The 71861-nt window shown below is 33.1% G+C and overlaps 6 protein-coding genes and 3 long non-coding RNA genes across 12 annotated transcripts in view; 4 read left to right on the forward strand and 5 right to left on the reverse strand.

Annotated features, from left to right (window-relative positions):
• Nucleotides 1-5371: 5371 nt before the first annotated feature.
• On the reverse strand, nt 5372-9905 carry LOC142234821 (UPF0235 protein C15orf40 homolog). Its single transcript, XM_075306010.1, has 2 exons — nt 9528-9905; nt 5372-5671 (listed from the first exon to the last, which is right to left on the reverse strand). Exons 1-2 carry the CDS (start codon nt 9746-9748, stop codon nt 5479-5481), a joined length of 414 nt encoding a protein of 137 aa, XP_075162125.1. The 5' UTR covers nt 9749-9905; the 3' UTR covers nt 5372-5478.
• Nucleotides 9906-12238: 2333 nt separating this feature from the next.
• LOC142234934 (SOSS complex subunit B homolog) lies at nt 12239-13176 on the forward strand. Its single transcript, XM_075306145.1, has 2 exons — nt 12239-12400; nt 12459-13176. The coding sequence occupies exons 1-2, from the start codon at nt 12316-12318 to the stop codon at nt 13079-13081; spliced, it is 708 nt and encodes a 235-aa protein (XP_075162260.1). The 5' UTR covers nt 12239-12315; the 3' UTR covers nt 13082-13176.
• Nucleotides 13177-15541: 2365 nt separating this feature from the next.
• Nucleotides 15542-18494, forward strand: Prx4 (Peroxiredoxin 4). Of its 4 annotated transcripts, none has more exons than XM_075307677.1 (5): nt 15542-15688; nt 16126-16298; nt 16359-16476; nt 17881-18286; nt 18347-18494. In XM_075307677.1, the coding sequence occupies exons 2-5, from the start codon at nt 16133-16135 to the stop codon at nt 18395-18397; spliced, it is 741 nt and encodes a 246-aa protein (XP_075163792.1). In that variant the 5' UTR covers nt 15542-15688; nt 16126-16132; the 3' UTR covers nt 18398-18494. The 4 variants fall into 4 exon arrangements, with proteins under 4 accessions (XP_075163792.1, XP_075163795.1, XP_075163794.1 ...); XM_075307680.1 differs by lacking the exon at nt 15542-15688 and adding an exon at nt 15839-15958; XM_075307679.1 differs by lacking the exon at nt 15542-15688 and adding an exon at nt 15889-16023.
• LOC142236453 (spliceosome-associated protein CWC27 homolog) lies at nt 18470-21694 on the reverse strand. The gene is made up of 4 exons (XM_075307676.1): nt 21540-21694; nt 20941-21485; nt 20499-20882; nt 18470-19019 (listed from the first exon to the last, which is right to left on the reverse strand). The coding sequence occupies exons 1-4, from the start codon at nt 21579-21581 to the stop codon at nt 18491-18493; spliced, it is 1500 nt and encodes a 499-aa protein (XP_075163791.1). The 5' UTR covers nt 21582-21694; the 3' UTR covers nt 18470-18490.
• A 3199-nt stretch (nt 21695-24893) lies between these two features.
• On the forward strand, nt 24894-41104 carry LOC142236455 (protein zer-1 homolog). Its single transcript, XM_075307681.1, has 12 exons — nt 24894-25314; nt 31235-31598; nt 37300-37358; nt 37416-38054; nt 38612-38689; nt 38759-38883; nt 38959-39130; nt 39210-39371; nt 39432-39593; nt 39708-39857; nt 40463-40708; nt 40768-41104. The coding sequence occupies exons 2-12, from the start codon at nt 31277-31279 to the stop codon at nt 40927-40929; spliced, it is 2277 nt and encodes a 758-aa protein (XP_075163796.1). The 5' UTR covers nt 24894-25314; nt 31235-31276; the 3' UTR covers nt 40930-41104.
• A 3363-nt stretch (nt 41105-44467) lies between these two features.
• On the reverse strand, nt 44468-45325 carry LOC142236550 (uncharacterized). Its single transcript, XR_012722085.1, has 2 exons — nt 44724-45325; nt 44468-44656 (listed from the first exon to the last, which is right to left on the reverse strand). It is a non-coding gene; the product is annotated as an uncharacterized LOC142236550 (long non-coding RNA).
• A 1769-nt stretch (nt 45326-47094) lies between these two features.
• On the reverse strand, nt 47095-47525 carry LOC142236984 (uncharacterized). Its single transcript, XR_012722291.1, has 2 exons — nt 47372-47525; nt 47095-47304 (listed from the first exon to the last, which is right to left on the reverse strand). It is a non-coding gene; the product is annotated as an uncharacterized LOC142236984 (long non-coding RNA).
• Nucleotides 47526-61864: 14339 nt separating this feature from the next.
• LOC142237199 (uncharacterized) lies at nt 61865-62732 on the reverse strand. The gene is made up of 4 exons (XR_012722389.1): nt 62498-62732; nt 62308-62404; nt 62154-62241; nt 61865-62086 (listed from the first exon to the last, which is right to left on the reverse strand). It is a non-coding gene; the product is annotated as an uncharacterized LOC142237199 (long non-coding RNA).
• Nucleotides 62733-65461: 2729 nt separating this feature from the next.
• Nucleotides 65462-71861, forward strand: part of stet (rhomboid serine protease stem cell tumor) — a 306917-nt gene continuing 300517 nt past the window's right edge. Inside the window, exon 1 of the mRNA XM_075306295.1 lies at nt 65462-66026. The gene's annotated coding sequence lies outside the window, so the exon portion shown is untranslated. The remainder of the gene's footprint in view (nt 66027-71861) is intronic.

Consider the following 71861-nt stretch of genomic DNA (forward strand, 5'->3'; position numbering starts at 1 on the left):
ACTAAATCGGAGCAAAAAATTGGCCTCTGTGGTCATATGAGTGTAAATCGGGCGAAAGCTATATATGGGAGCTATATCTAAATCTGAACCGATTTCAACCAAATTTGGCACGCATAGCTACAATGCTAATTATACTCCCTGTGCAAAATTTCAACTAAATCGGAGCAAAAAATTGGCCTCTGTTGTCATTTGAGTGTAAATCGGGCGAAAGCTATATATGGGAGCTATATCTAAATCTGAACCGATTTCAACCAAATTTGACACGCATAGCTACAATGCTAATTCTACTCCCTGTACAAAATTTCAACTAAATCGGAGCAAAAAATTGGCCTCTGTGGGAAAATGAGTGTAAATCGGGCGAAAGCTATATATGGGAGCTATATCTAAATCTGAACCGATTTGGCTGATATTTTGCAAGTTTTTCGAGACTCATAAAATATTCGGATGTACGGAATTTGAGGAAGATCGGTTGATATACACGCCAATTATGACCAGATCGGTGAAAAATATATATGGCAGCTATATCTAAATCTGAACCGATTTTTTCCAAAATCAATAGGGATCGTCTTTGAGCCGAAACAGGACCCTATACCAAATTTTAGGACAATCGGACTAAAACTGCGAGCTGTATTTTGCACACAAAAATACATCAACAGACAGACAGACGGACAGACAGACAGACAGACGGACATCGCTAAATCGACTCAGAATTTAATTCTAAGACGATCGGTATACTAAACGATGGGTCTCAGACTTTTCCTTCTTGGCGTTACATACAAATGCACAAACTTATTATACACTGTACCACAGTAGTGGTGAAGGGTATAACAAGTAAGGAAAGTCTAAAGTCGGGCGGGGCCGACTATATTATACCCTGCACCACTTTGTAGATCTAAATTTTCGATACCATATCACATCCATCCAAATATGTTGGGGGCTACATATATAAAGGTTTGTCCCAAATACATACATTTAAATATCACTCGATCTGGACAGAATTTGATAGACTTCTACAAAATCTATAGACTCAAAATTTAAGTCGGCTAATGCACTAGGGTGGAACACAATGGTAGTAAAAAACCAGTAAGGAAAGTCTAAAGTCGGACGGGGCCGACTATATTATACCCTGCACCACTTTGTAGATCTAAATTTTCGATACCATATCACATCCGCCAAATGTGTTTGGGGCTATATATAAAGGTTTGTCCCAAATACATACATTTAAATATCACTCGATCTGGAAGAATTTGATAGACTTCTACAAAATCTATAGACTCAAAATTTAAGTCGGCTAATGCACTAGGGTGGAACACAATGTTAGTAAAAAACCAGTAAGGAAAGTCTAAAGTCGGACGGGGCCGACTATATTATACCCTGCACCACTTTGTAGATCTAAATTTTCGATACCATATCACATCCGCCAAATGTGTTTGGGGCTATATATAAAGGTTTGTCCCAAATACATACATTTAAATATCACTCGATCTGGAAGAATTTGATAGACTTCTACAAAATCTATAGACTCAAAATTTAAGTCGGCTAATGCACTAGGGTGGAACACAATGTTAGTAAAAAAATATGGGAAACATTTAAATCTGAAGCAATTTTAAGGAAACTTTGCAAAAGTTTATTTATGATTTATCGCTCGATATATATGTATTAGAAGTTTAGGAAAATTAGAGTCATTTTTACAACTTTGCGACTAAGCAGTGGCGATTTTACAAGGAAATTGTTGGTATTTTGACCATTTTTGTCGAAATCAGAAAAACATATATATGGGAGCTATATCTAAATCTGAACCGATTTCAACCAAATTTGGTACGCATAGCAACAATGCTAATTCTACTCTCTGTGCAAAATTTCAACTAAATCGGAGTTAAAAATTGGCCTCTGTGGTCATATGAGTGTAAATCGGGCGAAAGCTATATATGGGAGATATATCTAAATCTGAACCGATTTCAACCAAATTTGGCACGCATAGTTTCAATGCCAATTCTACTCCCTGTGCAAAATTTCAACTAAATCGGAGTTAAAAATTGGCCTCTGTGGTCATATGAGTGTAAATCGGGCGAAAGCTATATATGGGAGATATATCCAAATCTGAACCGATTTCAACCAAATTTGGCACGCATAGTTACAATGCTAACTCTACTCCCTGTGCAAAATTTCAACCAAATCGGAGTTAAAAATTGGCCTCTTTGGGCAAATGAGTGTAAATCGGGCGAAAGCTATATATGAGAGCTATATCTAAATCTGAACCGATTTGGCTGGTATTTTGCAAGTTTTTCGAGACCCATAAAATATTTGGATGTACGGAATTTGAGGAAGATCGGTTGATATACACGCCAATTATGACCAGATCGGCGAAAAATATATATGGCAGCTATATCTAAATCTGAACCGATTTTTTCCAAATTCAATAGGGATCGTCTTTGAGCCGAAACAGGACCCTATACCAAATTTTAGGACAATCGGACTAAAACTGCGAGCTGTACTTTGCACACAAAAATACATCAACAGACAGACAGACAGACAGACAGACAGACGGACAGACAGACGGACAGACAGACAGACGGACATCGCTAAATCGACTCAGAATTTAATTCTAAGCCGATCCGTATACTAAAGGGTTGGTCTATGATTACTCCTTCTTGGCGTTACATACAAATGCACAAACTTATTATACCCTGTACCACAGTAGTGGTGAAGGGTATAAATATGGGAAACATTTAAATCTGAAGCAATTTTAAGGAAACTTTGCAAAAGTTTATTTATGATTTATCGCTCGATATATATGTATTAGAAGTTTAGGAAAATTAGAGTCATTTTTACAACTTTGCGACTAAGCAGTGGCGATTTTACAAGGAAATTGTTGGTATTTTGACCATTTTTGTCGAAATCAGAAAAACATATATATGGGAGCTATATCTAAATCTGAACCGATTTCAACCAAATTTGGTACGCATAGCAACAATGCTAATTCTACTCTCTGTGCAAAATTTCAACTAAATCGGAGTTAAAAATTGGCCTCTGTGGTCATATGAGTGTAAATCGGGCGAAAGCTATATATGGGAGATATATCTAAATCTGAACCGATTTCAACCAAATTTGGCACGCATAGTTTCAATGCCAATTCTACTCCCTGTGCAAAATTTCAACTAAATCGGAGTTAAAAATTGGCCTCTGTGGTCATATGAGTGTAAATCGGGCGAAAGCTATATATGGGAGATATATCCAAATCTGAACCGATTTCAACCAAATTTGGCACGCATAGTTACAATGCTAACTCTACTCCCTGTGCAAAATTTCAACCAAATCGGAGTTAAAAATTGGCCTCTTTGGGCAAATGAGTGTAAATCGGGCGAAAGCTATATATGAGAGCTATATCTAAATCTGAACCGATTTGGCTGGTATTTTGCAAGTTTTTCGAGACCCATAAAATATTTGGATGTACGGAATTTGAGGAAGATCGGTTGATATACACGCCAATTATGACCAGATCGGCGAAAAATATATATGGCAGCTATATCTAAATCTGAACCGATTTTTTCCAAATTCAATAGGGATCGTCTTTGAGCCGAAACAGGACCCTATACCAAATTTTAGGACAATCGGACTAAAACTGCGAGCTGTACTTTGCACACAAAAATACATCAACAGACAGACAGACAGACAGACAGACAGACGGACAGACAGACGGACAGACAGACAGACGGACATCGCTAAATCGACTCAGAATTTAATTCTAAGCCGATCCGTATACTAAAGGGTTGGTCTATGATTACTCCTTCTTGGCGTTACATACAAATGCACAAACTTATTATACCCTGTACCACAGTAGTGGTGAAGGGTATAAAAAGCGGATTTTCTGCCACTGATTTTGGTAATAAAATTCAATGATTTGCAAGCGTTGCTCGTTAGTAAGTCTATTCATGATGAAATGTCAAAGCATACTGAGCATCTTTCTCTTTGACACCATGTCTGAAATCCCACGTGATCTGTCAAATACTAATGCATGAAAATCCTAACCTCAAAAGAATCACCCTTTACATTCTTTGTTACTAGATTGATACATATTGACGCTTAAGGGTAGTATGTCGGCTCTCGTTTTCAATATAACACTGATTTTGTTTATCTTCCATACGTCTTTCATATTGTCTAAACCAACATCGTAATTTAGAAATCTGTAGAATCGGTTCTCGCTTCCTACAACTCTGGTAACTTTTTCGAGATAACTTTCTGTTTTAAGTATTTTTAACAGAGTCTGTGCTTTTTCGTTCCATTTTTCGAATGAACTCATCAGATCATCGGCTTGAATACTAGCTTGAACACACCACTCTTGTAGTGTTTTAGCCCATAATATTTTTTTATTCCATGCTTGTACAGATAATTTGTGTAGTAACCGTAACGATTGATAATGAAAAATTGTTTTGTACACATAGTTCAAATGTAATTGGAATGAATGAAAATAGTTATCCATTGTGTCTGTTTCCAAAGCCAATATATAGTTCGGATGTCCTAACACTCTTTTTAAGAAGTATCTTTAGAGTTTGTCCACTTCCTCGAACCAGCTATACCCCCAGACTTGTGCAGAATATGTTTGTGTTGACCTACACATACTTTGAAATATCCTCCATTTGGCTAATAGATTGACTTGAGGCCTATTTACTTAAGTCGTCCAAGTTGCATTTATACAGTTTTTTGATAAAGTATTTCTGTTGCGATAATGTAACTCCTAGGTAACAGTACTCGTTAACCACCTCAATGCTTTCATTTTGATAAATCCACTTATCAACTCTGGCCAATCTTCCTCCATGTCGAAAGACCATTATTTTTGATTTTTCTAGGTTAACCATCATATTCCATCGCATACAATAGTCTTCAAGTTTGTATATCATGTTTTGTAATACTGTGCGGTTATCGGACAATATCACTATGTCATCCGCATATAATAAAACACGGATATTTAAATCATCAATCGTTAAACCTCCTTCCAAACAATCATGGAGATCATTTACATACAAGGTGTAAAGTAGTGGATACAATAAACAACCTTGTCTTACACCTGTGTAAGTGTTAAAATGTTCGGATAACTCATTTCCGGTCCATACGACAGATTTTTTATTTTGATACAACGCCTGTATCATATTTACCATTTTTGTAGACATTCCTACTGCTTGAAATTTGTAAATCATCAAGTTTCTTGATATTCTATCAAACGCTGCGGAAAATCTACAAAAAATGCGTAAACTTTTCGCTTTTCTGCCATTTTTAAATGAACAATCGAAGCCAAATTGTATATGTTGTCCACAGTTGAATAACCTCGCCGAAATCCAGCCTGGAACTCGTTAATATAATTTAAAAACCATGATTCAGTATAAATGCTCCGATGTTTTATTAATAAATATTTTGTAGATGACATAGAATTTTCTATGAAATTAGGTTGTAAATAAAAGCTATTTAGTATAAAAATAGGTTTTATGATTCAATTTCACGAAGTAAAAGCTCCTTAACTGTTTCTATCGTTGTTACATTTTTAGTGACCATGATTATTTTGTTACGCGATCGTGAACCTTTATCCAATGACACATCACTTTTTCTGAGCTGAAGAACTTTTGATAGATACTTCACTAACTCTGCATTCGCTTCTCCTTCACTTGGAGGTGCTGCTCTGTAAAGACAGGATTTATATATTGGTACTATATTTTGAATTGTTTTTATGTTACATATAATAAATTTGTAAAAAAAAAAAAATTAATAAAAACTTCTGAGATACTTTTCTACTTTATCAAGTACTTCATTAATTTATCAAGCATACCAAATCTACCGATTATAGAGGTGTGCACGTGACACGAAATTATCGTGACTCACGAACATTTTCGTGACTCACGCGTGAGTCGTGAGTCACGCTGACGGCAACGGTGTGAGTGTGCGTGAGCGTGATTAACCAACCAAATGTCGTGCGTGATCGTGAGTCACGAAAATAATATCTTCGTGAGTAACGAATTTCGGAAAAACACGCTCACGAAAATAATCCCGCTTACGAACATAAAATGCTTACGAGTTGAATTCATTTATAATTTTAGTGACATCCTAGGTGGTAAGAGTTTTATAACGCACTCGATTTTAACCATACTGATGTTTTCAGTCAGGTTCTATAGGTAAATCACTCATAAAATTATTCGTGAGTCACGACATTTTTCGTGAGTCACGATATTTTTCGTGAGTCATGACATTTAAAAGATTTTCGTGCGTGAGTATAAATTTTCTTTTCGTGAGCGTGCGTGACCGTGAGTCCTACCAAAAAGTATCGTGCGTGAGTGTGCGTGAATAAGATTTCTGCGACGTGAGTGTGAGTGAGCGTGAGCACAATATTACTCACGTGCACACCTCTAACCGATTACTGAACTCCTAAATCCAGAATACCAAAACTGTACCTTTACCTTAAAAATTTCGAAAACGATGAAAATGACTTTTATAGCCCTTTTTCTCTATATCGAACGAAAGCATCCCAGCAAAAACTAGGTAACCACATATCATTACAATTGGCATTACCAGGAGTAAAACTGTCATTACACGTTGCATTACATTGCGGTGAGTTATAATGACTAACTTGTAATGACAAAAATAAATACTTCTCCGTAATTTTCGAATTGTTATTCTCAAATTTTTAGGCAGTTGGCTTAACGACTTAATAAAATAGAATAAATGATGGTACTATTAGGTATTATTATTCACATAATTGAGCATTTACTTAAAAAATCAAAAAGAATATCTAATGTAACGTTAATGCTGATGATTTTTCTTTTATGAAATTTTTATCACAAATAATTCATAATAATTGTGTTTTAAATAAAGACATTATCTTATAGATTTTTTGTTTATTTATACAATATTATTTTCTATTCAAGTAATGCTACTATTACAGCATTACTCGCCATATTTTTACCCATTGTAATCGGCGATAGAAATCAATATTTTCGAGACTTGGTTGCCTGAATAAGTGGCTATTTTGCAAGCTTTTGTGTATCTACGAATAAGTGATTACATATTAGGTGATTATATGCTTTAAAAACACTACTTATTTCATGGCCTGGGGAGAAGTACTTTCCTCCTAGGACATGCGTATATAAATGTAATCCGGAGCGATGCCAATTAATAAGTGGTTATTAATTTTTAAATAGGCTTACCTACAAGATTACCGGGTAATGAGAGTTTTGCTGGGATGGTACAGTTGCACAGGGGAACAAAATTGAACTTTTTTGTGTTGATTTGAAATTCATAGCTGATTTTTAGTAATTCGAGGTCTCTGAATCCAAATCTGCACTTGGGTTTTTTCTATCATCTTGACTCTTCGAGATATTCTGTTATGTTCAAAATTAAGACACTTCCGCTACATATATTGGAATAAATTGAAACGGTGCTCCTGTTTGTCGCAATTTTAAAATTTTCACATAATATATTGATTTCTACATTCTCTTGATAATATACAGTCAGCAAAAAAAAGTTGTACACCTATGTGACATAAATAGTGAAATGATATGGAAAATATAAAGTAAATATTTATAAATTAAAGCTTGAGATCCGAGCTTTAATTTAAGGTATAAAAAATAAATATTTATTTTATATTTTCCATATCGTTTCACAATTTATGTCACATTGGTGTACAACTTTTTTTGCTGACTGCAATCTTATTGAATCAACACATTTACTCATATAAACGTATCACATTAATCTATTGTTCATAATATTCTAAAGTAGCTTCCGATTCGTATGCTAGTTAGGTGAAAATGGCAGCCCGATTGTCGGGCTCACTTAGACTATTCAGTCCATTGTGATAGCACATTAACTAAAAGTGCCTATTACATATGGACACTTCTAGTTTTAACCGCTGAACCTACTCGATTATTTTCTTTTGTTGAACCAACCAAAAACATTAGCAGACTGCTTAAGTTAACATTTTCCAGGTCCGCAAGTATTCTAAAGCTGTGTGCTCCTAATATTTGATTACGCCTTTCACAAAATGCAGGAGGTGTTTAATCGATGTCTGACATCTGGAAAGCACTAACATATCAAGTGTGCGGTTTAAGTTTAGATGGGACCATATTTGCTTAGTGTCGTTGCAACCCTCACAATCCCCCCATCAGACATTCGCCATCATATGCTATATGATTTTGCATATAGCATATAGCTCACTCACTGTTGGGAATTAGAATTTCAAACTTTTTGTCGAAAAGTGATTTCGCGAGAGTGTAATCCATTACGTTAGGCATTATTTTGAAGACCGAACTGTGACCGTTTTTTCCGACCACAGCGATAGCTCACGCAACCGCCAGCATTTGTTTTTGCGGATTGTTTGGCTAATATGTCTAAAGATAATAGATGCAGCATGACATTAAGGGAATCTGTTCCTCTCTGACAGAATGCGCCTGAGATACACAATCAAGCCATACGTTGAACTTTATCAAAACTTGTCGGACGCTGAAGTGCCGGCCACCAGACCACAACACCATATAGCATTATAGGTCTAATCACTGCCGCGTATAGCCAATGCACAATGTTCGGTTTTAGTCCCCAATTTCTTCCTATTGCTTTTTTGCACGAGTACAAAGCTACCGTGGCTTTTCTCGCCCTCTCTTTATATTAAGCTTAATGTTCAGCTTCCTTTCCATAATAACGCCAAGGTATTTTGCACACTCATCAAAGGAATTTCAATACCCCCAAAGAATATGGTCTTAACCGTAATCTATAATAGAAATAAATAACAACTTAATAAGAAATCATCACTTCTGCTTCACCAATCTCATTTCTGCCCTAAGTCCTACAGAAAAAATAATAAAGTTAAATAGCTCCTAACATTATTAACTAAATGTGGGTATTAAGGTGAGTACTAAGTTCGAGTTTAAGGTGGGTATTAACTTCGAGTTTTGCCTCTAAAATCACCATTTTTCTAGATTACTTTTCTTTAATATTCTATTTTATGGAACACAAACTTTGTGAAAAATTGTTTTGGACTGTTCCCCATTAATAAAATGCAAATAATAAAATTTGCATCAAATATGTATTATTTGATGCCTCTCTTTACTGATTTAGTTTTCACTATATCGGCTAAACTCAGTCTTAGTACTCACCTTTAGCCGCTAGAATCAAAAATAAATCAGTAAATAAGGTATAAAATTATACCTCTTTGACGCAAAATTTATTATTACTTGATGGAGAATGGCCCAAAGCTACTTTTCATTTAGTTTATATTCTTTCAAAAAATTAATCGTGAAGAAACAGCGAGTTTAGCGGCAAAAGGTGGGTACAAAGTTCGAGTTTTTCCACTAAAATCGAAAATACATCTGCAAAAACAGTATAAAATTATATTTTCTTCTAGTAAATTCTTAAACAAATCTCTGGCGAAGTTCATTTAATGAGCAACATAGGATACATATATTTAGAAATACGCAACTCAAACACAATCCTGTATAGTATCAGACGTGTTATTACTACTGGGGAATTTAGTATGACTTAAGAAAATTTACATTTGTACACCAACTCCATCAGATGATATATCTGTTACTCCATTATGCTTCGCTCCCGGTTTCGCGAGAATTTTTATGCAGATATTTCCAGTTTTGTCGGTTTGTATTGGATCCTCATTTTGCGTGGGCTTAGACACCGATTCGTTGGCAAACTTTTTACCCTTATTTTTAGACATAACAATACAAGCAGAGTTCCGAAAAAATCTGCATATATTAAGCATGCGTTGATTTTACGGTAGATAAAACGTTTAACTATTATTTGTGTTGTGATTTTAATTGCAAATAGACAGGCATCCAAAGGAAGTTAATATTTAATTATATTTCCACTTATCTGCAGTAACCACTGGTATTGTTAAATCGAACATATGATTATAAAGAGATCTCGAAATTTTAAAACGCCGGCTAGTTGTCAGGGTACCCTTATAAGGTAGAATCGGTAGTGTGTAAATACAATCATAGCGATAGGCGGTAGGCGAACACTTTCTTATTTCTTATGGGAAGCATAAAATCCGCGACGGAATACCGTGACGGCTAGCGGCGTGTCACCAAAGTAAAATCTATTCTATACACCCAGAAAAAGTGCCTTCGGAACTAAAGGAAGAAATGTTCATAAAGAAAGAAAACAGAATAACAAAACCTTCATTCGTCTTCATTTTTGAATCTTCAATTAAAGGCCGGTATGCACCTCTAGCGAAAATTTTCATTCCCATAAGAAATGCATTGCTATTTATGCTAACTAAATTTTCGGTAGCGTTCAATTTCGTAAGCTGGTACGCACCTCTAATGAAAATAACAGGGTTGTCAAAAGCATATTTTGGCAGCAAACATTTAATTTATTACAATCATTGTGTGCGTAAAAGTTCTAAAGGGCTGTAAATAATAAACAATTTATTTGAGGAATATTTGGAACATATATTAACAATTTTTAAAAGCGATTAGCTGGTTTAAAATTTGTGTACACAGCCCTGTTTTTTTGTTGTAGACTTAAATAAATTTTTGCTACCGAAAATTTCGCTAGAGGTGCATAACGGCCTTAACAGGTAACGTTCAGTGATGCTAACCTTTTGGGAAAAAATGGTTTATGATTTTTTATATTTGTAGATATTGAAATTGTAAAAGAAGGACAAAATCGTTACGCAGCAACTTACAAAAAGTGAAAGGTACAAGAAGAAGAAAAAATGTGGTTTACAGTTGATGATATTTAATGAAAATTGGAAATAGTGGAATAACAAAATAATATTTCAAGGCCAGTCGATGCTGTTGATTCTTAATAAATATATTTAATATAGTAATAAAACGTGTATTTTATTGAAGAACAATTGCCTATACAAATTAATAAAATTGTATTTAAAAACGAATGTAAGCAGTCCTAAGTTTGATGTAAAAAGGTTTACCACAAATATTTAAGATTTGTCCCAATGAATGAAAAAAGTTAAATATAATCATTCCATATATGAATTCAATTCAGTTAATTTTTTTCATTCTGTAGTATAAGGGTACATAAATATAGGAAAATGTAAACTAATATGTTAATGGAATGCATTCTACCTAATTTCAACGACAATCACATCATTCAAAAAAATAAAAATGTATTTGGCGCTATACGAGGTTCAACTTTCTTCACAATTAGTTCATTTTAACTTAAGGAAGGGGTCACTTTTTTCTGGGTGTATGTTCGGTTTTCGAGTTGAAAATCACTTTATTTTCGAGACTACTTTTCCTGAAATAATCAAAATTATAAATGAAAACAAACATATTCCCATAATGTCTTCCGAAATTTAGAGGAACAAGAAACTGCGCATCAATTGAGTTAATTTATCTGCTTTAAGGTGGGTATTAAGTTCGAGTTTTTTCACTGAAGTGAAAGCTAAATCAGTAAAAAAGACATAAAATTATACATATTTGTTGCAGATTTTATTATAAATTGATGGGGAATAGCCCAAAGCAAGTTTTCACAAAGTTTGTATTCCTTAAAAAGTATTATTAAAGAAAAGTAATGGTAAAAATGACGATTTTAGCGGCTAAGGGTAGGTACTATGTTCGGTTTTCGAGTTGAAAACCACTTTATTTTCGCGATTACTTTTCCTTAAATAACCAAAATTATAAATGAAAACAAACTTATTCCTGTAAAGTCTTGCCGAAATCTAGAGGAACAAGAAACTACGCATCAATTGAGTTAATTTGTCTGCTTTATATTGAACTGTTTCAATAAAGTAACCACGAAAATTTCAACGCGAAAATCGAACATAGTACTTACCTTAAAGGTAAGTACTATGTTCGCTTTTCGCGTTGAAATTTTCGTGGTTACTTTATTAAAACAGTTCAATATAAAGCAGACAAATTAACTCAATTGATGTGTAGTTTCTTGTTCCATTAGTTTTCGGCAAGACTTTACAGGAATAAGTTTGTTTTCATTTATAATTTTGATTATTTAAGGAAAAGTAATCGCGAAAATAATGTGGTTTTCAACTCGAAAACCGAACATAGTACCTACCCTAAACTCGAACTTAATACTCACCTTTATATTGAACTGTTTTAATAAAGTAACCGCGAAAATTTCAACTCGAAAAGTGAACGTAGTACTTACCTTTACACCGAAATGCGATCAGGGAAGTTACAGGAGCACAATGTTATAAAATATATTTTTTTGAGACACCCTATGTATGATTACCCGTAAATAATGTTGGTACTCATACAAAATTTCCTTAAATTTTGCAGCACTAGCAATGCAGTTTATAAAAACATTGGTATTTGTTCCATCTCAAGAATTACATTTGCAATACGAAAAATGTACAATGGCGAATGCATTGCAATCAAGGATATCAAGCCTGGACTGAAGAATATAAATGTGATATTTATTGTACTCGAAATAGGTAGGGAGCTTAGTATATAAGAGTATCATGAATGCAACATTATTGTTTATTTTCGCAGGAACTGCCACCGTGACCAAGGAAAATAGAGAAGTTAGAAACTTTAAGGTCGGCGATCACACTGCTTGTATAAATGTTAGCATCTGGGACGAACCCGGCAAGCTGATAACACCGGGAGATATAATCAAGCTAACTAAAGGTTATGCATCTATTTGGCGACATTGTTTAACGTTGTACTCCGGAAAAAATGGGGAGGTGTATAAAATTGGGGAGTTTTGTATGACATTCAATGAGTCTGTTAACATGAGTGAACCTAAACGTCCTGAACAACAAGCGAGTGGACCTACAACCCAAGTTGTCGCACCAACACAAATGACCCCGGTTGCCACTGGAGCAGCAACCGTTATTGGCCAACCTCAACAAATGCCGGCAGGGGTGGTTAACAATAATGGGAATGCAATACCAAGACCAACGATGTCAGTCACTGGTGTGAGTGGTGTACAAGTTGTAGCTAAGCCAGTCCAAACCGTGGGTATAATAGGTAATGGAGCTGCTCAAAAGAATGTGCCGATGGGAACCGCAACTGTTGTTGCTTCTACTCAACAGCCATCAAAAACATCAACAAATCGGGGTGGTCGTACGAATGTAACAAGGGCGACTAATATCAAAACAGACAGAAGGTGAAGTTCAAAATCAAGCAGCAAACAAAAACTAATATTTTAGCAAAGGTAGTATGTATTCGAGTAAGTAATAAAAGTATGTACATAAAAGAAAATAAATTTGTCTTATGTTAACGCATTAAGGTGGGTATTAAGCCGAATAGAATTATATAGAATTATAACTTTTTCGGCGAATTTTTTTATAACTTGAAGGGAATGATCAAAGTAATTGAAAAAGTTTAATCTCTTTAAAATGAAATATTAAATGAAAGTAACCGTGGAAAAGTACCTATATTAGCGCGGTAATGCGAATTTAATACCGGCCTTTAAATTAAAATGTTTTCTAAAAACTTCGAAGCTTTTGGTGTTTCTAAAAGGCTGAACTATACAAAAAGCTAATTTTGGTGTTGAAAATTGCTTTAGTAACATTAAAAAGACAAAAATGTTGATTTATTCCTTTTTTCTTGACAAATATTGTACATGTTCGTTTACTACTCGACAACAAAATATGAAGTGACTTGCCTTTCGAAATAGTGGAACCTAAATCAATTTTCTTTCGTTTGGAATACGTTCGATATACAGGAACAGGGCATTAAAAAACACACACGCATCGGCTGTTTATTGCCGAATGTTTCTACCTGAGTAAGAATCAATGAAAACAGAGTCCGTATCTGCTAGTAATATTATTTTTGATTCACAACACAGGTTCTTATTAAAGGGAGATCAACTAAAACTAATTTGTTAGAATTATTTGTTAGACATATTTGACACTTCTTTTTTAAGTATGCAGACTGATTTCACTTGCATACGATATAAGTGCATTCGATACCGTTAATCACAATATTCTTCTTCGTAAACTTTTTTCATACGGTATCCCACAGGATATATTAAATTGTCGCTTAATCCTTTTAAATGTGTGGATTCATTCAAATAATTTACTCTTGGTGTTTCACAAAATATAAAAATGGCTTTTCTAACGATAGTGATGGCAAAATACTTAATTTTTTTTATTCTCTATCTCAATTGGCGATTGGTGTAGTGCTGTCCCACTTTCACGCCCCTTCCGACCGTTGGGCCACATACCCAATATGTACACACTATATTCGGGAGCCTGGCTGGGTTGAATCTGAGGTTGTAACTGGGCTTAACATGGAATCGGGCAGCACTCAGTGATAAGAGGAAAGTTCACTAATGTGGTATCACCTAACCTAACCTAATCTAACTGGAAAAGGATTCATCAGCCGGTTATAAGGACTCCCACAGTCAAACTTATCTACAGTGAATTTCTATACAGTGAAGCTTTCTCTCTATAATGAAATAATTTCAAAACAAACAAAAAACTTTTTCCTTCCCATTTTGATGTACATATTTTGATATAATTTCTGTGTAATGAAGTAATTTTCTGGTCCCGTCAAGATTTATTATAGTCACTATTAGACACATACATCTAGGTATTTAAATACGATATTATTCTACGTTTAACTACATATTTCATTACTAATGTTAGAACCAATAAAATGGTAAAGTGAATTAAAATCAACACAAATTCTTCGGATAGTTTCAAACAAAGCGTAATTGGAACGTTGAAACTCATTGTAGAGGAACCGATAATTGCTAAATGGCCTACAGGGTGGCTTTAATCCCAACGCAGGGAACCTCCCCACTCAAAATTTTCTAGGTCATCATAGAGCCCAACATCACCCTTCGGCTCCTAATCAACATCAATCTTGATGTAAAAGGAGGCAGAACAAACCCATAAGATGCCTAGGGCAAATAACAAGAATTGTTTCTGCACCGATTCAGTCCCATCAATATACACCTCATGCAACGCATCCCATATCACAGGGTCATTCATAAGAATTGGTCTGACAAGGGAAGTAATAACCGCTTAATAACGTAAGTATATGAGAACTCTTTCGACCAGCGTTTTATGAAACCAAGAACCACCACGTTAAAATTCAGTTTATGACCCATCAAGATACCAAGATCAACGAATGGTTCTTTGTCTCAAAAAGTTCCATAGTGACACGAGGTCTGTTTGCGTAATTTTACAGTAAAAAACTTGCAAGAGAATAAAATGGATTTTTCTCTCTTTGCTAAAATTGGCAGAAATGTAAGCGAACGACATCCAAAATCAATTGACCATAAACCAATTGAAACAACAACCATATTCATATTTTTACTACACTTCTAAAAGGCACTGAAATAAATTCCACAAATGAATAGTGTTTGACCAAACACACACCTGGTAATTAAGTTCTAACTCTTACTGGACTTCCCTATTTCTCAAATACCTCTGATTTTCTTTTGCTGGCTTTTTGGAGTAAACGAACGACTTCCAGTAAAAGTTTGTGATAATTATCAAATATGACCAGATACTCGAACGGAGCTATTATTAAACGAATAAAAGTATAGCATAGACGGCGCATAATTCTTGTTGTGTTTATTAGAAATTAGTACTAGAAAGTCCCATTATTGACGAGCTGGCAACTCCAATGTTGGTGCTTCATACTTATTTAAGCAACTGTTAAAACTATTGAATCCACACATCGCCAACAAGCCGGCTAAGCCATTTGTTATTACAAGAAATACGTATATATTTTATTTTAAAAATAATTTTTACAGGTTTCATGTAAGTAATTACGATTGGAAATGCTAGAGTCCATTACCGGCGTACGCCTTTTTATAATCCGGCTGTTTAATGTTCTCGTGGAAACAAGTACCTGTTGAATTTTGCGCGTCTATTTTATTGTTGTTTGTAATCGTGAGTGATAAGAACAGAAACTAAAATAATTGATAACAATAGATAGTCCAGCTGTACTCTTATTGTAAATCTATAAAATAAAGTGAACGTCTCTCAAATTGGGAACAGCATTTGTATTTGTATATACGAAGTAGTTAGGTGTGTGGCTCTCTTACCGCTTACCCTTGCTTATCATAGCGAAACTACCATTAGAAATTCAAATTGTACGCGTGGCTATAATTCTTTCAGCCTTTGTAAAAACACACGTCGTCGGTGGGCATTTTTACAATTTTTCAATAATTAACTTTTTTGTGTTCAATATACAGCATAAGAATGACGAACTGGCATTGCTGTTTAGTTGTGCTGGTGAGTGTATGTTCGATTGGCTCAGCATTGTCCACAGCAGATGAAGATTCATGCTATTCATTCGCGGGTGGATCAGTTTATCCTGCAGAAGCTCCCAAAAGCGATCACACACTGCAAACTACCAAAGCCGTGAGTAAGTAAATTAACAAAAAATCAAGAACGTGTTTTAATCCCATGTGTTGTATCATTTCAGTCTCAAAACCAGCCCCATATTTTGAAGGCACTGCCGTTGTGAACAAGGAGATTGTTAAATTATCATTGTCCCAATATACTGGCAAATATGTTGTTTTACTTTTTTACCCCTTGGATTTGTAAGTAGAATACCATATTTCCTTTAATAATAATAATAATTTAATAAGCTAAATCGAGGAAACGTGCTTTAATTCTTGTAGAATCTTCTACAAATGGATATGTTTCACCCCCATTCATTTACAAGACTCTTAAAGTAATACACTATGGGGAAATTAATTCAGTTATTGTTGAACAAAGGCTGCGAATTCGCACAACTTGGATTTCTTTATTTGCCTATTCAATTTTCGAATGTTGGCGAACAAATTCAAAAAAAAAAAAAAAAAAATGTCAATGTTTTAGGAAATTATTAAATATTTTTTATAATGTCAACAATTTTTTTTAGAGATTTCCGTGCATGATAATATTACGTTCTTCAAATTGTTTATTAAAATTTATGTACTTTCATAACCAATTTTAATTTTAATTTGTTTAAGTTCTCGTAATGAATGAATGGATTAGCCTATAACCATAAAGTATCTTTTTGGAAATTTCCCTTTAGAGGGTTTGCGGTTCAATTGCAAAATCGAAAAAAAACAGTAAAAAGTTGTCTTCCTCACAAATTTTAATTTATTGCCTGCTACTTGCAGACCAAAAAATGGTTACAAAAATATACAACTAAGTCACATTCTACGGGTATGATTCACCAAAGCACAACCTTTTTAGCCTTCGCACTGGCTATGGTAAGTTGTGTTTATTGGGGCTTTCGAAAATGGTATTTGTAGTATTTGGTAGTTTGTGACAGTTTGGTATTATTTCATCGTTAATATCGTCTCTATAAATTTATAAAAGTGTTTCACTATGGTGTTTTCCTCTGAGATTTGCAAAATATTTTCTGTGTCTGAGGTGTTGGCTTTGTCCCGCTTAATAGCATTCCAAGTGTGCTGGGCTGGCTGCAAGTATTGTCTGGTGGTAATAATGGCCTTAGATGGTGTTGTGTGAAATATACAAAGATACACGCGGTTTTCTTCAATTTTTAAAGAAGCTACTTCTACAGAAGTACGGGACTAGACTATGTCATCATTCAAGATTAGTGGATCAGAAAATTTTCGACCCCTTGTATAGTCAAGATTTCTGTGTGTTTTCTGAATTTATCAAAATTTTATGTGGAAGGCTTTAACTTAGAATTCACTGTTTGTTTATGACTCCTTTGTTGTTACAATCAAATCTTTTAATCTTATTTAAACTCAACTATATATAGAATGATGGATGATTATTAACGTTTAAACTGTAATGTTTATTTCTGTCTTCCTTTACCTTCACCGTTAGCACTGATGGGCTCGGCAATTCATTCATTTTCTCTGAAATCGTTAAAAAGCCGTGACCAACTGTGACATTTATTTCATTTAATTTTGCTAGCAACCTCTCACCACTAACCATCTATCATATTCAGAACACCTATTAATTGTAACTTTTTTAATTTCCAGCACTTTTGTGTGTCCTACAGAGATTATCGCCTTCTCTGACCGTATTCAAGAATTCCGGGATATAAACACCGAAGTTATCGCATGCAGTGTTGACTCGCATTTCACTCACTTGGCATGGATAAATACCCCAAGAAAGGAGGGAGGGTTGGGTAATGTAAAAATTCCTTTGCTCTCTGATTTAACCCACAAGATAAGCAAGGACTATGGAGTATACTTGGAAGACTTGGGTCATACATTACGTGGCCTATTCATAATTGATCAACGTGGAGTTTTGCGACAAATCACAATGAATGACTTACCCGTTGGTCGGTCGGTTGACGAGACTATACGACTGGTTCAAGCTTTCCAGTACACAGATACCCATGGTGAAGTTTGCCCGGCTGGATGGAAACCTGGTGCTGATACTGTAAGTCTCGTAATATAAACATAATGTAATGTAATAATTACTTTTGGCCTAACTTTACAGATTGTGCCAAATCCCAAAGAGAAGTCAAAGTATTTTGAGAAAAACAATTGAACAATAGTAAGCTATGCAAAAACAGCTGTAACTCATACATTCACTAAAGTTATCTGTAAATAAAAACCAAAATTTGTATTAGTTTGAAATCTTTCAATGACGCTTTTTATTTTGGTTTTCGGGTCGAATAGTGGATTCTTTTCTTTTTCTTTTGTTTAAGGGATTTCGAGGATCATATACGTCGTACCAATCATCACCTTTTGTGGAAGCATCTTTTGCTAAAACTGGAGCATTTTCTTGAAAACGTAATGTGTGGCAAAGCCAAGCATCGCTCTCTATCTCCTTCTCTAATTCGTTATCATCAATTTTGCTTTCCATAGTATTCTCATCATTATCATCTCGTTTTTGTTTGAGGGCTTCTAGTTTGGAGCGGAACTTTGAGAGTAAACTTAATGTAAAATCTTCTCTGCTGGCACCCTTTTTTGGTATGTTTGTTTTGAGGGTCTCATACTTTTCTTTTTCCTCTACGAAATTTTTTATCAACTCGTTATTGTCATGTTCAAGCCGTTTAGATTCTTTTTTGGCATCTTTTTTCAATTTCTTGTCTAACACTTCGTCTTTCTGCTTTTTGTCTGTCTGGTATTGTTTTTTTAATGATTGTATTTCTTGGCGAATTTGTTCCCTGAAAAATATTACAATGTTATTAATTGAACACCCAATATGAATAATTCCATAAGAACTGAACTGCTAAAAATGTGAGACTTAAGCAGAAATTATTACAATCCTACCAAAATTTACCTAGCTAATTGGTGTTTAGTTGAGGTGAAAAACTAATTATCAAATGCTTTCCTGTAGCATTAACCACAGAAAATGCCTATGCTTGCAAATAATGACCTAACGTCAGTTAATGATATATAATTTTGTTATTTGTTAAATGCAAATACTATATAAATTCGACGCCTCTTAGGATGTTCCTTCTCAGAATTTGTCGATATAAGATGGCTGTTGTTATTTTACAAGATTTTTAAGACACAAACTCCTTTTTTTCTTGTCAACTTGTTTGCTTTTGGACGCTCTCGTCGTAATCAATTGATTTTCAACTGCCAGTCGATACACGAATAAATCATTTCATGTGAGAATTGGTAGACTGTATAATAGTCTGCCGAATACATTGAAACATTTTGATCTATCCTACAACACCTACCGAAAGAACCTTCTTCAATAGTTTACATCAGCTTGATGATTAAAGATAACTGACTTAAAGATAATGCAAACATTGTTTAATGAGTAGTCTCCTAACTCACGAATAAAACATATATTTTAATTTAAATGGGATCCAAGAACATTATCAAATTTCATACATGCGAGCATATAATAATGCGAAAAAAAGAAAAAACAAAAAATATGTATATAACGTTATTTATATAAGATTGCTGGTTCAATTTATCATATAAGATTGTTGTTTTTTTTTTTATTAATTGATGCTTTATATTTTCAAATAATATTGAAATGTCAGTTAGAGTAGTACATTGTAATTCGATAAATTAGCCCTTTAAAGGCTTTAAATTGCTGAAATAAATGAAAAAAATGTTTTGCACATATTTTCTATTAAGCGAAAGTTTAGAACATGAGCCAGGCGAAGCGTTTGAAGATTTTTAACACAAAATGAAACTTTAATGTTTTTTTATGTATTTTGATATTTAATTGTCTACATCCCGGAAACCTTGTAGGTGCTTTGACCAGAAGAAATGACAGTGGTAGATATTGGCTAGGATAAAACGACTATGGATTTGCGAGAAGTCGTTTCATATGGTTCGCATGTTCGCTGACATAAATCCACGAATGCTTCATATACCCATATTTAAAATATACCGCGGTATCGTTTTACCTTAAATTTGTTCAACAAAATTGTTGTTTTCCTACTCTGGAGCAAAAAATCACGAATTTAACACATTCCCTTTATAGTGCATTGAAATACTTTCCTCATATAACCATGTAAAAGTATTGAAATTTTTCAATTCTTGAAATAAGTTACGTCCAAGATACTTTGATAATTGGATATTTTCTTGCATTGAAACATCTCAAATCTATGTTACCGCAGTTGTGAGGTAACAATTCTTCCAAAATTAAAATGTTGACCGTTTCTCAACAGTATACTTACTTCTTTTTTTCATTTTGAAGTTTTTTCTCATCTTCATGTGTAAGAAGTTCATCTTCGTCGGAGTCGGAAATTTCTACTTTGACTTTTTGTTCGGTTTTATTTTTCTTTTCTTGACTGTCTGCAGCTTTTGATTTCAGTTTTTGTTTGATAATTTCTCTCCTATTGCTCGTTTCTTCTTGATCCTCTTTGATAGGAAAATTCCAACTCTCCTCAGAATCAGAATTTCTTTCTTCAACTTTTACCTTTACGGGTTCTTTACTCAGCTTAGGGTCATCGGCAACATCATGTAAGGATTTTGCTTTTCCTGCATTCTTTTGTACAAATACTGTCGTCTCAACTTCATCCTCCTCGGCTTCTTCCCCAAATGATAACAACCCGAAATTCCTTTAACAAATTCAACAAATGGATAACTATTCTTAAAAACGATTCGAGTATAGCATACTTGACCCCCTTTTCCTTTTTCTTCTTTTTGTCCTTTTTGACTTCCTTCCTTATTTCCCTAGGTACAATGTCTTCGAAGGGGTTGTTCAAAATCTCAGTTTTTAGTATCTTATGCGGATACATTGGTCTTTCGTTATGATCCACTTCACCTTCTTCCAATTTAAGCATATTAAAAACAGTATCACCCGTTACTTTTCCAAATAATGTGTTCTTATTTTGCAATTCTGGTGTAGCTGCCATAGTGAAAAAGAACTGCGAAGCATTATCATCCTTGTCGGAGTTGGCCATACCAACAAGACCACGTCTGGTATAACGCAGACGTGAATGAAACTCATCCTTGAATGGTTTGCCATATATCGATTCACCTCCAGTACCATCACCGCATGGATCTCCGCCCTGCACAATAAAATCTTTCACAACGCGATGAAAGATGGTGTTGTTGTAGTAACCTTCCATACATAATTGTATAAAGTTCCGGCAAGCTTTAGGACATTCTCGAGACCACAATTCAACGTCGATGTCACCAACCGTTGTACGGAGTAGAACCTGGATGCGCAATAATATCAATAAAAAACATATTCATAGTAATGAAAAACTCACCTTGCCTAGCGTTGGCGGTTCCTGTATGTAAATATTACTCATATTTAAGAATCGAAGATGAAACTGGGATTGTCTCTTATTTTTTTCAGGTTGTTTTTTTAGAGGCTTTCGCAAGTGACAGCGTTATCAATTAAAATCAAAATCAATACAATGTTGCCACTAGCACAGGATACGCTCACTATAGGGTAAAATCAAAGATAAAGGTGGGTACTATGTTCGGTTTTCGAGTTGAAAATCACTTTATTTTCGCGATTACTTTTCCTGAAATAATCAAAATTATAAATTAAAACAACAATATTCCTGTAAAGCCTTGCCGAAATCTAGGGGAACAAGAAACTGCGCATCAATTGAATTAATTTATCTGCTTCATATTGAACTGTTTTATTAAAGTAACCGCGAAAATTTCAACTCGAAAAGCGAACATAGTACTTACCTTAACCCAATAAACACAAGATGAGCGTTTTTCAAATGCAACAACTTTTCAGTTTGAGGGTAAATATAATTTTCAACATAAATTCAACTTGACTTGAAATAGCTCATCTTCAATACACCTTCATATTGCTTGCGAATCACTTCCAATTTGCCAAAATGTTGACGAAATCTTTGAAAAGGTGTTGAAGATAATATGAGAAAACTTTGACAAAACACTACCCTAAAATGCAACGAAAAAACCATGTGGTTTTCAATACTTATTTGTGCAACGAAGTTCGTGGTCAATTGCAAGAAATAAAAAAATGGAAAATTTTAGACAAATACCAAATAGTTTATTAAAATAGGTAAGTGAAAATAAAAAATGAAATAAAACTTTAAGGAAGTCACTAAATGTATATCTCTTTGCAGAAAACTAAAATTATGGATTGTACGTTCTTGAAAACATTAAAAAGCTGACCGATGAAAAAATTGTGGACAATTAACTGGAACTGCTTCAAATAGTTTATAATAATTGGTACGTCAATATGAAAAATTAAATCAACACTTTAGAGAATTCACTAAATTTAAATCTCTTTGCAGAAAACTAAAATCTTTGGATGCTACATTCTTGCAAACATTAAGAAGCTGACCAATGAAAAATGAGTGGCTTATCGACAAGAAAAAGTTTCCAGAAACATTACAAGTGCAACTAATTAAAATTGTTAAAAACAACAAATTGTTGAAATCAACAACTTCTGGATGAAAATGGGCATCAATGGATATTTTGTGAATTCCTTCTGCTGGAAATCAATTCTAACACGAGGTCCAGTACGTTCCAAATTTCAAATTGCCCGCATGTTAATAAATTTTAATGCTGTTTTATGACACAAAAAGGATGGAAAACGAATTATCAATGCAAAAGTGTTTACTAATAATGTTTAAGATATTTAAAGTTTTGTTGTTAGTTTTTTTTGTTCTTATTTGTTGATATGTTTAATAAGATTATTATTTATCAATTGGTATTGTAGTGTATTATGTAGTGTAGTGTATTATTACGACGAGTTTTTGATGTATATGATTGTTTTCGACGTAGTGGGGATTCTCAAAAGAGTCCCCAAATTCAAAAAATGTTGGCAGGGTAATAATGTTTAAGATATTTAAAGTTTTGTTGTTTTTTTTTTTGTTCTTATTTGTATTATTATTTTTTAATAAGATTATTATTTATCAATTGGTATTGTAGTGTATTATGTAGTGTAGTGTATTATTATATATTTTATTTTGATGAATATGAATAAATTATACAAAATTCATAGAATTTTGGCTTTGACTTTCAATTTGAAGTGGGGATATCATTCACACAAATTTAGGTTGAAAAGTATTTGCAACGATCTTAATTTTGAATTTGACACGCATCGAAAATTGTTTGACAAATTATTGAGTATCAATTTGAGGATAACACTTGAGATACTATTGCTAATGTGTTGAATTTCACTGTTGAGGGTAATGTCTGTTTTTTGTTGAGAACGCGATTTTCTCAACAATTTCTCAACCTGAATATTAACCTAATCCTTTGAAAAAATGTTTGAAAAATTGTTGAAATTTAGCATTTTCAAACGTTTGAGTTTATTGGGATGTGTTGAAGATAAGCTGTTTATAGTCAAGTTGAATTTATGTTAAAAATTACATTTACCCTCAAACTGAAAAGTTGTTGCATTTGAAAAACGCTCATCCTGTGTTTATTGGGATGTGATGTTATATGCCCTTTACAGACTATAAGATTTTCCGGCGGAATATCTGTTTTTGCAATGCGCTTTACAGACTATCAGTTTGAAACCCTCAGAAATGTCACTAGCATTAGTGAGGTGGGATAATCCACCGCTGAAAAACTTTTTGGTGTTCGGTCGAAGTAGGAATCGAGCCCACGACCTTGTGTATGCAAGGCGGGCATGCTAACCATTGCACCATGGTAGCTCCCATGCCTTCGGACGTAACTTATAATGTGCACAATATATGGGATATGTTCGACACGAGCACTGTCGTCCGGAACAACTGATAGTCTGTAAAGTGCATTAGTCATGTCGTATCGATTGGACACACTGTAAGATTCTTTATGCGCTTTAAGGCCGGTACTCTGTTCGGTTTTCGCGTTGAAACTCCATACAAAACTAAAAAATGCGAAAAATGTGCGAAATTTTTTCCATTTGTGATACTTTGTTTTTTCGTGTTGAAAAACTGACGTTTATAGCACCGCGCCATTTGCAATGTGAATTAAGAAATAATTTATTTATTAAAAACTATTTGTGCGGGTTTATAAATCAAACACGGACCATATTTTTGTTCCGAAACTATACAAAGGATCAAAGGAATAGCAGATCAATTGCCCAAGGAAAAATAAAATGTTATTTTGTAAAAACAAGCAACAACCACCAACTTAATCCAATATCGCTCCCTGTAAAATAGCGCTCCAAGCTACCTAAAAAAACGCCGCTTTCTATGTGCGAAATAATGGTTTCCATAAAAATTTTTCGCAAGAATGAACATAGTACCGGCCTTTAGAGACTATCAGTTATTCCGGACGGAATGTCGGTGTTTGTAAAGAATCTTACAGTGTGTCGGATCGATACGACTTGTCGGCGATTACTAAATAATCGGTAAATGTGTTATCGATCCCATAAACATGCAGCGGTATCGATTATGCCTTCGGACTTAACTTATAATGTGCACAATATATGGGATATGTTCGACACGAGCACTGTCGTCCGGAATAACTGATAGTCTGTAAAGCGCATTAATGCGCATAACAGCATTAAAAATTATTGAACTGCGAATCTTCTGTGTGAAACGACCATTGCAAAGATGCGTTCGAGTAATTGCAAAATACCAGTGTTTCCATATAAAATTGTTACTATGTACTTTTCCAGATGTGGGTGACATCTAAACGTCAAACTAATAAATATGTTGAACAACGAAATTTCTCTCGACAAAAAAAAGAAAGATAAAATTTTGTTTGCAAAATATCGGTTCTAAAAAACGAAATAAAATGAAAAGATCCTTTCAAGTTTCGTTGCAAGAATATTCAAACAAACGAAAATGTTTAAAATGAGTACCAAAACTAAATAGTGAGAGCAAGAAAAAAAAAACTTAAAAATACCATAGCTATTTACATTTCCAGAAGAAACGATTGAAGAAAAATATCAGAAGGAAGAAAGTGTTGTTCTTAATTTCAATTTTTAGTGTTGCAACGATCAACTTGTAAGTCCCGTAACGGAAAGAATATATTGTGGAAAAAACATCGCACTTACGTCCGTACGCCCCCACTCGGCCACCGCAAGGACAAGTGCCAGTAGATCGAAGTTGTGTATAGGTGAGCAAAAAGGAAAACAAGCTTATATTCGCAAATATGTAGTGCAAAATGTTGCAAGGTAGCTTATTTTGCAAAGTTTTCATGACAAGGGAAGAAGGATTATGACCAATAGAAAATGCCGTTTTTTAAAATCAATTTATGGGTTTTCAATTTCACCATATAGGGTCAATGCTTACTTTCCATAACTTTTCCTTTGTTGTTAACCTTGCCTGCCTAGATGTAGCCATTTATTGTAGTATAGTTGTCTCGATGTCTAATGTCGTCTAAGCTTGTCAGCCTTCGAAGTAACAATAAGATTATAAAATAATAAAAAACCTAAGCAAAGTTGTCGTTTGAATTATATTAATTTAAAAAAAAAATCAATAGTTTGTTGTGTCGGCCGAGCCAAATGTTTATTTAAAGTGTTTGATAAGAATTGTTTTCAAATTAAGCATGTTCATGCAAACATTCAACACATGCTGCTTTTAAAGGGTGATTAAGTCAGTTGTCTCAGCTTTAGGTTGTGAAATAGTAACTCTACATGATTTTAACAAACATATATTCGAATTTTGAGAGAAAATCTATTCGGACTCGTCAATTTTAAATATTCTAACAACTTATTTTGAAAAAGTTATCGTTCATTTTCTATTAAACACACCTTGCGATTCATTTAGCAAGGTTTGTTCAGATCGAAAAGGGCCTCTCAAAGTACATTATTATTGTAGGCCATGTAATATATGTTGTATGATGATGGAGTATTAGTCATAAGCGTAGGAAGGCCTCTGGGGAGGGGGCTTAGACCCCCCCAGAATTTGAAAACCTATTTACGAGTTTACATTTTTATAAAAATTAAACAAGTATATACTCGTACAACGCACAAAGTTCCACTAAAGACTTATGCGCAATCGAATTACTTGGGTTGTGGTAGAAGTCTGATATTTATGAAATAAAGCTGTGGTTGAAATTATGATTTAGTTGAATAAAAAATAGTAATTGATATCTTAATAATGCTGCAAAAAAGCGTCGCCAAAAAAGAAGTGAAAATGTTCTTTTTGGGTCTGGAAATGGTACAAAATTGGCGGAGAAGCGATGAATGTAATATGAACTTGTCATAGAACGAATGTCCACCGTTTCAACAACCGTCGCAATGAATTTGCATCACTTCCTAAGGTGTGATCCGAATTCAATGTTTTGAATGTGAATTAAAAATTTTGTAATATTTTCCCAAATAAATAATTTTTATACTTTTTTATGATTTTTAATGCATTCTAACGCTTGTTTGAAACGTTTTCTCTCGAATATTTTCAAATATTATCGATTTTTCTATAATGGATTTAGCATTTTTGTGACAAAATTTGAATAATTTGTACCATTTTATTTATTCTTACTCTTTTTTTAAACTATTTGAAAAAAGAAAACAAAAAATTACGCATTAAATAATAAAAAAGAAGTAAAAAAACTTCCTGTGTAGTTAAAATAGTTAACTTCTTTGTGAGGACATTTTTGGAAGTGCTTTTAAAGTTGTGCCTTTAGAACAACTCCCAATTTTTTGCTGGGAAAAGTGTGGAAGTACCCTACGGGAAATGGATCAACCACAGAACTGGTACGGGACTAGTCCCTGGTGTGTATGGACCAGTCCCAGTTCTGATCAAAACGTATGGAAGGGACCGTCCACTTTAACATGGGTTTGTCATTGACGGAGTAAACTTACATTTTAGGATGCGTCTTGGACTCATCCCAAAGGACACGTCCTGGGACAATTTAGCAGGAACAACCCATAAACAAGTCCTCAGGAACCAGTCTCGGACAAACTCTTAGAAATCTCTTTCAATATGGGCTCCTAATCGAACCCGAAATGAAAAAAAAAACTTTTGAAATATGTCGGACAAAATGTTATTCTGATAATTTTATTTCACTAAATGTGAAAATTGCAACTGACTGGAGCACAGGTACCAGTTCTGTGATAGGTCCGTCAGTGGCAATTTGCACCAATTTCCCGTAGGGTACTTTTAGTTGCTTTATTATAAATTGATTGTCGAGTTATTTTGATGTCTATTTTTTATTCAATTTTATGAAATAAAACATTAGTTGAACCTATAAGTTCAGTCTATAAAGTTTTAGCTAGGGGGGCTATAGCCCCCCTAGGAAAATTGTCTAGCTACGCTAATACTATTAGTATGCCTTTAAGAAATCAATCCTCTTCTCTATGTTATGTTTGAGAGAAGCTAATTAGCTTTAGGCCTATCTTTAGAATCATCATATTTTATAAGGGCATATTTTTTTATTTATTTAACTCATTTTATAACCAAGCCGAAATGGCCATATACGGTTACAGGGATACTCAAAATAAAGAATTACATTAAATTTACTTTAAAAAAAATTATAAAAATTATACAAATAATTAGGACTACAATCAAGGACTGCAAAAACTTGACATATAATTACACCTTAATACTAAGTATATATCTAATTACTATATGTAGACTACGTTAAAAAAATTTTGATATATAAATATAAAAATTTAGGAATTGATTACTACTCTCAAATGTCTACTAACGCAGGTTATTAACCAATAACTTTAATTATTTGCATCTAAAAATTTAATATTTTAAATAATATATATTTTTATGTTAACAATTTTTAATCCTCGAACTTATATATTTGAGTTATTTTATATTTGATTTCTAATTTTTGTTTTATATTTAATAAAAACTAACTATAACTGCATAAACTTGACATATAGTTACACAGCGCATATCCATTAAAAAGTTAAATGGTCTCCATTTGGAATCGATTTCGTTGCGGGATTGTAAAAGGGTAAAATTCGACTGATTCACATATGAAACCACGGCCAAGTTAACCTCGTAAGCGTGCGCGATCAATGAGAAGAGCTTCGTAGAAAGATTTGGGCCACGAAAAAATCTTCGTCAATGTACATATGTTACACATAGCCAAGTTGTGCAAAAGATATCTGCCGTGTTCACGGCCTCCAATGTCGTCCTTATTCCCTAGCCATGGTGGTGCAAGAGGTAGCTGCCGTGTTCACGGCCTCCAATGTCGCCCTCATCCCCTCATCACTGTTATTGTCGATCAGGTGACGAAGTGATTGTAAGTCCCTGTTGAAATCGTACCGGAGGACCCAGGCTCATGCAGAGGCTGCCCACCTAAGTGTCACAGCTTTGGTGGTTTACCCTCCTGTAGCCAATGTTGTAAGGTTTTTATTTATACTTCCCATGTTTTTAGCAACCATTTCCTCGTGTTTACCATAGAGGAACTAGCTGTCAAACGTCACGACAAGAAGCTTTGGGTACTTAAATGTGTGAATATTTTGGTCACATATTTGGATGTCGAGCTCCTGATTCACCTCTTTAGACAACGAAGTGACAACGCCTGCTGTCAGTAAGGGGAGCTCAATAATGCAATTACTAAGAGTTACCCAAAAAAACTTCATACCATGATGGTTTGGTCAGCCCACATATTTCCAGTTGGAGGTTTCTCTCCAAAACGAGAGGACCATATCTCAAAATGGACAATATATCGACTATATTGAGTAGATCTCGGTTTCTACTTCCATTCTTTGTTGGTTTGGTCAGTCCACACTTTTGTGTTTAGAGTGACTGAATAGAAGTGGCCATATGTTGGTACCAGTGATTTTTATGGAGTAGTCCTTCATTCAGTTTGGGAAAAATATATATTTTTATAAGTTTTTATAGAGCTCATATAAAATAAAGTTTTTTAACTCTATTTTGTTTTTTTTTTTTGATTTTCTATTTTGTTGCTACGTTTAATTATCGGAAGTAGAAAAACTTAATAGAGGATCACGGGATGTACAAGAAATTTTATGGAACAACTTCCATTTTTTCCTGGGCTTTTTAATATAAATATATTATGTAGACAGATATGTTCTGGGAAACGTATTCGCATAAATTTTGCGAATTGACGTGTTCTGGCGACTTGAATACCCAAATTTTTGCCGAATGTAAATAATTTGAGTTCGAGCCTGCGAATTCAATATTGTACGTCTTATTTTTATGCCATTACGATAAAATATGCCCAAAATCAAAAGTTATATAGTAGACAATACGCTAAAAAGTTGATTTGTACCTGTCAAATCTCGAATGTCGATTTGACAGGTACAAATCAACTTTTTTATTTTTGGTAAAATTAATCATTTATTTTTGGTAAAATTAATCATTTTCAAATACTCTGTACGTCAAAATTGTTTATAAATAAGATTGCAATGAAACGTTTGGCAACCACGAAAAGTACTCTGTGTGCAAAATAAACCCATTACCTGGTTTGATACCCAGAACAGGCCAATCGGTGAGACAAGGGTGTCAACCGGTTAACCATATTTAATTACACAAACCGAAACAGGAAAAAGTAGGGGCTTTCGGTTAACCGCGAAAACATTCTGTCTTTCACCCAAAAGGTGAGTACTACACAGAAAAAAATTTCACGAAAATTTTTCCAATTAAAATCTTAATTGAGTTTTGAAAAATATTCAATTAAAAATTTAATTGAATCAACAAATTTTTTAATTGAAATAAAAATCAATCACAGAAATTAATAGTATCAATTAATTTTTTAATTGGATCAATTAATTTTTTAATTGACTGTCAATTAATTTTTTAATTGATACTATCATTTCGGTGATTGAAGACATTTCAATTAAAAAATTAATTGGATCAATTAATTTCGTGATTGAATCAGAAAAATATTTTTTTGTGTGTATGTTCGGGTTTTCCACCAAAACACTAAATTAAAAGCGCAAAAATATATATGAAGACGATTATTATATTTTTATCACTTATCAAATTGTGGGAGGAAAAGATTCAAGGCATTTATTGCGAAACATTTAATATTTCTTTAATTATTGTTTAAAAAAGTAACCGTGAAATAAACTGTTTTTCAGTTTGAAAACTGAACATAATACTTACATAAAGAAACAATATTTTTCCTTCGGAACGAAATATTAGTAGAATGAAATTCCGCTTTGATGTATAATGCTTTCTTTAAGCAAATAAAACCGATTTCAATAGAAGCGTTGTGTCGAATGTCTCAAATCTATTTTATTTGCTTCTAAAGAAAATTTTTAGTCCGACACTACAATCAGTACACAAGAAGTTTCAATGCCATGTTTCATAAAAAAATAAACGAAAATATTGCTTGAATGAAAAAGGGAGTACCTTAATGACAGAATGAATTAATCGTTTATTTGTTTTTTTTTTTAATAAAATTAGTGTATAAAACGCAATTTTGAATTTTCGGATAAACGAACTATTTGGACACCTCAGATGCGACTCAGTAATCACTTGGCCGATAAACTCCATTAGGTTAACTCGAAGTTGAGCACTTCACATCACAAATAGAAATATGTAGGAGCTCTTCCAATGCGAATGAGTCTTATTGCCCCGGTGATTCTTATTTTATTTTATTTCAAACATCAATACATAGGAAGCCTAATAAGGCCTATAATACATGTATTGTAAGATTTTAAACGATGTTTCGTTACAAAAACATTATATTAAAGTTATTTTAAAAATGTATGCAACATTTGTAGTTGCACCATTTTCTGTTGTGCGACTTAGTAATCACTTGACCGACCTCGAACATTCGATAAAACCTCCATTGAGTTAGCTCAAAGTTGAGCACTTCACATCACAAATAGGAATATGTAGGAGCTCCTCCAATGCGAATGAGTCCTACTGCCGCGGTGATTATTATTTTAAACGACATCTCGTTACAAAGATATTATACTAAGGTTAATTTAAACCTCCATGCAACATTTGTAGTTGCAACATTTTATATTGCGAATTTATTTAAAAATCTCGTTTTTTTTTATTTATCCACAAAGTAATACAAACACCTTGTATTACATAGCCATTCAAATGGTCTTATATGATTTAACCAAAACACACTTTTATTTATTTTATTCTAGGCGTTCGGACTAAGATCTCTAAAAATTCTATCATCAATAGAGATGAGTGGAAAAGTGCGCTTAAAGTCAAATGGAATATTGGATGAAGATCCTTTGACTCTTAAGGATATTGCCTATCAATACATATGTAAAAATCTCTACGTCATCAGTAGTCCTGACGAGGATGCCGATGAGGATGGCGAGAAACAATATATTTTACGTTCTGGGATTGTTCTTCCAAATGACATCTGCGACCGTCTTATTGATACGTACCAAAAACAATTTTATCAAAAATTTGGCGATAAATTCATAAGCTTGTTTCGAGACACAAATCGGACTTCCCTGAAAGTTGTACATCTACGTAATAGCAATTTAACCAATTATGGTAAGTGTGTCAAAAAAAAGTTAAAAGTTAGCTTTGAACCTTCAGAAATGACACCGGCATTTTTGGGAGAACCCTTGGCCGCATGTACACAAAAAATATAACCAAAATATTTGTAAATGAAAAGTTAATTGAAGTTAAAAACGTAATTAATTAAAAAAATCAACTGATGCAATTACTATAAAATAAAGTCAGTTAGGACAATGAAAATATTTACGGTTTTAAACGTAATTAATTAAAATATTTTTTTTCAATTAACATTTTATTTAAATTAGAAAATATTTCCAATAAAAATACAATTGAAAATTTTGTTCGGAAATAATTAGTTTATGTACATATTATTCATTGGTTCATTAAATTTTGACTAAAATGCAAAGAAAAATTCAAGTAGAACAATAATTGGAAATTTCGCAGGAAAGTGCTAAGAAGGAAAAGTGAATAAATAGATTGCTAATATTATTGTAAGTAATTGATGGCCTCAATTGATTAAAAAATATTGAGTTTTGTGACCAAAATTACACAAATTTTCATCTTGTAGTATTGATATTTTAGTCGTAATAAGTTTTTTTATGTCAGTTTTTTTTATCAATTATTTATTATTTATTGTTTTTCTCGCTTTGTTTTCTAAATCACTAAAAAAGTTTTTCATTTTTTCCCCTTTTATAATTTATTACTGCTAGTTTTTTTTCCAAATGTTTATTTAGTTATTTTTGGTAAAATTTTTATATATTTAAAGTTACTTTTGTAGTTTTTTTGTAACCATTTTTTTATATCGGCCTGAAAGCTTGGTTATTTTTGCAATAAATATAAATAAAAAAAATTCCAATATAACCAATTCAAAAAATTATTGTAAGTTCCGAAAAAATACATTAATTTTTCAATAGAAGCAATTACAATCGTTCGTTGTATTTACTTCTATTGACTAACATTTGAATACGATGATAACGTGCACTTCTGGCCTATTATCGTCTTTTAAGCACAAAAATGTGCAAGTTCTTTGTACTATTAAATTAACCCGTTTTTTAACCCTTCTGCTATGTTTCGAAATATACAACACATATTATGTTTTGGGTCAATTTGACCCACCCATACAATCTCAACGTAATTTAAAAAAAATGGATGTTTATTTAGTTCACATTACTTTTATTGTTGACGTTGTGTTTTTAAATCAAAATATGTACATAACTACAAAAATTCATTACACGCAGAGAAGGAATATGATCACCTTAAACATGTTTAAAGAGCAAAATGTTATTTTTGTATGGTGACCATGTAACATGTTTGTCAAAAAAATTTTATTTTCTCGTCAAATATAACCTGCTTGCCGAAATCAAATACATGATTTCCGAGAAAATAACATGGTTGCGAAAACTATGTTACATGGTCACCCCCCAAAATTAACATTTTGCTCTTAAAACATGTTTGAGGTGATCATATTCCTTCTCTGGGTGTACATAAGTATCAGAAATTATAATATATAGCAGTCTTTTATTGACAATTTTTGCAAACTATATTGCTGTGTTCTTTGCAAACAAAGTGATTGCAGGTGTTGCACACAATTGAATATTTGTTTGCGTTTTTTGTTTGTTGGCAAAAGAAACAACGCTGCCTCTTTCGTGAAGTTCCAGGGCTTTCAATATTACACTGAGATGAGGTTGCTTCTGAAGACTGATATGGCTGTTGGATACTTTTGACAACGTTTATAGCCGATGCGCCGTAAGATAGTTTCTCCCTTCGCAAAATTTGGGGCTTGATCATCTGGTTTGCAAGATCTTCCAGAAAAAGCCTGCGCTAAAAAAGTTTTTTGGAATTCCAGGAAGGATTTATTTCTGTCCATATGACGTAAGCGTTGTATGCTGAAACATCTACGATATTTGAAAATAGTGCAACCGGCCAACGTTTAGTTTGACGTTTGCACGAATACTAAGCTACAAGTTGGTCGAGTGCATCTACTCCAGCCTTAGTTTTATTGTAATGAAGTATTATTTCGGGCTTTTTCTTATCTTCATCACTTACTGCAGCAGAATGATGATGAGAGCTCAGCGCAATTACGAACTTATACTTCTTGAGTACATAGGACACAATAGTTAACGCATTTGTGAATAAAAATTCGCTATGAAATACATCCTCCTTTTTCATGTCAATGATTTTAGCTGGCAAAAAAGTATTATTTTTTCTGACTGTACCTACTAAAGTTATATTTCGACGAAGTAATTGCAAGGCCAGGTTATGCGTTGTAAAGAAATTATCACACGTAATGGAATGTCCTCTGGGAAGTGACTCTGACAGAGATAAGACAACACCTGGTTTATATGTGTATAAGTATATACGAGAACATTATACACGCTAAACGTTATACTTTGTTCCATGAATAACTTGATATTTTTCTGGCTGCGCATTTCTTTGCCGACCCAAATAAACTTCCATGTTCCACGCATATTTGCTCGTCGAATCACATAGGGCCCATATGCATCATGCATAATGTTCATTTTGCTATTTTACCTCATTAAATTCGCACACAAACTCTTGGTGGGTCAAATTGACCCAAAACATAATAAGTGTTACAAAAAACATAAATATCGGGTCACCGCTGAAACGAAAAAAAAATTTTGTATTGTTTCTATGCAAAAACGTTGCTTTTAAATAACGTTACGAATAGAAAAGGCACCAGCTCATTCCATTAGTCCTAAGCAGAATTATTAAGAGATTTCTTTTCAAATTGGGTCATATTGACCCAAACATAGCAGAAGGGTTAATAGAGAACGGTAATAGTATCAATCAAGATTTTGTCTATTAGTCGTTTTATTCACTCGATTATTTTTTTAATTTAAAACTTCGATATTATCAATCACTCGTATAGTTGATATTTTTTCAATATAGGTTAAATGTTTAATTGTCTCATTTACATTTGCTTGGAACTCCTTTAACATCGACTATAAGAACAAGGTTCCTTATCATTGTACCAAAACAAACGTAAGACCAGGTCTGCATTCATTGAAAAGAGCAAGTTATAATCGTATACAGTAGTGTTCGCTTATAGTCCACACCTATAGTTGCACAACTTTTTCAGACAATATGTGAAATTCGACAGTTAAGCACATTCATTTATATGCCACTTTGGTATATAACTGTTTTCGCACATTTAAAGGAATATGACTATAAAAGGAAAAATAATAAAAAAAACTATTTATTATAACCTCCACCATAGGATAGGGAGTATATTAACTTTGTCAATCCGTTTGTAACACATCGTAATATTGCTCTAAAGTATATATGTTCCGAGTCGTGGTGAAATTCTGAGTCGATCTAGCCACGTCCGTCCAAATTATATTTCGAGTTAGAAATGTCCGATTATAATTGGATCTGTGATAAGTTAAGTGGTTCAAAAAATACTGTAAAACATATTTTTTTTTTTGCAAATTTCCCCTTTATCCATCGATATTGGTTTAATGACTTAACTTATCACGGATCCAATTATACACGATTATTCGTCATCTCAATACCTTCCATTCAAGTACAACAACAACGACATAATCGGACATTTCTAACTCGACATATAATTTGTTTAGTGAAAAAAGAGCGAAAAACTAAAAATAACGGAATATCTCAAAAACTGTTCCATACAAAAATTAAATCAAAATACATAAGGAAAGTCACATCTCATCAAATGTACATGAAAAAAAATATTTTGCAAACTATATGATTTTTGGACAATATGTGAAAATCTTCTATATAATCGATGGTCTATAAGCGAAAACTACTGTAATGTGAGTTTAGAGTTTGCTTTCATGTGTTCCAGATAGTTTAATTACTAATGTGAGGGATAAAACAATTTTTGTACTCGTATAGGTGGCGCTGAAACGAATATTCACATACTGATTTATTTTCACTTACATTAATTACTAATCTATACTAACGAACAGTCTTCTTTTTGAAATAAAATTTGTAAAGTAATGCAATAAAATGTGTAAAGATAAATTTCTGGTATGAAAACCCAGTAAAGAATGTTGCTGGCAGTGTTGCCAGTATTTTTCGGGCTCTTGTCCCCAAAATAGGATGCTTTCCTCCCCAAAAATTTAAAATTTCCCACAAAAATCCCCAATACAGTTTTTGACAAGTTTTTTGGAAAAAGTAAGGCAATAGGCTCTGCTGTAAAAAATCCGTCATAATTTAAAAATTGGAAAAAATTCAATTTTTGTTATATCAGTTTGTAAGTTAACCCCAAAACCGGGAGACGGGTGCTCAAAATATTGTCTAATAGAATCCCTCATCAGAATTAATTATTGGTATAAAGAGTCATCGTATTTTTATTTTAAGCAAATCATCTTCTAAATTCTCGAGACCGAGTTCTTACGAAATAATTTCACAATAGTAAAAAATGTCTTAGTAGCTCTTGGAATAGAAAACTTTTTTATATTTTGAAGATTCTCTGTACATCTTCAAGCCCCTTTTTAAGCATGTAGAAGTATAGAATTTCATATAAACCATTACACAAAACCTGATTTATTATCTTGAGAAGATTTCGAAAATTCCCCACAAAAATCCTCAAATTTGTGGAAATTCCCTATCAAGTCCCCAACTCAAAAATTGTGTCCCCATCCACGAAAAAATATCCTCGATTTGGGGAAAAAATCCCCAATTCTGGCAACACTGGTTGCTGGTTACAGTTTACGGGATTAATTGAGAAAGTTCTTTGGTAAAGGTTGGTATTAATTTAAAAAAGTTAAATTAAAAAGAGACCAGTAAAAACTGAATAAAACAATACATTTTTTGTATCAAAGAATTTACATGTTTTTACATCGACAATTAATAAGTGTGTCTGCAAAATAATGAAAATGTTGGCTACATAATGTGAACTTAATAACGGCTTAATGTGGCAACAAATTGCATAGCAGGCAGACAGGAATAACGTTTCAAGAAATGCGGAAGAAGATCCTGAAAAAAGATGCAAATGAAAAAGAAATAAATAAAGGACAGTATTAAATTCATATTGTGAGGAGAAATACATAGTACATTTTTCACAGTTAAAATAACTTTTTTATTTGAAAGAATATAATTTTACGTTTTATAGCCTTTGCTTGGCTTTGAAAAATTTGTGAAATGAACAACCTAAGAGACGCAAAGTAAATATTTCATAATTATCACGAGTGCTTTTGCAATATTTTAATCTCAAAATGCTATAAAGCAAATGTCACGTTTCCGTTTATTAGCATTTGCAAGCTCCAAGCACCCTTGTTATAAGCAATATATGGGTCAGCCTAAATCTCACGTTTTAGTTGATTAGTCGGTGTCCAAAATGAATATCCAAGAATATATTTCGTCTCCTTATTCGTCTTAAATTATTAATCTATGTTAGTGTTAATTTTTAAAATAACCGTGAGATATGCCAATCTGTCAATTTTACTTGTATGAGTAAACATTTTCATCCGATTTTATATATCAGGTTGTATCTGTATCAATCAAGCTCCAATTTAAACAGATACTCCATACAACATATAAATTTCAGAAAAATGCATGATTTTTTTTATTTGAATCGATAGTATAGTCCATATAATTTAATGTTTGATAATTATTTCATGTACCACAAATGTTGACCGCGGCTGTGTCTCAAATGGTCCTTTCTCATAGTCCAATTTTCGCATTCTCTTTGAAACACTTCGGCCGGTATCTCATGAATATATTTATATTTTTTCTTCTTTCACAGGACTTGAAATACTCATGCGCCACAAACTATATTCGCTCTCCATGTGGTACTGTGATAAGGTAGGTTATGTCCTAAATTTACAAAGTAATGTATTTATGGCATCCGTATTTCTTTAGGTTACAGTTCAATCTCATGAATTATTGGCTCTCCATGGAGAAAGCCTGCGTTCCTTAGAATTGGGCATTGGGTCGCATATGTTACAAAATGCTGAACCCAATGACAAAGAACCAGTGGATTTTCAATTTAATTGCCCACATTTGCGACGGCTTGTATTGAATGGCGTCGTACTGCATCATCGTCTACAATTCGCTCATCTAAGAGATTTAACACATTTGGACTTGACTTCATGTATTTTGGCCAATTTCAGTCTGCAAACATTGTCCACATTACCCAAACTACACACATTAATCCTTTTCAATGTTTGGCCGATTGCAAATCAACTGCATGCAATTTGTTGCCTGAGACGACTTCGTACGCTGGATATTTCGATTACCAGTTCTAGTAATGGGCATGGTACGTATGATTTGCCCGACCAAACATTGGAAATGCTTATGGACAATCTACGAGAATTAACACATCTGGATATCTCGGGAACTAATTTGGCGGGGAATGGTGTGGCGACAAAAGAATCGTGTTATAAAATGAACACAGATATTCCTGGTTTAGCATCTCGAACTCAAAGACCATTACAATTTTTAGGTTTATATCATACAGCTCATTGGGCATGTAAACGTCATGACATACCAGCCATTGAGGTAAGATTAATAGATTACCACACAATGCAAGAAGTAAATCAAAAAGTTTCATTTCAAGATTATAGTAATTGCAAAAAAGAAAATAAAAAACAATATTATACAACACAATGTGGTTGATTATAATAACTAGTTATAGTATATATCCATGAATTGAAATAGCGATATCTAAATTTTTTCATATTATTACATTTTTAATGCAAGCTTATTGGACTTGAAGATTAAGGAATTGGTATAATTAAGTTATTGAAAATAATAATAATGCTGTTTCCTCATGTGCAATAAGCACGTACTAAAATTGTAATAAATTAAATATAAAATTTCTTTTAAAAGACTATCTTCACTCATCGGTATATATTAAACCAAATCATCTTTGCATATTATGTATAAATATTTTTTTTTAATAAATCTCAATCACATCACGCACTTGTTTATATTGGCATTTCTATGATCAAAAACTCGTAAAGTTAGCAAAATTTTATTACAACACGAGAGCTTAATTCCTTCTTGCACTATATATTGGTCACATACTTCGAAGCTAATTGAAAACAAATTTTCAGATTGCTGGAGATGCAAATGAACATCAAATTTTAACAGCTGCGCGGTATTACTATGATAGACCTTTACTTCTAACAAGGGTATGTTGAAGGTGTTCATAAGAGTCCCCATAGTTTCCATTGTTATATTTTCTATAATTTCCTTGTCAGGTGCTCAACGATTTGTACCATCTATTTCGCTTTGAAAATTGTAAAGACATACACACAGCCTTGGATGTTGTTCTAACAGCTATGGATAGACATTTAAAATTTAAGCATATGCAAATATCTGGAAGGTAAATTACTTGAAAGTAAAAAAAAACAAAAAGATTTGCCATATAACGATTTACTCCTTATGTATTTAATTACAGTGCGACATTATTCTATATTGTTAAGGGACGTGATCGATCGAAATTTGGCACACCTCTAAGGAATCACATAATTCGAACATTGCTCAATGGCATGGAGGTGCATCTTAACGATGACACTATGCTACGAAATGGATACCTTACTCTTACACAATTTCAAATGCCAAGTGATGTGGTAGGTTATCAATTACATTTTATGCCATACAATTTTATTGGTTTTTGTTTTTTTTTTTTCTAATCTTAAAAATTTTTAGCTATTTGAATATGAACGTCTTATTAAGATATTGCTACATGGAGTTTCAAAGACGGAACAAGAGGGATTTGTACAAAGGATAGCTATATATTTGTTGAATACATTAGCATGCCAAGTTGATGTTCGACAAAAATTGTTTTTGGGTGAACTTGGAGTTGTTAATGTAATTTTTTTTTTGTTTACCATCATTCAATATATTTAAGTTTTTCTCGCCTTTTTTTAGACTATGTTAAGTTTAATTAAAGATCGTTTAACCCGCTCGGTATTTGATGATGTCATGGAGGTTGCGTGGTCAACAATGTGGAATGTAACTGATGAGACTGCTATTAATTGTAAGAGATTTTTGGATGGCCGTGGTATGGAATATTTTCTGCGATGTTTAAATGTAAGTAATTTAGATCGATTTTACATTCTGGAAAGAAATGAAACCTCTGTGTTCCTATGAATTTGTGTTGGAGTTTGATTATCGTTTGTTTTCGTCTTTCTCTATAACATGCAGACATTTAGAGAACGCGATGAGCTACTGCGGAATATGATGGGTTTGTTGGGTAATGTAGCAGAGGTTAAATGGTTAAGACCGAAACTGATGACGCAAAAGTTTATCGAAGTTTTTGCCGAGTTATTATCATCGGAAAGCGATGGTATAGAGGTAAGTACTTGATATTGCCAATTCATAAATCCGGGTGGTATGTTAAGCGTAAGTACGCTTGTCTTGCATGGCGAATACTTCGCTTCTCAGTATGATTTGATTAGGTATGTCTTCATTTTAAATTACTCCAAGTTTGTTAGATTTCTATAAAGAATATACAAAGGTAAAAAAATGGAAAATAATTAAGTCACGCCACTCCATAAGTTAGGTAGTCCCTTTAATGTGAAGATGGTGACTGATATTTTATCACACAGCGTTTCTTCGATTTTGGTTCCTTGCCAGCATAGATTCGTAAGGTCATTTATAAGGATTTTAGAAAGGCATGTGGGCGATGGCCTTCCGTCCGGAAAAGATGATACGTATGTCAGCTCTCAAGTTGTATTTTTCCTTCACAATTTTGCATACTGTGTATTACTTTTTTCAACAAAAATTAATTCCATATATAAAATAACCCATATTCTCCCGGTTTTCGATATAGGCACTCGAATGATATAAAAATTTGTTTACAAACAAAGTTCTAGTTCCAGTGATTGGATCACTGGAGACGATAGTAAAATTCTCATTATACGTTTCGGAATATTAATCTATGCATTCCTATTTTTTAGGTAAGTTATAACGCAGCTGGTGTGCTGGCACATATAGCTTCAGATGGTCCAGAAGCTTGGACAATTAAGGAACCTTCACGCGATACCGTGTTAGTTAGTATGGTCAACGCAATAGCTCGGTGGGACATTAAAAGTGATCGCAACATAAATTACCGCAGTTTTGAGCCCATACTTGGTCTTGTTCGTTGCTATGAAACCCCACAGTGCCAACATTGGGCTGTTTGGGCCCTGGCAAATCTAACACAAGTAAGTTTCAATTTTCTTGTATGTTTGAGGAAAAAATTAAATTTTTATTTAATTTGCAGGTTTATCCCGATAAATATTGCCAACTTGTTGAACAAGAGAATGGCATACAGATTCTCAAAGAACTAATTGAACATCCGAGCCCCTATGAGGATATTAAACGAATAGCCCGTATGGTAATCGAACAGTGTAACAAATGTCCTCGTCCTATGCTCGAAGGTTGAGCTGCTTGTATCCCATGTCCCTTATCCTTAGTATCTCTTTAAATAATAGAAAAGCACTTTCATTGAACCAGTGAGTGATTAATGAATGTAGTATAGGATAAAAGTGCGTTTCATAGAACGTAGAAGAATATTATTACATAATTATATACAAAAACAAAAGATATTTAAAACAAAACAGATCTGTTTCGTTTTTTCACTACTCCTTTGTTAAGCTCTTTTATTGATTTATTGTTTATACTTCATTTACTTTGCATCTTGTGTTTGCAAAAAATAAATGAAGTTGAATTTGTAAAAAAAAAGAAATATGAACTACAAATCAACTAGTTCTAATGAAATAACAAAATGGCTGATGAGAGATTATTTCAGAAAATCGTTTAGGTTTAGCAGGCACATTACATTTGCAGTAAACATGCGTTCTGTTTTAGTTCTGGGAATATATATTTCATTTCAGTTCAGTTTCAAGGTGGGTATTAAATTCGCTTATTGCCAAAATTGCAAATATGTACATTGGTATAGTAGAGGAGTAGTATATTCAAATCACCTATACCACCACAAGTTAAAGTAGCTGAAAGTGAACGATTAAATTGTTTCTGAAATTTTATCATTGCTTATATTTCTATATTGAACCCAGATTAATGGAAAATAGAAAATGAATGTATTATCAAAGGAACTTCATTGAGATGTAGTATCACCAATACCAAATTATAAATAAAATTATATTGCAAATCCACTGTCCACTATCTGCGAAAAAAGTGAAAATGTCTAAATACCAGTTGTTTTAAATTCATTCATTGCATTTTTATGGTCGGAAAGTAAACGGAAGCACGTTTCAAAATTATTGGAGTGAAACCTATGACGGAATTGTTTTCATTTGATTTTTTTAAAAGTAAAATTGCCTATAAAGTAAACGATTGTAAAATACGTTTCTACTGCAATAGATTTACGTGTCATTCAAGTGCTAATGAAAAGAGCATAGCATTGTTATCAGAATGTAACTCTCAAGCGTTTCGAAATGTTCAGTGCTCTGATTTTTTCTACGACAATAGAATACCGAATAATCACCCTTATTCCTGAAGTCGCCGTCGCTTTTTGTCAGTCGCCACTAATTGGTATTCCGTTCGTCGATATATTCTGCGATCGAAGAAAATCGGTATTCCTGGTGTCGCTTTTTGTTGCCAACATCGTCGCTTTTTGTCGCCTTTGAATTTACCAGCGACGTGTTTAGTGTTTAATTTTTGAAGAAGTTTTTTAGACTTTATTAATCGAACAATTGAAAAATAAATGTAAGATCGATCCAATACGTATATAATTCAGTTTGACAAAGTAGACATAAAATTTTGACAAAATTTTCTACAGAAATAAAATTTTAACAAAATTTTCTATAGAAATAAAATTTTCACAAAATTTTCTATAGAAATAAAAATTTTGACAAAATTTTCTATAGAAAGAAAATTTTGACAAAAATTTCTACAGAAATAAAATTTTAACAAAGTTTTCTATAGAAATAAACTTTTGACAAAATTTTCTATAGAAATAAAATCTTGGTAGATTATTTTTGGCTCGAGTGGCAACCATGATTATGAACCGAATAAAATTTGAACAAAATTATCTATAGAAATAAAATTGTGACAATGATGAAAAATTTATTATGAACCGAATAAAATTTTAACAAAATTTTCTCTAGAAATAAAATTTTGACAAAATTTTCTATAAAAATAAAATGTTGACAAAATTTTCTATAGAAATAAAATTTTGGTAGATTATTTTTGGCTCTAGTGGCAACCATGATTATGGACCGATATGGACCAATTTTTGTGTGATTGGACCAATTTTGGTATGGTTGTTAGCGACCATATACTAACACCACGTTCCTAATTTGAACCGGATCGGATGAATTTTGCTCCTCCAAGAGGCTCCGGAGGTCAAATCTGGAGAACTTTTTATATGGGGGCTATATATAATTATGGACCGATATGGACCAATTCTGGCACGCTTGTTAAAGATCATATACTAACACCATGTTCCAAATTACAACCGGATTGGATGAAATTTGCTTCTCTTGGAGACTTCGCAAGCCAAATCTGGGGATCGGTTTATATGGGGGCTATATATAATTATGAACCGATGTGGACCAATTTTTGCACGGTTGTTAGAGACCATATACCAATAGCATGTACCAAATTTCAGGCGGATCGGATGTAATTTGCTTCTCTTTGAGGCTCCGCACCCCAAATCTGGGGACCGGTTTATATGGGGGCTATATATAATTATGGACCGATATGGACCAATTTTTGCATGGTTGTTAGGGACCATATACCAACATCATGTACCAAATTTCAGCCGGATCGGATGAAATTTGCTTCTCTTTTAGGCTCCGCAAGCCAAATCTGGGGATCGGTTTATATGGGGGCTATATATAATTATGGACCGATGTGGACCAATTTTTGCATGGTTGTTAGATACCATATACCAACACCATATACCAAATTTCAGCCGGATCGGATGAAATATGCTTCTGTTAGAGGCTCCACAAGCCAAATCTGAGGGTCCCTTTATATGGGGGCTATACGAAAAAGTGGACCGATATGGCCCATTTTCAATACCATCCGACCTACATCGATAACAACTACTTGTGCCAAGTTTCAAGTCGATAGCTTGTTTCATTCGGAAGTTAGCGTGATTTCAACAGACGGACGGACGGACGGACATGCTTAGATCGACTCAGAATTTCACCACGACCCAGAATATATATACTTTATGGGGTCTTAGAGCAATATTTCGATGTGTTACAAACGGAATGACAAAGTTAATATACCCCCATCCTATGATGGAAGGTATAAAAATGGCAATTGGTAAGAGGTAAAGTGACTAATCTTCAACAATTACAAAAAATGGGAAAAAATCAGTATATATAGCAGTTATGGTCATCACATTGAAATCACAGAAAAGAACACTGTACAATTAAAGTAAACGTGTTGATTTTCAATTCCATTTATTTTTAATAGAAATCCTTCAAGGCCAATGTATTTTATTTAGTACCAAATTTAGGTAACAATTGCGTCGAACTTTGAATGATCCTTGGACACATAATGTCAACGTCGTTCCAATTGTATATGCCGGATGTTGTTATTGTCCTAATGTAGATATCTAAATCATTTCCCGAGTCAAATTTATCATTTATTTTGATTTTCCAAGTCAACATTGGATTACAAACAAACAGCATTTTAAACGTAAATAATTAAAATTCAGTTTTGCACATCAGCCCTGCCAACATTTTTTGAATTTGGGGGCGCTTCTGAGAATCCCCACTACGTCGAAAACAGTCGTATACGATATCCAAAACTCGTCGGAAAAGCGCCGTCACTATTGAGAAGTTGTACCACGCCAAGTTACTACAAAAAAGTATCGCATGAGTGCAATTATTAGGTGCCTTTTTTAATAAATTTAGAACGACGCCAATAAGAGCCCCTTCAAACAATCAGAAAAAGTGCATTGTAATATAGTTGTAAAAGAATCATTGTGGTCAAGTAAAACACGATTGTTTAGATGTTTATTAATTTTATTAAACATTTATAAATTCTCATAAATAAAACATTTATACGACTATCACATCACATTTAACATATTTTTATGCATTAATAAAATATTGATGTTGAGTTACAAGTTGCAAATTACATGTTGTAGCGTCTACCAGCGAGTGCTTTTATTCCCAATTGAGGCAGCGTGTCTGGAAAATATTTGAAAAACTATCACTTTATTCCATTTGGAAAGTCAAAAATTGTTCACCAATGAACCTTTCACAATTTTAATCGAAATAACTATGTTTTCAGCACTTCATTATCATTTTTATTTAAATAAATTATAAGAAGCTAGTTGTGCTTGGTGTTTCACAAAATATAAAATGGCTCTTGTAACAATAGTGATGGCAAAATACTTTCATGCGAATAGTGATGGCAAAATACTATCACAGTTGGCGATTGTTGCAGTGTCACTTACGAGTCTGTGGTAGCGATGAGGATGAAATGGAACTTTGAAATGTTGGCAGGGAGATGATTGTTTTCTTTCACAATTATCCTTGTGCCATGGATCTCAGCGCCGTCGTCATTTTTGTAGTTTTGGAAGCTTTAACTGTCCTTGAATATATATCCACATTTTTTCCGCGTCAAATTAAATATTTTTTTCTTAATTTTCCGACTTAGAATTGCGTCAGAAATAAAAATATTTTAAACCGAAAAAATTAAAATTCTTTTTTTGCACATCAGCTGATTGTTTTCTAGTGATATCGGCCTTTTATTACCGAGTATTGTAATTGGTACAAAAAGTAATCGTCGTCGTCGCCACTTCGCAGGAATACCAAATGAATGACGAGATGACTTAAAAGCGACAGACGACAAAAAGCGACGGCGACTTCAGGAATAAGGGTGATTGTCTTTGGTTTTGATTCCATCTGTTCAATATTATTGTTTGGATTTTTAGGAAAAGGGACCCTAATAGAGCGATCAAAACCGATGGACACGTTTCTCTTCTTACACCGATTGTCGGTTATCGTGAAAATCCCATTTTCGATGGACCGGTAGAACCGGTGTTTTCAATGTCTCAACAACCGGCTTTCGGTTTTTATATTTTCATTATAAACTTACCAAGTTAATGCCACATTTATGCAAATACATGTGGGTATTTTAATCATTGAATTTAAAAAAAAAATTGTGTCTAACTTTTAATAAATTATCGAATTATATTTTCGTTGATTTTTTTGTGACAATAAAATAAGATTTTCGCTACAAAATTTCGTGTTTTTAAAAATACCATCCACCAGTTTTGGAAAGAAGTCCGGGTTTTTAAAACCAAGAAATCCCGTTTTTCAAACAACCAGTTTTTTTGATCACTTTAGACAATAAAGCCATATGTTGAACTTTGTTTCGTGCGCTTGAAGTGCTAATTAGGAAAAATATTGATAGAATGAGTAATGAGCTAATTTTTGTTAGACTTGTCAAAGTTATAGAAAATACAGGGGTCGGTGTCTGGCTATATATGTTTGTCATTCTTGGTCTAGCGAACAACAATTCGTAAAGTGTTACGGAATGGATATTCAAGGACCAAACATACTTTTTTGTATAATCCATCTCTCTAATATTCTTGAAAATGCGATCAGAAAAAAATTCGCTTCGTGTTCGCACGTTTAAGATATATCACAATGGTTTATATGTTGACAGGAAATATATAATTTTTGAGGTGCTTATGAAGAGGTATGGAGAAGGATATGCCGTTAATAATGAAAAACAATATGTATAAGAACTCCACAATGTGTAAATACAAAAAAATATTACCAAAATATTTCCTATTTAAAAGTTGATTTTAAAAAATCAACAGTTAAGAAAATTATTGAAAGTTTTCACATTTCTAATTGAAGTATTAATCATCCCAATCAACATTTTAATTAAATAAAATAATATTTCCAATTGAAAAATATTTGAAAATTTTATTCGGAAATAAGTACGCCCTGTTTCTATATATCGAAGGAAAACCAGTCGAAAGAAAAGAAGTCGGTCGAATTCGAAGGAATTTGGGTCTTTCTCTCACATCGTTTATCAAAAATGAGTATTTTTTAAATATCCGGAAATAAGTACGCCCTGTTTCTATATATCGAAGGAAAACCAGTCGAAAGAAAAGAAGTTGGTCGAATTCGAAGGAATTTGGGTCTTTCTCTCACATCGTTTATCAAAAAACAGGGTTGGCCTGTCGCAAACTGTGACTTTTGCGACATACGTTTACGACGGTATAATACGTATGTCGCAAAAGTCGTAAACCTAGTGTAGAAAACCTAATTTGGAATTAAAGAGATTGTGAATATTTTTTAATCTAATTTAGTTAAGCTCCCCGATAAAAGGTATGCAAAAAATGTTCTATATTCCCTGCCAACATTTTTTGAATTTGGGGGCGCTTCTGAGAATCCCCACTACGTCGAAAACAGTCATATACGACATCAAAAACTCGTCGGAAAAGCGCCGTCACTATTGAGAAGTTGTACCACGCCAAGTTACTACGAAAAAGTTTCTCATCAGTGCAATTATTAGGTGCTTATTTAGATCAATTTCAAAGGACGCCAATAAGAACCCCTGGAAACTATCAGAAAAAGTGCATTTTAAGGTAATTGTAGAAGAATCATTGTGGTCAAGTAAAACACGATTGTGTAGATGTTTATTGATTTGATTAAACATTTATAATTTCTTTTAAATATAACATTTTTCGGTTTATCTCATCACATTTAACATAATTTTTTGCATTAATAAAAGAATGATGTTGAGTTTTAAGTAGCAAGTTACATATTGCAGCGTCTATCAGCCAGTTTGTTTATTTTCGATGGAGACAGCGTGCCTGGAAAAATATTTGAAAAACGATCACTTTATTCTATTTGGAAATTCGAAAATTGTTCACCATATACCTTTCACAATTTTAAGCGTAATATCTATTTTCAGAACTTTATTTTCGTTTTTATTTAAATAAAATATAACAAGCTGGTTGCGCTTGGCGTTTCACAAAAAATAAAATGGCTCTTCTAACAGTAGTGATGGCAAAATACATGAAAGTACATTTTGTACTTTTTGATATGCTTCCCCCATCACAGTTCGCGATTGTGGTGACATTTACGAGTCTGTGGTAGCGATGAGGATGAAATGGAACTTTGAAATGCTGGCAGGGTTGTACTTATTCAAAACTCTACTAGATTTACATCTCTCATTCACAACTTGAAACTATTCTTGGTTTTCGTGGACCAAGCTTTAGTTGCGAATGACTAGCTACAATTTTGAAAATTTTTAATTAGTATGGAAATTGGCTCTAATAAGCCAAAAAGTGATTTTATAAAATTTTCTCTAAACAGCAATTCACTTATATAAGACTTAACATAAGTAGTTTTCCTTCCTTCCAGTTTCTGCAGTAATTTGTGAAAGGTTAACTATGAGCGAGTACCGACCGTCACCTTTATTGCACCATCGAGTAGTTTATAGTAATTTTGGCTTCGAGTTTCCAATTGAAATAACTATATTCTTAAGTATTTTAAACTCGTTAATAATTTTATGCACATTCCTGAGAATTGAAACTTCTTCGCATATATCATTATCTTGGATATCATTCGCTGCCTATCTGAAGTATTTGGAGTTTGCGACGTTTGCTACTTTTTCTACATTTACGACGTTTACAACTTTGCGACAGTCGCAAAGCTTAAAATGTTTGATACAGACCATCTCTGTCAAAAATGAGTATTTTTGGCCTGAGAATTCATTGAAATGTTAACAATGTTTTTACTTTTTTTTGATACATATTGTATACCATCGTTTCAATTCGACCACAAAATATGAAGTGACTAGTCTTTCGACATAGAGGGACACAAATCAACTTTCTTTTGTTTGAAATACGGAAGAAAGCTCTCGTTCGATATACGGATCATTAGTTTATATACTTATAATTCATAAAGAAGAAGAATAAATGAATTGATTGCCTCAATTTGAGTTTTTAACCAAAATCAATTAAATTTTTAATTGATCCAATTAAAAAAATAATTGCAAGTGATGGAAGAAATCAAATAATTATTTAATCACGGCTATTTTTTATTTCTAATTAATTCTGTGATTGATAGTATCATTTTCGTGATTGAAAAAATAATTGGATCAATTAATTTCGTGATTAAATCCGAAAAAAGGCTTTTTTTCTGTTATATTCATGCCTGTTCTGTGTCTCACCGCACTCAAAAATAGTTGTTTTGGCACACACGTGAGAACATTTTTTCTTAATTCTGATAGAAAAATGTAAACAGCAGATTTTTTCTGCAATGTATTTTATTTGCAAGTAAAATTACAGCATACTGAAAAATATCAGCAAAATATTTCCAATTAAAAAGTGGGTTTTCAATTACTAATTTAATTGATACAATTAACGTTTTAATCAGGATAAAAGCCTTAAGTTAATTATACCCTGCGCCACACTGTGGAACAGGGTATTATAAGTTAGTGCATATGTTTGCAACACCCAGAAGGAGACGAGATAGACACATGGTGTCTTTGGTAAAAATGCTCAGGGTGGGCTCCTGAGTCGATATAGCCCTGTCCGTCTGTCCGTGAACACATTTTTGTAATCAAAGTCTAGGTCGCGGTTTTAGTCCAATTGACTTCAAATTTGGCACAAGTATGTGTTTTGGCTCAGAATAAAACCCTATTGATTTTGGAAGAAATCGGTTCAGATTTAGATATAGCTCCCATATATATATTTCGCCCGATATTGGCTTATATGGTCCAGAAGCCAGAGTTTTACCCTAATTTGCTTAAAATTTTGCACAAGAAGAACAATTAGTACTATAGTCAAGTGTGCCAAATTTTATTGAAATCGGTTTAGATTTAGATATAGCTCCCATATATATCTTTCGCCCGATTTACACTCATATGACCACAGTGGCTAATTTTTTACTCCGATTTAGTTGAAATTTAGATATATCTCCCATATATAGCTTTCGCCCGATTTATACTCATATGAGCACAGAGGCCAATTTTTAACTCCGATTTAGTTGAAATTTTGCACAGGGAGTAGAATTAGCATTGTAGCTATGCGTGCCAAATTTGGTTGAAATCGGTTCAGATTTAGATATAGCTCCCATATATATGTTTTTCTGATTTCGACAAAAATGGTCAAAATACCAACATTTTTCTTGTAAAATCGCCACTGCTTAGTCGAAAAGTTGTAAAAATGACTCTAATTTTCCTAAACTTCTAATACATATATATCGAGCGATAAATCATAAATAATCTTTTGCGAAGTTTCCTTAAAATTGCTTCAGATTTAAATGTTTCCCATATTTTTTTACTAACATTGTGTTCCACCCTAGTGCATTAGCCGACTTAAATTTTGAGTCGATAGATTTTGTAGAAGTCTACCAACACATTTGACGGATGTGATATGGTATCGAAAATTTAGATCTACAAAGTGGTGCATTGTATAATATAGTCGGCCCGCCCGACTTTAGACTTTCCTTACTTGTTAAGTATAAAATTAACTTCTACCCAGCAAAAAAGCGTCGCCACATAAGTAGTAAAAATGTTCTTTTTGGAACCGGAAGTCGTGCAAAGATGGTGCAGAAGTGATGAATTAAACATGGGCTAGTCATAGAACGGATGTCCACCATTCCAACAGCCGTTCATTTGTATCACTTCTTAAGGTGTGATCCGAATTCACTGTTTTGGATGCAAATTAAAAAAAAATATGATAATTTGCCAAATAAATAATTTCTATAATTTTTTATGATTTTTAATGCATTGTCTGAAACGTCTGACCTAAGATTTTTTTCAAAAATTCGCAATTTTTCTAGAATAGAGTTAGCATTTTTTCAATCAAATTTAATTTATTTGCACCATTTTATTAATTACAGTAGTTTACAAAAAACATTTTTTCATGTACACTTGATAAGAGGTAACTTTTCTTATGTATTTTGATCTCCTGAATTCGAAAAAAATGTAAAAAAAAATTATGGAACAGTTTTTGAGATATCCCGTTATTTTTAGTTTTTCGCTCTTGTTTCACTAATTGCTAATATCATCGGCATCTCAAATGATCGAGTCCATTTAATTTTGCATGAAGAACTACAGATGAAAAAGCTTTCTGCAAGATGGATGCCGCATTTGTTAATAGTCGATCAAAAACGCATAAGAATGAACATTTCTCAAGCTTGTTTGGATCGTTTTAAGCGAAATAAAATGGATTTTAAGCGTCGTTTCATAACTGTTGATGAGACATGGGTCCACCGCTATACGCCAGAGAAAAAAGAACAATCCAAACAATGGACTGAAGCTGGAGGAAGTGCCCCAAAGAAGGCAAAAACAATTCAATCGGCTGGTAAGGTTATGGCAACGGTTTTTTTGGACTTCAAAGGTATTTTATTGATTGACTACACGCAGAGAAGGAATATGATCGCCTCAAACATGTTTCAAGAGCAAAATGTTATTTTTGTATGGTAACCATGTAACATGTTTGTCACTAAAATGTTATTTTCTTATATGTTATTATAACCTGCTTGCCGAAATCATATGCATGCTTTCCGAAAAATAACACGGTTGCGAAAACCATGTTACATGGTCACCACCCAAAAATAACATTTTGCTCTTAAAACATGTTTGAGGTGATCATATTCCTTCTCTGGGTGTATCTGCAAAACGGTAAAACAATAAATTCATAGTACTATTGCAACCTTTTGGATCAATTAAATGCACAAATTCGAGAAAAACGTCCTGGCTTACAACACAAAAAAAAAAATTTTTTTTTCATCAAGACCAGCGCACAAGAGTGTTTTAACAATGGCTAAAATCAACGAATTAAAGTACAAGTTGCTTGACCACCCACTTTATTCTCCTGATTTAGCTCCCAGTGACTTTTACTTGTTCCCAAATGTAAAAAAAATCCTTGCTGGCAAGCGTTTTACTTCAAATGAAGATGCAATTACAGTTGTAAACCACTATTTTGAAGAACTTGAGGAAAACTATTTTAATCAAAGGATAGAATTGCTAGAAAAGCGCTGGACTAAGTGTATTAAAGTTTATATTGAAAAATAAAAATATTTTTGAAAAACTAACTATTCTCTTTCATTGATATGCTAAGAAGTTTCCGAACCGCCCTCGTATTTGCATGATTCGACATCATTTAATTGCTTACTTGCCTTCCCGGCACTCGAAACTCGAGTGCATTGTAAGCCATTAACGGTGGGATAGAGGTCCTAGATGATATGGAACTCTAGCGAACTCTATATCATACAATTTATACACTTCTCTTTAGTTAGTCTTCTCTGAATTCTGTAACTGATATTTTACATTGTTCTTCTATATTGTATGCAAGTAAAGTTAATCGGAGTATGATATAAGTGGCGCACTATTTATACAAATGTAGCCTCACTTTTTCGAAAGTTTTTGGGTATAAAGGTCGAGTTCATCCGCTAAAATTGAGAATAAATCTGAAACAACAATAAGAAATTATAACTTTTTTGAAAAAAAAAATATCGTAATTTGGTGGGGAATGGTCCAAAGCATAAATTTAAAAAATTCAGTCCTCATTACTATTAGGCTAATATAAAAATAATTGTAAATTTTTTTTCTTTAAAATGAATTATTAAAGAAAACTAACAGCGAAAAAGGCTTTTTTACATTGATAATGTGAATTTAATACCCATCTTTATCGAAAAATGATAAAAAAACTATTGGCATACACTAATTTGAAAACCATTTCCTTACTTTTAAACCAACAGTCTTTAAATAAAACAACAAAATGTTTTTAATGTGAAAAACTAAAGGTTCCTAAATAAAAGAGGCTCCTAAAGATACACACAGATTTTCTATGATGATTTTTATAATGTAATTTCCATATATTTTATTTTCGAAACCAAATTTTTTGTTAACTTAAAATTTAGGATATTAGTATATACACTCAAAAAAAATGAACTCACTATTTCACTAAAGCCAATTTAACTATATTTTAGTTCATGAACTTCTTATATTTGGTGAAAGTTTCATTTACTCTAATAATTTTTTGCGTACGTTAGTTAAATGAACTAAAAGATGGGAAAAAATTATACACAAGTTAAGGACAGAGATTTACTAAATTCGTATTTGTCATAAAGTAGTTCATTATTTCTTCAAATTTGTAAATTTTACTACAAAAGCGTCCATTATGAACTTCGTATGTCACTAAAGACATTCTTGCAATTTTGAACTCTAATTTTTTCCTTCAAACTACAAAATTTTCTTTAAAAAGTGAAAAAAATTATTTATGTCTAATAAATTTTCGTGAATTTGTCGAAAAATATTTACTTATTTTTGTGATATCGGCGCGATGACAGCGCTTGTAATACTGTTTAGTTAAAAATTTCTAAAAATATTCAAAATTTTCTAAAATTAATCAAAAGTTTTCTTCCTGGTGGGTTCATTGTTTTTTCAGTGTATATAGATTCAATATGGCTCGTGTACTGAAAGCATACCCTATTATTTGTATGCTTCATCTTACCTAAACAAACTTCTTTAAAGTGGCAGTGAATATTATTTCATAAACAGAAAAATGAGTTTTATACACATATCATATGATTTGCACTAATAGTGTCACATGCATTTTTATTTACCTTTAAAACTGTCTTCTCTAAATTTTGAAATTGATATTGTAATTGATTAAATTAATGTGGAATAAGATATATGTGGCGCAGAGTTATACAATTTCCTTAGGACAATTTTGTAGAATGGATAATTTATAGCTATTCCCAACAGTTTTACGCAAATTTTCCGTATTTATTAACCGACCCTCTTCAACTAAAATTAGTAAAAGTGCATTCCCCTCAATAATTTATATTGGAATTCAGTAGAATTAGAAATAAATTTATAAAAATAAATAAACTTATAAGGTGAAAAAAATAGTATGCGTGTGTTACACTAATTCATTCCTTCCTTTATTTTGCCCAAACGATAGTTCCATCCAAAGTTTATATTAATTCATAATATTTTGAGGGATTCTATATGCAAAAATTATGACAGTCTCCTTCGATCTATTATTCGAATCGAAATCGCCATTAACCTTGAAAACCGATTCAAAATTTTGTATTTTAAAACCAAAAACTTTTATTAACATTCTTATATTTCACTCCCACAACCACACTCCTCTCATCACAGTACTGTGAATAGTGTTTAGCTATATAACACCCAATCCTATTATTCCTATTTCTGTAACACGCTCACTTCTCACTATTAATGCTCTACCAATGACTCTGACACTGTATCAAAAAAGGGGGATTTAATACCAACTGAACTTTATTTTAGTTCATAAAGATTAGTTGCTTTTAGTTAAATTTTGCCCAATGTGAGCAAGTGAATAATTTTTTGCTTACTTTATTGGCGTGTACTAAAAATAAGAAAAAAGTTTTATGCAAATATAGTAAATAATTTTACTAAAAAATAAAATATTTCATATTTTCCTAAAATGGGAGAAGTTTGATTAAATTGTGTTCATAAGCCTCTCAAATGAGTTCATTTTACAAAACTTTTACCTGCCTTGAATTTCGTACAGCGCTAAAGACATTTTAATATTTTTTGGATCCAATTTTTTCTTTCAACATATGACATTTTCTTAAACAACACAAAAAACATTATTACTTCTAATACATTTTCTTCAATTTTACAAAAATACTTCGCTTATTTGTAATATGTTGCAATTAAAAAAAAATTAGTTAAAATTTTCCAAAATAATAGCGCTAAAAACATTTTAATATTTTTTGGATCCAATTTTTTCTTTCAACATATGAAATTTTCTTAAACAACACAAAAAACATTATTACTTCTAATACATTTTCTTCAATTTGACAAAAATAATTCGCTTATTTGTAATATGTTGCAATTAAAAAAAATCGTTAAAATTTTCCAAAATAATAGCAACCATATATCCGTATATGGCATCCCTATAGAAGTAGGCTTAAATAAAATTAAATTAAAATTGTTTAATGTATTGTTCTAAATATTATTTAACAAAATTAAATATAATATTACTTTCCAAAATTACTATTTCCAGCGCCTTTAGAAAATATACACGACTAACTGATCACTTTACTACGTAAAACATAAAACCACCCACTCCCCACCAACCCTATCTATTACCATCTTACGATCCTATTATTCTCATTGCTCCCAATCAACTCTCACATTATCACTCTCAAACTTACTCTCCCCCATGCCAGCATAACAAAAGCCAACCAGCGTTGCCACAACGAAATTATATTTTGGACCAAATTTTTTCCAAAATCGGACCAAAATTCCCTCCAGCGGACCAAATTTCCAATTTCGAAGAAAAATGCCTTAAAACGTATTTTATTGGTGTACATAGTATTTTTATTAAAAACAAGTATAAACGGCCGTAAGTTCGGCCAGGCCGAATCTTATGTACCCTCCACCATGGATTGCGTAGAAACTTCTACGAAAGACTGTTATACACAATCGAATTACTTGGGTTGTGGTATCTTAAATCGTTTTCTAAATTGTGAGTTAGTCCACACGTGGTATATATTAGACAAAAAGGTATGTAAGTCTACAAATAATTACGAATCGATATGGACTTTTGCGCGGTAGGTAGGGAGCCAGAATTGAAATATGGATGTCGCTTATATGGGGGCTATATACAATTATTAACTTGATATGGACCAATTTTTGTGTGATTGGGGATCGATTTATCTGAGGGCTATATATAACTATAGACCGATATGGACCTAGTTAGGCATGGTTGTTAACGGCCATATACTAGCACAGAGTACCGAATTTCTACTGACTCGGAGGAAATTTACTCCTCCAAGAGGCTCCAAAACCAAATCTCGGGATCGGATTATATGGGGGCTATATATGGTTATGGACTGACATGGACCACTTTTGGCATATTTGTTAAATATCATATACTACCACCACGTACCAAATTTTAACCAGATCGGATGTATTTTGCTTCTCCACAAGGCACCGGAGGTCAAATCTGGGGATCGGTTTATATGGAGGCTATATATAATTATGGACAGATATGAACCAATTCATGCATGGTTGTTGGATACCATATACTAACATCACGTACCAAATTTCAACCGAATCCGATGAATTTTGCTCTTCCAAGGGGTTCCGGAGGTCAAATCTGGGTATCGGTTTATATGGGGGCTATACATAATTATGGACAGATTTCGACCAATTTTTGCATGGTTGTTTCAGGCCATATATTAACACCACGTACCAAATATCAACTGAATCAGATGAGTTTTGGTCTCCTAAGAGGCTCCGCTCCGGTGGTCAAATCTGGCGATCGGTTTATATGGAGCTATATATAATTATGCACCGATGTGGACTAATTTTTGCATGGTCATTAGAGACCATATACTATCACCATGTACCAAGTTTCAGCCGGATAGGATGAAATTTGCTTCTCTTAGAGGCTCCGCAAGCAAAATCTGGGGATCGGTTTATATTGGGGCTATATATAATTATGGACCGATGTGGACCAATTTTTGCATGGTTGTTAAAGATCATATACTAACACAATGTACTAAATTTCAGCCGGATCGGATAAAATTTGCTTGTCTTAGAGGCTCCGCAAGCCAAATCTGGGGATCGGTTTATATGGGGGCTATATATAATTATGGACCGATGTGGACCAATTTTTGCATGGTTGTTAGAGACCATATACTAACACCATGTACCAAATTTCAGCCGGATCGGATGAAATTTGCTTCTCGTAGAGGGTCTGCAAGCCAAATTTGGGGGTCCGTTTATATGGGGGCTATACGTAAAAGTGGACCGATATGCCCCATTTGCAATACCATCCGACCTACATCAATAACAACTACTTGTGCCAAGTTTCAAGTCGATAGCTTGTTTCGTTCGGAAGTTAGCGTGATTTCAACAGACGGGCGGACGGACGGACATGCTCAGATCGACTCAGAATTTCACCACGACCCAGAATATATATACTTTATGGGGTCTTAGAGCAATATTTCGATGTGTTACAAACGGAATGACAAAGTTAATATACCCCCCATCCTATGGTGGAGGGTATAAAAAGTAAAGTAAACCAGAAAGGACTGCTATGATTTAGCGGCTGACATATTAATCAAAACGTCGACTTATCAATGTTTTTTAAATTTTGAGAAAATAGACTTTTTGAAAAGGTCGAATTTTAAAGTCAATTTTAGTTGACATCAAAAGTCGAAATTCAATATTACAAAAAGTTGATTTAAACTTCCGACTTAGAGGAAATTAAAGACCACAACAGTCACGCATTTGGTTTATATTGCCTTTGCCCCATGAAGACCCTACTTGAGAGAATACAATAGATTTCCGAATTTTCATCCAATTTGCTGTAGTGTTGCTTCGCACCCATAATTTTATGCGGAAAATGTGGTCCATATCGGCCCATATTCTTATATAGCTCAATCTTAATATTCCACTTCTTGTGCACATTCGAATATTGGGGTTAAAATTGTCTAAAATATATAAAACCTGACCCAAGACCTAAAACGCGAAATTTTCATTCGATTTTCTGTGATTGAAATGGTATCTAATCCCACACTGAAACGAAAAACATTCACGGTTCCATAGATTTTGTCTTTAAAATAAAGTGTTAAACTATATCCCTCATATGCAAAAAAATTAATGAAAAATTCTAGCCTACTTTTACCATATAAATTCCTTAGATAAACTGTCAATAAATTATTTTGCATATGATCATATATTTTTAAACGCTTTTTAGTTTTATACTCAATATACAAAAATTCAACAATACTATAGATGATTTAATTAATTTTGCAGATTTTTTCAGAAGTATTAAAGCGAAGTTGACTTAAGTAAAACGAAATTTTCTTTTATGTTAGGATACCCAATTTTAAGTCGAATCGTTTAACTATAAAGACAAAACGACTTCATTGAAAAGTTTATCGGCTTTTGGACAAGGAAAAAACTTTATATCAGAGAAATGAGTCTACTGTGCTAAGCATTCGTATTTAATAACATGAAATATTCGGCCTCATGACAATATTTTTTTTAGTGCATAGATACTATTGAATATGTGATAAAAATTTTAAATACTAGAAAAAAAATTATAAATATTACCAAATTTATGAAAATGGACCAAATTTAAAAATTAGAAATCTTTTGGACCAATTTTGGTCCGATCGGACCAAAATGGCAACGCTGAAGCCAACATACAATGCACACACACCCACACGCTACAACAAACCAAACAACAACTCTCTCGCTCTCACTCTCAAACTACAACACAACAACGACAACAACGTCAATAATTTTAGAAAAATGCAATTTTCTCCATGAAAAATGCATCAATAAAAACGATTCGCCATATCTACAGAAAATTACCTTTCATTTGATACCAAATTTACCACACAGTACCCCCGCACACGCGCACAATATGTACCAAAAAAAAGTGTAGCGTATTAATATATATATATAACTTTGTCATTTGTCGGTCGTTTTCTAGTTGGTCGTATTACTTACGTTACAGTATCATCTATACGACCATGAAGAGAAACCTGACGTTTTTTCAATGGTTTATACATTTCTGGCGGAAAAGGTCCAATGTAAAATACGATTTTTTTGAAAATTTGGCATGGATATTTTTTGAACCACTTAACTTATCATAGATCCAATTATACACGATTATTCGTCATCTTATTACCTTTCATTTAAGTATCAACAACGATATAATCGGACATTTCTAACTCGAGATATAACTTGTTTAGTGAAATAGAGCGAAAAGGGATGGGATATCTCAAAAACTGTTGCATAAAAAATGTTTAAGCATTTTTTTCGAATTCAGCAGATCAAAATACATAAGAAAAGTCGACTCTCATCAATTGTACATTTTCAGTGTAAATTAGTGTTATTACACTGTTTTAAACCTATGTGAAAAAAGTTAAAATTACCCATTAAAAATATGAAAACAGCGAGTTATAAAAAATTGATTTAAAAGAACTTCCTGTGTAGTTAAAATAAAGAACATCTTTGGGAAGACGTTTTTGGAAGTGCTTTTAAAGTTGTGCCTTTAGAAGACTTCCAATATTTTTTGCTGGGTATCTTCTAATGTTTAAAAAAATCTTTTAATCAAACTAAAAACTAAAAGTCAGTAAAGAAAGTAATTGAAAATAGTAACATTTTTATTTAATAAAGTTTTGCAATCAAGATCAATTAAATTTTTATTTGAATCAATTAAAAAATTATAATTGATATAATTGAAATTTGCTCATGAAATCAATGAATTTTTTAATCAAGTATTTTTTTATGTCCAATTAAAACTGTGATTGATACTTTCATTGTTGTGATTGAAGACATTTCAATTAAAAAATTAATTGGATCAATTAATTTCGTGATTGAATTAGAAAAAAATTTTAGTGTGTGGGGAATAAAAAGCAAAAATTAAAATTATGATTGGGTTTTAAATCGTATTTCGTGCCATATGCAAGTGATTTTTCTCAAAATAAAATATGCAAAAAATATTAAAAAACATTAAAGTTTCAGAACTTTCCTTGGTCGTGTACATTTTTCAGGTTTGTGACCATGTACAGTGTAGTCCAGAACACCTCTTGAGTATGGCACCTCACGAAAGCGATACATGTGTGCACCAGAACACGCACGATTCATCGAGAAATATTAAATCACCAATAAATCCATAAAGTTAATGTAATCTCATTGATGTAATCCATGTCGTACTAAGTCCTAATTTCAACGGTGAATATAAAAAACTATAGGTTTAGCCACCATTTTCATGTAGTTCTGTTGGAGCAAGGTTCTCTAAAACAAGAAACAAAACGTTGAACTTTTCTAAGAATGTTTATTTATTGACCTAACTTAGGTCCTAAAATGAAATAAAAACAAAAATAGCAAAAAAATCGTGATATGAGTATGCTTTGTATGTACTATTTTCAGCTCCAATACAAAAAAAAAAAAAAAAAAAAAACAAAAACAAACAAACCTTAAATTTCATCTTATTTTCTTAAATTCCACCAATGTTAACAAAGCAATATTAGGACTGTTTTCTTTTAGCACTGGATACCCTAAGCCGTGAAGGACTAAAAGAAAACAGAGTACTCGCTTATTCAGAACATTTCCAAAAATATGCAACACTGTCATCAGCTGTTTATAAACAATCACAGAAAAGAAGTTAAATCTTACATTTTTAATATATGATATGCTCCAATTAGTAGTAAATATTTACTGCTGCGATTATTTATGACACTGTACCACTTTGAATTTCATGTTTTTCGATAAATTAGTCACAATAAGTTGCTATTGTGATTCAAAGAAGCGTCACTTTATCAAAATACAATCTGACAATATCGGCGCGACTTGCACTGATGAGTTGTTCTGGTTAGAACACCAGTGCAACGATGTTCTGGATAGCCCATACAAATGTTGCATCCAGTGCTAAAAGAAAACAACCCTATTGTCCGCATAGCAAGTGCGTTCCGTTATTTGACGTTTTTGGTTAGTTGATCATTATTGCTCTGATTTTCCAGAAATGTTTTATTTGTCTTCTTTCATACTCTAAGGAAGGATACTGATAACAATAATTAGGATAATATTCATATCTGTCATGAAAAATAAATGTATGCAATAATTATCATTTAAGTTGCCTAAATACTTATAATTGCGAATTCACTTTTACACCGTCATTTACTTCCCATATCTATATATGTATATACTTAATAAATACTATTAAACAATGTTAAATATTATTAAAGCGTGTATTTTTACTGGTGTTGTGACATTTAATGAAAAAGTATGTTTTTGATAAGAATCCTTTTTTGTTGTTTGTTTGTGATTTTCAGTTTTCTACACCCACAAAAACTCGCTTCTCTAATATATGTCTAAAATATGTCCCAAACATATTTTGCAGAAAGCATATATATTTTTTGACATTGCTGAAAATTGTTTTATGTGAGCATATAATATGTTTGGAAACACATTGATTCAAAAAATACTATAAACTTGGAAGCATTTCCTCCCAAAGTTAATATTACCGTCGCAGTTATCAACCGATTTTGATACATGGCGTTTTTTAGAACAAGGACAAGGAAAGCTATTGAGTATGGAAAAAACGGACCATATATAGATATATCCTCCATATCTATGTGTCTCCTGATATTCAAAATTTGACGTAAAGAAATAATTTGCAGTACACTTCAAGTCTGCAAAATACCATCGAAATCCCTTTAGGTACGGATATATCTCCCATATATGTGTACCGACCGATTTTCCGAAAAATTGCCATAATACACTTATTTTTTATTTATTTTAATGTAAAACGTTATAAAATTAATATATTCATATATTAATTTGGCCTCAGCGCCTCGGTTATTTTGAGGCTCATTTGCAACAAATCTAATAAAATTAATATAACAAATATAAATACAATATTAATATCATATATACAATTCTATTAAATAACCCTACATTGCATTCTTTATGTTAAACGAGGAGTTCATCAAAAGAGTTTTAGAGAAATTCTTTCACACTCAATTTGAAAGAAGAAAATCATGATATTGATTTTATTTCATTGGGCAAATTGTTAAACTTAATTATATTGTCGTTTCAGTTCCACAGAACGGAATTCTCAGTTCATTCCTAGTACGAGTGTTGAATGGATTATAATTTCGAACAAATGAAATAGTGTGGTGAACTATAGCGTGTAAAGGTGAGTACTAAGTTCGAGTTTAGCCGCTAAAGTGAAAACTAAATCAGTAAAAAAAGGCATACAATTATGCATATTTGTTGCAAATTTTATTAAAACTTGATGGGGAATAGCCCATAGCAAATTTTCACAAAGTTTGTATTCCTTAAAATGGATTATTAAAGAAAAGTAATCATGAAAAATTACGATTTTAGCGGCTAAACTCGAATTTAACATAAGCTTTTAAACGCATTCAGATACAATTGAAGACAATAAGTTCCGTATATGGGAAGTCCCCCCAGATAAATATCTCGATACAGTTTCTCACACAAACAAAAATTTTTTGATTTCAATCACGAAAATCGCGGATTCAATCATTTTTTTATTGAAATGTCTTCAATCACGAAAATGATAGTATCAATCACCCATTTTGATTGAAAAACAACACGATTTTCAATTAAGAATTTAATTGACTTTTGTCACGGAATCAATTAAAAACGTGATTGATTTTTAACATAAAATTCAATCACAGTTTTAATTGAATCAATTAAAATTTTAATTAATTTCGCGACAAAAATCAATCAACTATTTGATTCCTTCAATTAAATAATTAATTGAAATTGACTATAAATATATAACAATATATAAAATATTGCGCCCCCAAAACGTAATTAGTTTTATTTGAAATAAAAGTAAATATATGTTTCTTATAAAACATATTAAATATTTTATTATTTTTTGAATTATGCAATAGACAAATAAATTTGGTTCTTGTCATTTGTGTGTTTTGTTCTAACATAACTTACACATACAATTACTATCAACAACAACTATTGGGTGAAAAAATAAACTATATAAATCATATCAGCATGTTCCTTCTAATATGTAGATGCGCCTTGATTTCCAATAAATCAGCAGCCTGTAAGTTAAATTATTTTTTCTGAAAGAAAGCAGAATAATTCGAATATAATTTTGTTCAATTAACAGTTAATTTTGTTAAACATTACCTGCAAAATGCAATTTAATGCCAACGCTACTTCGCATCTTCAAGGTGAATCTTCCAACAAACCCATACCGCTCTTGGTTTTAAGAAAACTAGGAGTGAAAAAAATTTCTAATTTTAAAAAATTTCTAATTTTAAAAAATCGATACGGTACCCACCCTTTGATTGCAAACGTATTCTTATATTCTTATATATTTGATAAAATGATGGAGTTGATGGGATTGATTGGTCAATTTCACGAAATAAAATTGGTCACTAAAAGAAATGAATACAAAAAATATTATTTTAGTCCGTTTAATGGAAACAGGCTTCAATGGAAAACGGTATTCACATTTCACAATTTCTTACCTTCAATAAACGTAGATTGTTTTCCATTTTTACAATACCACAAAACACAAACACATTTCAAATGCGTTCTGTCATATATTTACCACGTGGTCATTTGTTATTGCACACTTTATTTATTTCAACCCTTTGCTATGATTTGTTGTTGCGTTCAAAATATGTATGCACACATTTTGAATGCAGCAGACAGAATGTCGTCAATCATGTTTTTCAATTTACGCGAAAAACAAAAAACCAACCGTTCGTTACGAGTTACTTCCACAGACTGATCTCTCTATCATACATTGTTGAATAAATACCCATTCTATTGTTCTCTTTTCGCTCTTTCCATTGCTCAAAATTATTCAATTTCAATCACACACGTGATTGGATCAATCACATGTGTAATTGGAAACGGAAAAAATTTCAATCACGTTTGTAATTGAAAATTATTTCTGAATTGATTAACAAATTGATTGAATCAATTAATATTTTAATTGGAAACGTAACAAATATCAATCATTTTTTTAATTGGTTTTTATTCGGATTTGATTAAATAATTAATTGATTCAATTAACATATTAATTGAATCCGTTTCCAAATTCAATTAAGTGTTTAATTGAAACAATTTTGGTGATAATTTTTTGTGTGCAAAGTCGGGTATCTCATTGGCAAATTACCTACTGCTTTCTGTGCTTTATTCTGCAGTATTTGAAGACCTTTAAGTTCCGTACCCTTACAACATGCATATACTACGTTCAAATAATTGCAGTGAATCATCGCTTGATATAAAAGGAGCTTTGTCCTTTGATCAAATTTTCTAAATTTGTACAAAATACCAACAGCTATTCTATATTTCACATATCTTATATGCTGATACCAAGCAAGGGTACACAGAAAATGCTGTCCTATATACTGTAAGGAATCTATCTCCATTATTTCCTTTCCATCGACACGTATGCTGAAGTCGTTGTAAAATCGCGCGGGTGGTTTAAAACATATTAACTTAAGCGGATTAACAAATAATTTATTATTACAAGCATATTCCAAAATCAAAGCCGTTCGATACAGGGCTTAACAACATCTTCAAATTTATAGGGATATAAAAGACCGGCATATGTAAACAGTCTACCGGTTGACTCCAAATTTCTTAGATCGTTTATGTATAACAAAAACAGTAATAAACCTAGTAAGCCTTTCTTAAATGTTCCTTTCTGAAGTCTCTTTCGTCTGGTTTTCAACAAACGGTTCTTCAACAAAAATAGTTTCCTTAGGTTTCCGTTAACCCACGAAGCAATATTATTTATTAACTGATCTTACTCAAATTTCAAATTCTGGTTTATTAACGATCTAATTCAGATTTAGATATACCATATTATTACAATTAAAATTGTAATTAAATTAAAAAATATTTCCTAATAAAAGCATATGTAATAGAAAATTCTGTGTGGAAATAATTAGAACCATTAAATTTTTGCTCAAATCCAAAGAAAAAATTATGCTAAATTATAAATTATGTCAAATTACTTCATCTAAAGTAAAATAATTATTTATAAATACATCACTGATTACCTCACATAAAAAATTGGCTGAACCAATTAAAAAATTAAAAGAAATTAATAGAAGTGATGGTGTTAAGTGTAGTCCACACCATTTTCCCTAATTTAGCCATATAACTTTCATATATTACTGAGTGATATATGAATTCAAACAGATTTCACAAAGGACTTGATTTCAAACATTTTTCAAGTGTTTTGTTTACTGGATAATGGAATGTGAACTCAATATCCGCTAATGAAATTGCAATACAATCTGCATATTTTTGTACGGAATTTTAAATACAATGGGATATTATTGCAAGTGCTCATATTTTTATTGCGCACACTCACCGAGAGGAACGGATAGTTAAGCACGTTGTTTCAAAACGTAAATAACAACCACCCACATTTGTAGTGTGGCATGAGATGGACTGCCTTCCTTTTTAACAGACAGTCGTCGTAACATACTATCCATCCCCTATCGTTGCTCAAGCTACCACAATTTAAATGTCTCTAAGAGAAAATAATGAAGCAGGGATTGCGATTGGGCCATTCTGTGATGTTGCCGATAGAGAAACTTTTGGTAAATCACTAATCAAAACATTGAATATTTTGTTTTTACTCGTTTGCTTGTGTTTACAAAAGAGGTCAGCAGAAAATTTACACCTTTGATTGACCAGCAAAACTCAAGCGCAGCAGCATTATCGGCAAAATGTCTTTAAGAAGGGAAGAAAGCGATGGTTGCTTTCAGCACGCATCATCCAAGAATGGCTTAAAATCATAGCAATCAAAACTAGTCACATCTAAATCTAAGTTTGATGTTATTACCGACATATTTTGCTATTGAACAATATAATTAAACAAAATTTCCACGTAAACGTTACGTGCCGAATTTCAAAGGGATTTAGATAAAAACTAAGCCTAAGGGATCTAAGGTTTAGCAGTAAAATTTGCGAACTTCGACCTAATTTTCAAAAGGTCGGGTAAGCAGGAGGTCCCCCTCCCCGTCCAAATAACCATAACCTCCCCATGTAAATTTCAAGTAAATAGGAGAAGTTTAGTTTTTTTACCACATGATCACCCTCTGACAATTTCAAGTAAATCAGATCAGGCTTTTTCGAGCTTACCCGGAACATACAAGCAAACATATTTCGGATTTTATATGTAGATTTGTCGTATTAATTTTTTATTCACGTAGGGTGGTGGGGAGTACACAAATACCCCATTCGGAATGGCATACCTATTAAGGCCATGTAATCGTACAACAACCCCATTGCGGCCGAGTTTGCATGTTTTCCGTTATTGTCTTAATTGCCGGTTGTTTATGTTTTCGTTCTCGCTACTGGTGCATTAACAAAAAGTGGCATGGTGGTAACAACCCCTAAAGTTTTTCTTCACTGTGGCACTATTCTTATGGCACGTACATCTACCGCTTCAGTTGTCATTTTGATTCTAATCAGTCCGGTGGGGGTGTGCATAAGGTGTCTGTGTGCTGAGATTAAACAAAAATGTTCATATTTTTTTTCCAAATATTTAAGTGTTTAAGAAAATAATCTATTAATTTTTGTAATCCTAATACTTAAACCAAGCGCTGACCAGACACTTATAATTGAGAATCGCGTTGAGTTTTGGTACTGAAAACGGCGGTCAATGTACTTTCAATAGTTTTACAACAATTTTAATCAATGAAGGCGCCCTATTAATCAAAGGAACATAAAGAGGTTCTGTGAAAAATCTAACATAAAATATATCGAGGAGATTTAAAAGATTTCTTGTGCCATCATGGTGTAAAATGTTTGTCGGTGAATTAAAAGAAAATTTCTCATGTCCGGAATATAGCTGTAAACAAAGTTTGGATCTATAAGGAATTTAAAGCAGAAAATATAAATACAAAAATAAAAAAGGATACAATACGCCGGAGAGAGAGAGAGGGGAGAGAAAGAGTATTGCAAATTGGAGCGTGCGCATAACAGAACTACAACGTTTGCTGTAGGATACAACTGTCAAAGATACCGGTAATTATTTCTGTGTGTTTTGCTTTTGAGAATCATAACAAAAGGGTAAATAGAAACACATGGCACCTGTGTTTTTTTATGCTGACCACAAAGATGGATTATTATTTGGTGTATTCTCTACCGTTCTTTGGAAATTAGAAAAAGTAACCCTGGGGTTATAGAAACCATGATTTGTAATATAATATGTTTAATTCGTCTAGATCCTATACATATCCAAACCACATTTCAATAGAGTGGTGTATGGACATTCTTACACACTATACACAATCATAGCGTTTGTCGATGGACGAACGTATGGTTAGCTTAGGTTCCATATAGTGGTAGCCCGTTATTTTAGGTTAACTTATGCCATTCAGTCCATTGTAATTCCATATGTTGTGATCTTCTCTCTTATCAATGAGCGCTGCCTGATTCTATGTTTAGCTTTATAATAAGGGATATTCTTTTCATAGCTCAGTCCGAATGAGTCCTTAAAAACACTTAGTGAAGTATTTTATGCAATAAAACAATTAAATTTTACTATTGGCAAAAAGCTTGAAGAAGATGTAAAATAGACGTAGCTAAGCAAAATGCATAAATAAACCAGCGGAACTCGGCCAGTTTACTGTGTCACGATATTTTTCGTGAGTCGCAACATTTTTCGTGAGTCACGACATTTTCATGCGTGAGTACAAATTTTCTTTTCGTGAGGGTGAGTCCTACCAAACAATATCGTGCGTGAGTAACATTTTTCCGTCGTCAGTGTGCATGAGTAAAATATTACTCACGTGCACATCTCTAGTCCAAAATAAGGCCAAGGTTGTTTGCACACTCAACAAAGCGAATTTCCATACCCCTTAAGGAGTTGGGCTTAACCGTGGGAATTTTGCGTTCGTTGCAGTACATGACACTTTCACGATAAAACTCACGCTCACGATAAAAATCACACTCATGAAAAAATTCACTTTCACGATTAAATTCATGCTCACGCTTAATGCTATGTTTCCACTGACTCGTTTTTCCCACTTGTTTTTCCAAAACATTTCACCGTTCACACCGAGTAGAGATATTTTAGTTTGACAGTTACCATGGAAACTAGAAATTCCCATTTACTCCAGATTCAAATATATGCACCGTTTGTTCAAATAAATACAGCGACCACCAAGGAAAAAAATTGTTTAAGTCACACTCCTATAGGCTGACACACAATGAACACGCCTCTTAATTCTTCGTTATATTCTTGCTTTGAAAAAAGTTGTAATTATATGAGCCTGCACACAATAAATGTAAGCTTGGCGCCGAAGCTTCAAAAAAAGTTTACAATATTTTAACTTTTTGGGCTTTGGTAGGCTGTTTTGTTTTTGACGTTAAAAACATTTGTTGCTTCCAGGTTTGTAATTGAAAATATATATTTGTTTGTTTATGAAACGTGCATTGCGTTTTTTCTATGTGTGTTGGAAAAAATAAAGCCGCTTTAAAACAAAGAAAAAAGCTAAAGCATAACAGGTTGGCTGATAAGTCCCCGGTCTGACACATAGATGGCGTCGCTAGTATTAAATTTTTTATTATTTTTATATAGTACCAACCTTCAAATGATTCGTGTCAAAATTTGACGTCTGTAAGTCAATTAGTTTGTGAGATAGAGCGTCTTTTGTGAAGCAACTTTTGTTATTGTGAAAAAATGGAAAAATAAGGAATTTCGTGTTTTGATAAAATACTGTTTTCTGAAGGGGAAAAATGCGGTGGAAGCTAAAACTTGGCTTGATAATGAGTTTCCGGACTCTGCCCCAGGGAAATCAACAATAATTGATTGGTTTGCAAAATTCAAGCGAGGTAAAATGAGCACGGAGGACGGTGAACGCAGTGGACGCCCGAAAGAGATGGTTACCGACGAAAACATCAAAAAAAATACACAAAATGATTTTGAATGACCGTAAAATGAAGTTGATCGAGATAGCAGAGGCCTTAAAGATATCAAAGGAACGTGTTGGTCATATCATTCATCAATATTTGGATATGCGGAAGCTCTGTGCAAAATGGGTGCTGCGCGAGCTCACATTTGACCAAAAACAACAACGTGTTGATGATTCTGAGCGGTGTTTGCAGCTGTTAACTAGTAATGAGTTTTCCGTCGATATGTGACAATGGATGAAACATGGCTCCATCACTACACTCCTGAGTCCAATCGACAGTCGGCTGAGTGGACAGCGACCGGTGAACCGTCTCCGAAGCGTGGAAAGACTCAAAAGTCCGCTGGCAAAGTAATGGCCTCCGTTTTTTTGGGATGCGCATGGAATAATTTTTATCGATTATCTTGAGAAGGGAAAAACCATCAACAGTGACTATTATATGGCGTTATTGGAGCGTTTGAAGGTCGAAATCGCTGCTAAACGGCCCTATATGAAGAAGAAAAAAGTGTTGTTCCACCAAGACAACGCACCGTACCACAAGTCATTGAGAACGATGGCAAAACTTCATGAATTGGGCTTCGAATTGCTTCCCCACCCACCGTATTCTCCAGATCTGGCCCCCAGCGACATTTTCTTGTTCTCAGACCTCAAAAGGATGCTCGCAGGGAAAAAATTTGGCTGCAATGAAGAGGTGATCGCCGAAACTGAGGCCTATTTTGAGGCGAAACCGAAGGAGTCCTACCAAAATGGTATCAAAAAATAGGAAGGTCGTTATAATCGTTGTATCGCTATTGAAGGGAACTATGTTCAATAATAAAAACGAATTTTGACAAAAAAATGTGTTTTTCTTTGTTAGACCGGGGACTTATCAGCCAACCTGTTACGCCTGCTCTTTTCATTGTGTTTCGGCCTTATGTTCTTCAAAGGCTTTGTTAATTCGTTTTTTCTATGAAATTTATATCCATAATTCGACATATAGTTTGAAAAGAGTTTGCTCAGTCAGAGCCTATTCCAAACTGACGTCTTTTTGAGGAAAACTTGTGTTATGAACATGATTTTTTGTATGGGGAAAACGACTCGTTTTGAAACGATGATAAAGGGAAAACATTTCAAACCCCACCGTGGTCCAATGGTTAGCATGCCCGCCTTGCATACACAAGGTCGTGGGTTCGATTCCTGCCAAAAAGTTTTTCAGCGGTGGATTATCCCACCCCACACTGAAAAAAATATTTACGTGATATTAAAGATTTCGCAACCTAAATTTTAGGATGCGAAATTTACAAAATATTAAGGACAAATTTCTGTAAAATAATGAAATTTTAATTAAAATAAAGTTTATAATCTTTGCTTCAAAAATTTTTTCATTAAATTTAGGACACAAATTTTGTAAATTTGCGTCCCTCCGTTAAAGTCGCATGTCTTTGAACTAAGGCTAATTTTCCTTAAAGTAATGAAACACATTTTTGATTTAAAGAAATTGTCCTTAAATTAACTGAAATATTGAAACTTTAGATTTAAGATAAAAACGCTTCAAATATAGGCTAACCCCCATTTTCATAAAGCTCCGTTAGTGCTCCGTTAACTAACCAACTTTTAAACCGTATTATGGCCGAAGCTGTCATCTTGCATATATATTCCATATGCCAGTTAGGAACTTAACTGACGAAAATTTTTCAGTTAAAGTTAACTGGAGAGAAGATATTTGCAATTTACTTTCTGTTAACTGGCAGTTAAAGCCTAACGGAGCTACATGAAAATGGCCGTAAGACTTATTTTGAAGATTTAGCATCTTTCGTTTAAAGTTTTTTTGGAATTAAGAAAACATTTTGAACGTTGATGTATCCGTTATAATTTGGATTTTTAAGGTGTCATTCGTTTGTACACGAATAGCTTTATGAATATACCGCGAAAAGTGAATGAAAATTCGATAAATGGAATTTCTATCTTAATTTTAATTTTATTGATCCTAGATATAAAGCCAGATAGATCGCTAAAAAATGTCTTTATTTTAAAGAAATCGCATCTTTGGCTCCAAGTATCTTTGGATCCAAGTAAACTTTTTTTTTGAGTGCAGTAATGGTGACATTTCTGAGTATTTCAAAGCTTCTCTGATTTCACTGCAATGTGGAACGCCCTTCGGACTCGGCTATAAAAAGTGGGTCCCTTGTCATTGAGCTTAACATGGAATCGGACAGCACTCAGTGATAAGAGAGAAGTTCACCAATGTGGTATCACAATGGACTGAATAGTCTAAGTGGGCCTGATACATCGGGCTGCCACCTAACCTAACCTAAACCCCTAAACTTGCTTGGTGAGAACGTTTTTTATAAAGAGAACTCTCTCGGTAATGTTTTCCAAAAAAACGTTAGGCTAAAAATTCGGTTTAAGATAACGATACTTACACTGAAAAAAAAAGATTGTCGTGAGGTCAATGATTTTTGCTTAGAATAGAAGACGCATCTCTTTGATATAAAGCTTTTTTCCTTGTCCAAAAGTCGATAAACCTTTCAACGAAGTCGTTTTGTCCTCATGGTTAGGTGATTCGACTTAAAATTGAGTATCCTAACTTGAAAGAAAATTTCCTTCAACAAAGGTCAACTTGGCTTTAATACTTCTGAAAAAATCTTAAAAATTAATGAAATAGTCTTCAAATTTGTTGAGATTTTGCTGAAAAGCTTTTAAAAATAGGAAATGTTTTTTAACACGTCATAAGCATTTGTCTGACAAAAAAAAATTTAAAGTTCTTCCTACGTCGTCACTTTTAAAAATGCTATTCTAGAAATGGACTTAATTTTCAGGCTAGTATTATTCAAAAAATCTTTACGTAGAGATAAAAGTCAAAAAAGATATGAACAACTTTGTAAGTTTTCCCCTAATTTTTAAAATGAAATCCGAAATACTGAAATAGCATCACATCTGAAGAACTAATGCGAAATTAATGCAGCGGATGCTTAATAAGATGATATCCGCCCTATGACCATTAGCGTAGCTAGACAATTTTCCTAGGGGGGCTATAGCCCCCCTAGCTAAAACTTTATAGACTGAACTTATAGGTTCAACTAATGTTTTATTTCATAAAATTTAATAAAAAATAGACATCAAAATAACTCGAGAATCAATTTATAATAAAGCAACTAAAAGTACCCTACGGGAAATTGGTGCAAATTGTGAAATAAAATTTAGTGAAATAAAATTATCAGAATAACCTTTTGTTCGATATATTTCAATTTTTTTTTTTAATTTCGGGTTCGATTAGGAGCCCAAAGAAAGAAGATTTCTAAGAGTTTGTCCGAGACTGGTTCCTGAGGACCTGTTTATGGGTTGCTCCTGCTAAATTGTCCCAGGACGTGTCCTTTGGGATGAGTCCAAGACGCGTGCGAAAATGTAAGTTTACTCCGTCAATGACAAACCCATGTTAAAGTGGACGGTCCCTTCCATACGTTTTGATCAGAACTGGGACTGGTCCATACACACCAGGGACTAGTCCTGTACCAGTTCTGTGGTTGATCCATTTCCCGTAGGGTAGTTCCACACTTTTCCCAGCAAAAAATTGGGAGTTGTTCTAAAGGCACAACTTTAAAAGCACTTCCAAAAATGTCCTCACAAAGAAGTTAACTATTTTACCTACACAGAAAGTTTTTTTACTTCATTTTTTTTATATTTTAATGCGTAAATTTTTGTTTTCTTTTTTCAAATAGTTTAAAAAAAGAGTAAAAGAGTAAGTAAGAGTGTACCACTTCCAGACCCAAAAAGAACATTTTCATTTCTTTTTGGCGACGCTTTTTTGCAGCATTATTTAGATATTAATTTATGAAAGAATAGTTCTAATATCAATTACCATTTTTTATTCAACTAGGTTAGGTTAGGTTAGGTTAAAGTGGCAGCCCGATTAAGATTCAGGCTCACTTAGACTATTCAGTCCATTGTGATACCACATTAACTAAAA

This window comes from Haematobia irritans, chromosome 4 (genome assembly GCF_050003625.1).
Source record: "Haematobia irritans isolate KBUSLIRL chromosome 4, ASM5000362v1, whole genome shotgun sequence".
In the NCBI taxonomy this organism is placed as follows: domain Eukaryota; kingdom Metazoa; phylum Arthropoda; class Insecta; order Diptera; family Muscidae; genus Haematobia; species Haematobia irritans.

What these genes read in the sequence shown, in the direction of transcription:
- LOC142234821 (XM_075306010.1), bottom strand. Translation starts at nt 9,748, where the DNA reads ATGCTTAATATATGCAGATTTTTTCGGAACTCTGCTTGTATTGTTATG. An exon ending in GATGGAGTTGGTGTACAAAT is followed by an intron (nt 5,672 to 9,527) that starts GTAAATTTTCTT and finishes CTGTCTTTACAG; the next exon opens with AGCAGCACCTCCAAGTGAAG.
- LOC142234934 (XM_075306145.1), top strand. Translation starts at nt 12,316, where the DNA reads ATGTACAATGGCGAATGCATTGCAATCAAGGATATCAAGCCTGGACTG. An exon ending in ATTTATTGTACTCGAAATAG is followed by an intron (nt 12,401 to 12,458) that starts GTAGGGAGCTTA and finishes TTATTTTCGCAG; the next exon opens with GAACTGCCACCGTGACCAAG.
- Prx4 (XM_075307677.1), top strand. Translation starts at nt 16,133, where the DNA reads ATGACGAACTGGCATTGCTGTTTAGTTGTGCTGGTGAGTGTATGTTCG. An exon ending in GCAAACTACCAAAGCCGTGA is followed by an intron (nt 16,299 to 16,358) that starts GTAAGTAAATTA and finishes GTATCATTTCAG; the next exon opens with TCTCAAAACCAGCCCCATAT. An exon ending in GGAAACCTGGTGCTGATACT is followed by an intron (nt 18,287 to 18,346) that starts GTAAGTCTCGTA and finishes CTAACTTTACAG; the next exon opens with ATTGTGCCAAATCCCAAAGA.
- LOC142236453 (XM_075307676.1), bottom strand. Translation starts at nt 21,581, where the DNA reads ATGAGTAATATTTACATACAGGAACCGCCAACGCTAGGCAAG. An exon ending in AAAAAGGAAAAGGGGGTCAA is followed by an intron (nt 20,883 to 20,940) that starts GTATGCTATACT and finishes AATTTGTTAAAG; the next exon opens with GAATTTCGGGTTGTTATCAT. An exon ending in CTTCAAAATGAAAAAAAGAA is followed by an intron (nt 19,020 to 20,498) that starts GTAAGTATACTG and finishes AATATTTTTCAG; the next exon opens with GGAACAAATTCGCCAAGAAA.
- LOC142236455 (XM_075307681.1), top strand. Translation starts at nt 31,277, where the DNA reads ATGAGTGGAAAAGTGCGCTTAAAGTCAAATGGAATATTGGATGAAGAT. An exon ending in ATGACATACCAGCCATTGAG is followed by an intron (nt 38,055 to 38,611) that starts GTAAGATTAATA and finishes ACAAATTTTCAG; the next exon opens with ATTGCTGGAGATGCAAATGA. An exon ending in CATATGCAAATATCTGGAAG is followed by an intron (nt 38,884 to 38,958) that starts GTAAATTACTTG and finishes ATTTAATTACAG; the next exon opens with TGCGACATTATTCTATATTG.